This window comes from Elephas maximus, chromosome 23 (assembly GCF_024166365.1).
Source record: "Elephas maximus indicus isolate mEleMax1 chromosome 23, mEleMax1 primary haplotype, whole genome shotgun sequence".
Classification (NCBI taxonomy): Eukaryota; Metazoa; Chordata; class Mammalia; order Proboscidea; family Elephantidae; genus Elephas; species Elephas maximus.
The window spans coordinates 48,338,741-48,410,829 of record NC_064841.1 but is presented as its reverse complement, the minus strand read 5'-3'; the positions used below and the strand labels follow the sequence as shown (position 1 = coordinate 48,410,829).

General features: G+C 41.0%; 1 protein-coding gene across 1 annotated transcript; it reads left to right on the top strand.

Annotated features, from left to right (window-relative positions):
* Positions 1–34,908: 34,908 nt before the first annotated feature.
* On the top strand, positions 34,909–64,430 carry LOC126066246 (potassium-transporting ATPase alpha chain 2-like). The gene is given in 15 exon segments (XM_049867105.1): positions 34,909–34,932; positions 39,657–39,758; positions 47,455–47,647; positions 49,620–49,750; positions 49,752–49,820; positions 50,528–50,664; positions 54,126–54,264; positions 54,860–55,028; positions 55,119–55,273; positions 56,753–56,873; positions 57,030–57,175; positions 57,637–57,770; positions 57,973–58,074; positions 58,475–58,566; positions 64,243–64,430. Coding segments are annotated over 15 exon segments (1,902 nt in total).
* Positions 64,431–72,089: the final 7,659 nt, after the last annotated feature.

The following is a 72,089-nucleotide window of genomic DNA, read 5'->3' as shown; positions in this document are numbered from 1 at the left end:
TCACTTCTTTGGCCCATTCAGAGAAGTCTATCCACTTATCTCTTTCCCATATCTGCGTGCCTCCAATTTTCCAATCACGTTCCTTCCAAGTCCCTGATCATCCAACCAAACCACTGGCCATAGCCCATGAATAAGTATATGTCATAGACTGAATTATATCCCCCCAAAAATGTGTGTATCAATTTGGCTGGGCAATGATTCCTGGTATTGTGTGATTTTCTATATGTTGTAAATTCTGCCTCTGTGATGTTAATGAGGAAGAATGGGAGTCAGTTGTGTTAGTAAAGCAAGACTCAGTCTACAAGATTGGGTTGTGTCCTAAGGCAATCTTTTGAGATATTAAAGAAAGAGGCGAGCAGAGAGACGACGGACCTCACACCACCAAGAAAGCAGTGCCAGGAGCAGACCACGTTCTTTGGACCTGGAGTCCCTGTACAGACAAGCTCCTAGTCTGGGGGAAGATGGATGAGAAGGGTGAGAGAGAAAGCCTTCCCCTGGAGCTGACACCCTGAATTTGGATTTTAGTCTACTTTACTGTGAGGAAATAAATTTCTCTTTTGTTAAAGCCATCCATTTGTGGTATTTCTGTTACAGCAGCACTAGATAACCAAGACAGTATACAATCATACATCTGGACATTTCTCCTCCCAAAGTGAACAACCAGGTACACTGCTTGAAGTTCTGCCCATTGGGAGGATTTCCCTTCACCACTGTCCTTCAGGGAGGTCCCAGGAAGGGGCCGTAGTGCTGCTGCTGTCCACTTTCAAGTGGTGCCTGTGTGTCACACAGAACCATCTGTAAACCGGGAACAGGTTTTCTCTTCCTCAGTCAAACTGATCATAAGGAACTTGCCATGAGGCCATGGGTGCAGACTGGGAGATGAAAGGTAATGTGATAGCAGTGGAGACAATGGGCATTTGGGCCACTTCCTCTTGCAACTGACTTTTGCCTTCAAGTCCAGCTTGAGCCTGATCTTGTATATACCACTTCCTTTTAATGATGGAATGCTCTTGTGCGCGATCCACTTTATGATAGCCTGTTGGTCAGAAGACACCCAGTTTGTGATAGGCAGCTCAGGCCGATGGTGAGTTGTTGGACCATGGTTAAGAGTTCAGTCTCTGGTAAGGTCCAGAAACAAGCCAAAAGCTGTTTCTCTAAGGGAGACTAGTAGACGCATAGCCAAGATGGTGGACAAGTCAGACACATCAATCCACTCCGCTGCAAAAAGACCCAAAAAACATTGTAGACATTAATCCTGGAACCCTGAACTTTAAGTGAAAGGGTAAATTATTAGTTTGGAATTCACTGAGCAGAAGAAACTGATTGAAAACAGTGAAAGAGTAGAGGTAATGAGTAGAGGTTCCCTGATGACCGCCACAGCACAGAAAAACCAAACCAAATTTACAGGAAATATTAAAGGGAGTCCTTCAGTTTGAGAACCAACAACATCAGACAACAACCTGAGGGTGGGACAAAGGACAACATCAGCCAAATTACCAACGTAGGTAAAGAATCCTCAATAATAAAACAAAACTAAAAGATTTAAAACAGGGAAAAAATGAGGTCAATCTGTAAATGATGACAATGTCAAAACAGTGAAAGGGGAAATAAATAGTGTACGTAGGAATAGAACTTTCAAATGGAGAGGAAATCAAGGCAATACCAGGTAATAAATGACTGGTTCAAACTCAGAAAGATAAGTGTAAATCTCAATGTAACCACAAAGATAGTTAACAAGCCTACTCATCAAAATAAATGAGAAGAAAAACTTAAAAACCCAATAAACAGAAATGCAGACCAAAACTTCAATGAGATTTCATCTCACTCCAACAAGGCAGGCATTAATCCAAAAAAAAACAATAATAATAATAATAATAATAAATGTTGGAGAGGCTGTGGAGAGATTGGAACACTTATACACTGGTGGGAATGTCAAATGGTACAACCACTTTGGAAATCGATTTGGCCCTTCCTTAAAAAGCTAGAAATAGAACTACCATACGATCCAGCAATCCCATGCCTCGGAATATATCCTAGAGAAATAAGAGCCTTACACGAACAGGTATATGCACACCCATGTTCACTGTAGCACTGTTTACAATAGCAAAAAGATGGAAGCAACCAAGGTGCCCATCAACGGATGAATGGGTAAATAAATTATGGTATATTCACACAATGGAATACTATGCATCGATAAAGAACAGTGAGGAATCTGTGAAACATTTCATAACATGGAGGAACCTGGAAGGCATTATGCTGAGTGAAATTAGTCAGTGAAACATTTCATAACATGGAGAAACCTGGAAGGCATTATGCTGATTGAAATTAGTTGCAAAAGGACAAATATTGTATAAGACCACTGCTATAAGAACTTGAGAAATACTTTAAACTGAGAAGAAAACATTCTTTTGTGGTTATGACGGTGGCAAGGGGGAGGGAGGAAGGGTGGGAGAGAGGTATTCACTAATTAGATAGTAGATACGAACTACTTTGGTTGAAGGGAAAGACAGCACACAATACAGGGGAGGTCAGCACAATTGGACTAAATCAAAAGCAAAGAAGTTTCCTGAATAAACTGAATGCTTCGAAAGCCAGCGTAGCAGGGGCAGGGGTCTGGGGGCCATGGTTTCAGGGGACATCTAAGTCAACTGGCATAATAAAATCTATTAAGAAAACATTCTGCATCCCACTTTGAAGAGTGGCGTCTGGGGTTTTAACGCTAGCAAGCAGCCATCTAAGATGCATCAATTGGTCTCAACCCACCTGGACCAAAGGAGAATGAAGAACACCAAGGACACAAGGTGATTATGAGCCCAAGAGACAGAAAGGGCCACATGAACCAGGGACTACATCATCCTGAAACCAGAAGAACTAGATGGTGCCCAGCTACAACTGATGACTGCCCTGACAGGGAACACAACAGAGAACCCCTGAGGGAGCAGGAAAGCAGTAGGATGCAGACCCCAAATTCTCATAAGACCAGACTTAATGGTCTGACTGAAACTAGAAGGACCCCAGTGGTCATGGCCTCCAGACCTCCTGATGCCCCAGGACAGGAACCATTCCCAAAGCCAACCTTTCAGACATGGATTGGACTGGACAATGGGTTGGAGAGGGATGCTGGTGAGGAGTGAGCTTCTTGGATCAGGTAGACACTTGAGACTATGTTGGCATCTCCTGCCTGAAGGGGAGATGAGAGAGTGGAGGGGGTTAGAAGCTGGTGAAATGGACATGAAAAGAGAGAGTGGAGGGAGAGAGCGGATGTCTCATTAGGGGGAGAGTAATTGGGTGTGTGTGAGAGACTGACTTGATTTGTAAACTTTCACTTAAAGCACAATAAAAATTATTAAAAAAAAACCCAATAAACACAAAATCTATAATAATGAAAGAAATGAAAAGAAATTTCACCAAAAAAAGACCTCAGCACGGGAAAGTAAGAGGAACAAAAAAATTTGTCATCACCACACACAAAAACATACACAAAATCACAACAAAATGGCAGCAATAAACTCACAGCTATCAATAATCATACTGAATGTAAATGGCTTAAATGCACCTGTAAAGAGACAGAGAGTGACAGAATGGATAAAAAATAACACAACCCATAAATATGCTGCTTACAAGAGGCACACCTTAGACACAAAGACAAACATATTAAAAATTGAAGGATGGAAAAAATATATTAAGTGTGAATGTTAAGGTTGTGTGTCAGTTTGGCTGGGCCATGATTCTAAGTGGTTTGGCAGTTGTATAATGTTATGATCACTTCCCTGCTGAAATTTGATATGTGATCATCTCCATGATGGGATCTGCCTTTTTCTGCATACTTGTTTCCAAGGCCCATTGGAAGCAGTTTGCTTTCAGCTGGTAAGGCCACCAACACACCTTCAGTGTCCTACCTCAGAGATATGACAATTCTCCAGCCGTATGTCACATTTAGTCTGTAGGGAACTTGATCACCTTTTCCTTCCACAAGACATCACACTGGTCCGTTACATTGGTGACATTATGCTGATTGGATCTAATAAGGAAAAAGAGTCAATGACATTTGCATGCTAGAGAGTAGGAAATTAATCCAAGAAAAATTCAGTGAAGTTTGTAGGGGTTCAGTGGTATGGGGCATGTCAAGATATTCCTACTAAAGTGAAGGATAAGTTATTGACTCTGGCCCCTCCAAGAACTAAAAAGGAGGCACAATGCCTAGTGGGCCTCTTTGGATTTTGAAGGCAATATATCCCTCATTTGAGTGTGCTGCTCTGGCCTATTTACCAAGTGATTTGCAACGCTGCTAGTTTTGGGTGGGAACTATACCAAAAAAGGCTCTGCAACAGGTTCAGGCTCCCAAACAAGCAGCTCTGCCACTTGGACCATATGATCCAACTGATCCAATGCTACTTGAAGTGTCTGTGGCAGATAGAAATGTTGTTTGGAGCCTAGGTGAATCACAGTGCGGACCCTCAGGATTTTGGAGCAAAGCCCTTTCCATCCTCTGCAGCTAACTATTCTCCATGTGAGAAACAGTATTTGGCTTGTTACTGGGCCTTAATAGAGACTGAACACTTAACCGTGGGCCACCAACTCACCAAGCATCCTGAACTGCTCATCATGAATTGAGTATTTTCTGACCTATAAAGTCATAAAGTTGGATGTGCACAACCGAACTCCATCGTTAAATGGAAGTGGTATATTTGAGATCGGGCCTGAGCAGGACCTGAAGGCACAAGTAAGTTGCATGAGGAGGTGGCCCAAATGTCCATTGTCTCCACTCCTGTCACATTACCTTTCATCTCCCAGTCTGCACCTATGGTCTCATGGGAAAGTTCTTATGATCAATTTGATTGAGGAAGAGAAAATCTGTTCCTGGTTTGCAAATGGTTCTGTGTGATACGCAGGCATCACTCAAAATGGACAACAGCAGCAGTATAGCCCCTTTCTGGGAACTCCCTGCAGGACAGTCACCAAGGGAAATCCTTCCAATGGGCAGACTTTGAACAGTGCACCTGGCTGTTCACTTTGGGAGGAGAAATTGCCAGATGTATGATTGTATACTGATTCATGAGCTGTGGCCAATGGTTTGACTGGATGGTCAGGTTCTTGGAAGGAACATGATTGGAAAAATGGAGACTAGGAGGTACAGGGAAGAGGTAAGTGGATAGACCTCTCTGAATGGCCCAAAGAAGTATAAGGGGTGTACTGTATCTCATGTGAATGCCTACCAAAGGATGACCTTGACAGAGGAGGATTTCAACCATCAAGTGGATAGGATGAAGCTTTCTGTGGAAACCAGTCAACCTCTTCCCCCAGCCACTCCTATCATTGCTCAATGGGCTCATGAACAAAGTGGCCATGGCAGCAGAGATGGAGGTTATGCATGGGCTGAGCAACATGCACTTCCACTTACCAAGGCCAACTGGGCTACAGCCACTTCTGAGTGCCCAATCTGCCAACATTAGAGGCAGTGCTTTACTGAAACCCCCATATGACACCATTCTGAAAGGCAATCAGCTAGCAACCTGGTGGCTGGTTGATTATATTGAACTGCTTCCATCATGGAATAGCAGCGTTTTGTTCTTATTCAAATAGACTCTTACTTTGGATGTAGATTTACCTTCCCTGCATGCAATACTTCTGCGAAAACTACCATCCTTGGACTTACAGAATGCCTTATCATCATGGTCTCACACACAGCATTGCCTCAGATCAAAGGACTCATTTCACAGCAAATGAAGTATGGCAATTGGCTTATGCTCAAAGAATTCAGTGGTCTTACCGGTTCCTGAAGCAACCGGCTTGATAGAACGATGGAATGGCCTTCGAAAGACACAATTATGGTACAAGCTAGGTCACAATACCTTGTAGGGTTGGGGCAATGATCTCAAGGAGGCTGTATATTCTCTAAACTGACATCTAATATATGCTGCTCTTTCTCCTATAGCCAGGATTCATGGGTCCAGGAATCAAGGAGTAAAAATGGGAGTGGGACAACTCACTATTACCCCTAGTGACCCACTTGCAAACTTTTTGCTTCCTGCCCCTGTGACCCTATGCTTTGCAGTTCAAGAGGTCTTATTTCCGAAGCAAGCGATGCTCCCTCCTGGAGACACATCACTGATTCCATTGAACTGGATGTTAAGAATGCCATCTGGCAACTTTGGGCTCCTTATGCCTCTGGATCAACAGACAAAGAAGAGTGTTACCATATTGGCTGGTGTGATTGATCCTGATTACCAAGAGGAAATAGGATTGATATTACATAATGGAGGCATGGAACAGTATGTCTAGAATGCAGGAGATCCCTCAGGGTGTCTCTTAGTACTACCAAGCCCTGTGATTAAAGTCAACTGAAAACTACATCAACTTAATTCTGACATGACTATTAATAGCCCACCCTCTTCAGGAATGAAGGTTTGGGTCACCCCACCAGGCAAAGAACCACACCCCGCTGAGGTGCTTGCTCAGGTCAAAAGGAATACAGAACGGATGGTGGAAGAAGGTAGTTTTAAATACCAGTTACTACCATGTGACCAATTGCAGTAACGAGTACTGTAATTGTTGTGAGTTCTTCTGCATTGTATATGTACATCAAATATTTTTCTTTTCTTTGCTTATAAAATATAATGTGTAAATCGGGCTACTGCATTTTTGGTTGCATGTGTGTTAATTGTATCATATTAGGCACAACTTTAACATTATAACTGTCTTTATTTTGAGACTATGTATGGTTTAAGGAAATGTGCACAGGTGTAAAATTGACAAGGGGTGTACTGTGATCGTGAAGGTCGTGTGTCAACTTGGTTGGGCCGTGATTCTCAGCTGTTTGGCAGTTTTGATGTAGTTTGTCAGTCATATGATCGTGCGATCACTCCCTTGATGAGATTTTATATAATGTGATCACCTCCATGATGGGATCTGCTATGAGTTGCCAATCAGTTGAAAGGGAGTTTCCTTGGGGGTGTGACTTGCGTCAAATATATTTGGACTTTCTGGCAAGGTTTGTCAGCTTTTGTTTGCTCTGGATCCTGCAGCTGGCTCCTGTTCATCTGACTTCTGGTTCTTGGGACTTGAGGTAGCAGATTACTTGCAATCTTGCCTGCCAATCTTGGGAATCTTCAATCTTCACAACCTGTGAGCTAGAGCCATGCTATCTGACCTGCCAATCTTGGGTTTGCCAGCCCCCACGGCTCTGTGAGTCAGATGAAGCCTGTGTCTTGACCCATGGACTTGGGACATTCCAGCCCTGACAACACGTCAACTATTCACTTGATATAAATCTCTATATAAATATATATTTTTTGCTGGTTTTGTTTCTCTAGAGAACCCAGCCTATGACATGAAGCAAACAGAAAACTAAAAAGAGCAGGAGTGGGAATACTAATCTCAGCCAAAATAGACTTTAAGGCAAAATCCACCATAAAGGATAAGGAAGGACATTACATAATGATTAAAGGAACAATCCACCAAGATGACATAACCTTAATAAATATCTATGCACCCAATGATAGAGCTCCAAAGTACATAAACTCTAACTGCAATGAAAAGAGAAACGGACAGTTCCACAATAATACTAGGAGACTTCAACACAGCACTCTCGGTAAAGGACAGAATGTCTAGAAAAAAACTCAGCAAAGATACAGAAGATCTAAAGGTCAAAATCAATCAACTTGACCCATAGACATATATAGAACATTCCAGCTAACAGCATCAAAGTATATGTTCTTTACTAATGAACACAGAATGTTCTTGCACTTTAGGCCACAAAGCAACCCTCAATAAAATCAAAAACATCAAAATAATACAAAGCATCTTATATGATCACAATGACAGACAAGTAGAAATCAATAACAGAAAGAGCAAGGAAAAAATAAAAACTTGAACTCAATAACACCTTGCTTAAAAACAACTCAGTAATAGAAGAAGTCAAAGATGGAATAAAAAAGATTCCTAGAAACGAATGAGATTGAAAATACTTCATACCAAAACCTTTGGGACACAGCAAAGGCAGCATAGAAACAGATGGCACATATCAAAAAAGAAGAAAGGGCTAAACAAAACACTAGCCCTATAACTCAAACAGAGAACAGCTAAAAAGCCCACCGTCACCAGAAAAAAGGAAATAATAAAGATTAGTGAAGAAATAAATGAAATAGAGAAAAGAAAAACAATAGAATTAAGAAGACCAAAAGTCAGCTATTGGAAAAAATAAAAAAATTGACAAACCATTGGCCAAACTAACAAAAGAGAAACAGGAGAAGAAGCAAATAGTGCAAATAAGAAACGAAATGGGGAACATTACAACAGACGCAACTGAAATAAAAAGGATCATAACAGAGCACTATGAAAAACTACGTTCCAAAAAATCTGAAAATCGAGAGGAAATGGGCAAATTTCTAGAAACACACTGCCTACTTAAACTAACAAACTGAGGTAGAAAATCTGAACCAATTCATAACAAGAGAAGAGATTAAAAAGGTAATTAAAAAAAACTCCACCCTCCCCCCCCCCCAAAAAAGGTCTGGCCTGGATGGCTTCATGGGAGAATTCTACCAAACATTCAGTGAAGAGCTCACACCAGTACTACTCGAACTATTTCAGAGCATAGAAAAGAGAAGGATACTCCCGAATTCACTCTACGAAGCCACCAAACCCTGAAAACAAAGCCAGGCAAAGACATCACAAAAAAAGAAAATTACAGACCAATATCTCTCATGAATATAGATGCAAAAATTATCAATAAAATTCTAGCTAATAGAATTCAGCATCATATCAAAAAAATAATCCACCATGATCAAGTGGGATTCATACCAGATATGCAAGGGTGGTTCAACATTAGAAAATCAATCAACATAATCCACCACATAAATAGAACAAAAGAAAAGAATCACATGATGTGATGGTTAAAATTGTATGTCAACTTGGCTGGGTCATGATTCTCAGTGTTTTGTTAGTTGTATAATGTTATGATCACTTCCCTGCTGAAATTTGATATGTGATCACACGCATGATGGAACCTGCTGAGTGGTACTGGCAGGGACGGGGCCTGTGGTGGCTCACTGCCCCCTCAGGCTTCATCTCTCCGCCTTCCAAGGTTTTTTGGCTTGTTCTGGATCCAGCAGCTGCCTCTTGTCTGACCTCCAGTTTTTGGGACTTGAGCTTGTAGCTTACTTGTCCATCTTGGGATTCATTGATCTTCACAGCCTGTGAACAAGGGTCCTGCTCCCCAACCTGCTGATCTTGGGTTGGCCAGCCCCTGCAGCTATGTGAATCAGAGAAACTTTGTGGTCTTGCCTGCCTACCTTGGCATTCTTCAGCCTTCACAACCTGTGAGCAGGAGCCCTGGTCTCTGACCTGCTGATCTTGGGTTCACCAACTTCTGTGGCTCCATGAATTGGGAAAGGCCTCTATGCTGATCCATGGACTTGGGATGCTCCAACCTCTACAATCGTGTGAGCTGTTTCCTTGATATAAGTCTCTATATGTTTATATGCTTTACTGATTTTGCTTCTCTAGAGAACCCAGCTTAAGACATTTGGTACCAGGAGTGGGGTGCTGCTCTACCAGATACCTAAAATGTAGGAGTTTTGAAACTGTAAATGGATAGAAGAATGACAGCAACAGAAGACCAACAGCGACAGAGAATCAACAGCAGCAGAACCAGGAGACCAGTACCAGACAGTGCTGGAGCTGACCCTGGGAGCAAGAGAGGTGACTGCCTTTGCACAGGAGGCTTCCTGGTGGAATGCGGTGCCTCCAGGCACTTACTGGTGGTGTAAGGCTTGCCAATCCCCAGAACAAGAAAGCTGACTGCCTTCCAGCCAAAGTTTACTGGGAGAGTGGGGTGCCTCCAGGGACTTATTGGTAAAGTTACAGAGCTTTGGAACACTTGCCCCAGCAGGGCAGATGCGGGTGTGAGGCCCAAGGGGCTGAGAGGCCAAGGATCCAGGAAGTGAAAGCTGAAGAGGCAAGGAACACAAGAAACTGAGCTGCCTCAGTCTCAAAAGCTATGGCCATGGCCTCAGGGATTTCAAAGGGTGGACCCATGGCCTCTGATGTTTCTAAGGGTGGTGTTGCCACTTAGATAGACTAGGAGATGGTGTGCCTAAAGGCAAGGGAGCAGAGTTGCTGTCCTAGTGGGCCTAGAAGGTGGAGCTGAAGTCCAGAGCCTAGGAACATCCACTCAGTCCAGAGAGTGTTGCCAACACTTAGACTCTGGAGGATAGGGCCATTGTGTAAATGGTCTCAGAGAAGAGAGGATTATTTACAAAGCTTTGAGGGCTAATGTAATGTGTACTGCTGACTTGCTTGGTGCCTGTTATCCCTTCTTTTCCTCCGGTTTCTCCAATTTCTAATGGAAATGTCTACCTTGTGCCCGTTCTGCCATTGCACCTTTGGAAGCAGATGACTTGTATTCTAGAGTTCACAGACGAGAAATTTTTGGATTTTGGACTTGGTGTTAAGACGTTTGGTATGATATGATGTGGTGAACATGTTTTGCATGTTGCAAGGGTATGATTTGGGGGTGCCAAAGTGTAGAATGTCATAGATTGAATTGTGTCCCCCCAAAATATATGTCAACTTGGTTAGGCCATGATTCCCAGTATTCTGTGGTTGCCCTCCATTTTGTGATTGTAATTTTATGTTAAAGAGGATTAGGGTGGGATTGTAACACCCTTACCAGTTCACATCCCTGATCCAATTTAAAGGAGTTTCCCTGGGGTGTGGCCTGCACCACTTTTTATCTCTTGAGAGATAAAAAGGAAAGGGAAGTAAGCAGAGAGGGGGGACCTCATACCACCAAGAAAGTAACACCAGGTGTAGAGCATATACTTTGGCCTCAGGGTTCCTGCTCAGAGAAGCTCCTAGTCTAGGGGAAGATTGATGAGAAGGCCGACGGAGAGAGAAAGCCTTCCCCTGGAGCTGACACCCTGAGTTTGGACTTCTGCCTACTAGACAGTGAAAGAATAGATTTCTCTTTGTTAAAGCCACCCACTTGTGGTATTTCTGTTCTAGCAGCACTAGATGACTAAGACACATGATCATCTCAATCGATGCAGAAAAGGCATTAGATAAAATTCAACACTCATTCCTGACAAAAACTCTCAATAAACTAGGAATAGAAGGAAAATTCTTCAGCATAATAAAAGGCGTCTATACCAAACCAACAGCCAACAATTTTCCTTTTTTTTCCCTTGTGCCTTAGATGAAGGTTTATAGAGCAAATTAGTTTCTCATTAAACAATTAATGAACATATCATTTTGTGACATAGGTTGCCAACCCCACAACTTGTCAACCCTGTCCCTTCTTGAACTTGGGTTCCCAATTTCCATTCATTCAACTTTCCTGTTCCCTCCTGCCATCTTGTACTTGCCCCTGAGCTGGTGTGCTCATTTAGTCTGATATAAATGGTTGAGGTATCTGTGCTATTGTTTTTTTAATGGGCCTGTCTAATCTTTGGCTAAAGATGAACCTCAGGAGCTACTTCAGTACTGAGTTAAAAGGGTGCCAACATCATTCTCAATGGAAAGAGCCTGAAAGTGTTCTGCCTGAGATAAGAAACAAGACAATGATGTCCGTTATCACTACTCTTATTTAACATTGTGCTGGAAATCCTAGCTAGAGCAATGAGGCAAGAAAAAGAAATAAATGGTATTCAAATTGGTAAGTGTCTTAGTTATCTAGTGCTCTATAACAGAAATACCACAAGTGGATGGCTTTAACAAAGTGAAATTTATTCTCTCAAATTTAGGAAGCTAGAAGTCTGAATTCAGGGTACCAGCTCCAGGGTAAGCCTTTCTCTCTCTGTCAGTTCTGGAGGAAGGTCCTTGTCATCAATCTTCCCTTCATCTAGGAGCTTCTCAGCACAGGGACCTGGGTGCAAAGGATGCATGTTGCTCCCAATTCTGCTTTCTTGGTGGTAGGAAGTTCCCCGTCTCTCTGCTCACTTCTCTCTTTTATATCTCAAAAGAGATTGACTCAAGATACAACCTAATCTTGTAGATTGAGTCCTGCCTCATTCACATAACTGGCTCTAATCCTGCCTCTATTAACATCATAGGGGTAGGATTTACAACACATTGGAATATCACATCAGGTGACAAAATGGTGGACAATCACACAATACTGGGAATCATGGCCTAGCCAAGTTGACACACATTTTGGGGGGACACAATTCAATCCATAACAGTAAGGAAGAAGTAAAACTATCCCTATTTGCAAACTCTATGATACTATTTGTAGAGAACCCCCAAAGATTCCACAAGAAAACTACTGGAACTAATAGAAAGATTCAGCAGAGTAGCAAGATAAAAGACTAATGTACAAAAATCAGTTGGATTCCTATACACCAAAAAAAAAAAAAAAACAAAAAACAAAAAAAACCTTTGAAAAGGAAATCAGGAAAACAATACCATTTATGATAGCCCCTAAAAAGATAAAACACCTTGGAATAAACAGAACCAGGGATGTAAAAAATCTATACAAAGAAAACTACAAAATGCTGCTGCAAGAAACCAGAAGAGGCCAACATAAATGGAAAAACGTACATGCTCATGGATAGGAAGTCTCAAACTTGTAAAAATGTCAATTCTACCCAAAGCAATCTACAGATATAATGCAATACTGATCCAAATACCAACAGCATTCTTTAACGAGATGGAAAAAATGAGTCATTAATTTTATATGGGAAGGAAAGAAGCCCTGGATAAGGAAAGCATTATTAAAGAAGAAGAGTGTAGGAGGTCTCATACTAGCTGATCTCAGAGCCTACTGTACAGCCATGGTAGTCTAACAGCCTGGAATTGGCACAACAGACACATAGACCAATGGGACAGAATTGAGAACCCAGACATAAATCCATCCACATATGGTCAGTTAATCTTTGACAAAGGATCAAAGTCCATTAAATTGAGAAAAGACAGTCTCTTTAATACATGGTGCTTAAAAAAATGAAACAGGACCCATACCTCACATCACGCATGAAAACTAATTCAAAATGGACCAAAGACCTAAATATAAAACCTAAAACTGTAAAAATTGTGGAAGAAAGAATAGGCACAAGCTAGGGACCCTATTATACAGCATAAATAGGATATACACCAGAACTAGCAATGCACAAACACCAGATGATAAACTAGACAACTGGAATCTCCTTAAAATTAAATGCTTATGCTCATGAAAAGACTTCAACAAAAGAGTAAAAAGAGAACCTACAGACTGGGGAAAAAAAATTTGGCCATGACATATCCAGTAAAGGTCAAATCACTAAAATACCTAAGATAATTGCAACACTTCTACAATAAAAAGACAAATAATCCAATTAAAAAATGACCAAAGGATATGAACAGACACTTCACCAAAGAAGACATTCAGGTGGCTAACAGACACATGAGGAAATGATGGTAATCATTAGCCATTAGAGAAATGCAAGTCAAAACTACCATGAGATACCATCTCACCCTAACATTACTGGCACTAATCTAAAAAATACAAAATAACAAATGTTAGAGAGGCTGCGGGGAGATTGGAATGCTTATGCACTGCTGGTGGGAATGTAAAACGGTACAATCACTTTGGAAAACTATAAGGCACTTCCTTAATAAGCTAAAAATAGAAATATCATATGATCCAGCATTCCCACTCCTAGGAATATATCCTAGAGAAATAAAAGTCTTCACACGAATAGACATATGCACACCCATGTTCATTGAAGCATTATTCACAACAGCAAAAAGATGGAAACAACCTATGAATGAATAAACAAAGCAGGGTATATACGCTCAATGTAATACTATGCAACAATAAAAAAAAGTGATGAATCCGAGAAACATCTCACAACATGGATGAATCTGGAGGGCATTATGCTGCATGAAATAAGTCAATCACAAAAGGACAAATAATTGCATGAGACCACTATTATAAAAAATCCAGAAAATGTTTACACAGAGAAACAATCTTTGATGGTCATGAGGGAGAGGATAGGTAGGAGGGCAAAAAACTAACTAGATAATAGATGTGTTAACTTTGGTGAAGGGAAAGACAGTACACATTATATGGGAAGTCAGCACAATGTGACCAAGGCAAAATCATAAAAACTTTCTAAACACATACAAATGCCTTGAGGGACCAAGTAACTGGGTTGAGGGCTGGCAAACATGTTTTCAGGGACATCTAGGTCAATCGACATAAGATAGTTCATAAAGAAAATATTCTACAACTGACTTTGGTGAGTAGCGTGTAGGGGAATAAAAGCTTGTGAGTGGCCATCTAAGATACTGCTATTGGTGCCATCCCATCCAGAACAAAGGAGAATGAAGAAAACCAAAGACACTAGGAAAATATTAATTCAAAGGATTAACTGATCACATGAACCACGGTCTCCGCCCTGTGCCAAAAAGAACTAACGTGCCTTGCTACCACCACCAAAACCTCTGACAGGGATCACAACAGAGGGTGCTGGGCAGAGCAGGTGAAAAATGTAGAATAAAATTCAAATTCATAAAAAAGATCAGACTTACTGGTCTGACAGAGACTGGAGAAACACAAAGACTATGGCCCCCAGACACCCTTTAACTCAGAACCAAAGTCACTCCCAAAGTTCACCTTTCAGCCAAAGATTAAATATGTCTATTAAACAAACCATAACACATGTGAGGAATGTGCTTCTTAGGTTGTTCATGTAAACCAGACCAAATGCGCAACACTTGTCTAAAAGCAAAAAATGAGAAGGCAGGAAGGGAGAGGAAAATAAGACGAATGGAAATGGGGAATCCGTGTGGAGAAGGGGAGAGTGTTGACACATCGCGGGGATAGAAACCAATGTCAGAAAGCAATTTTTGTATAAATTGTTGAATGAAAAACTAATTTGTGCTGCAAACTTTCACTTAAAGCACAGTAAACAAACACAGTAAACAAACACACAAAAAAAGCACAGTAAACAAACACAAATCTGTTGTTGAGTAGATTCTGACTCATAGTGACCCTATAAGACAGAGTAGAACTGCCCCATAAGGTTTCCAAGGAGAGGCTGGTAGATTTGAACAGCCAACCTTTGGGGTAGCAGCCGTGCTTCTTAACCACTGTGCCACAAGGACTCTGCAGTTATCTGCATTGGATGGTATGGCTTTGCTCCAAAATCCTAAGGGTCTGTACTGTGATTCACCAGTGATTACTAGGTCCAATCACCATAAAGTCATTCATATAATAGACCAGTGTGACATCTTGTGGAAGGGAAAGGTGATCAAGATTCCTGCAGACCAAATTATGACATAGTGCTGGAGAGTTGATATACTGCTGAGGTAGCACAGTGAATGTGTATTGCTGGCCTTGCCAGCTGAAGGCAAACTGCTTCTGGTGGTTCTTTGAAACAGATATGAAGGAAAAGCCATTAACCAGATCAATAGCTGCATACCAGGTTCCAGGAGATGCATTAATTTGCTCAGTCAATGAAACCACATCTGGAACAGCAGCTGCAATTGGAGTCACCTCTTGGTTAAGTTTTTGATGATCCACTGTCATCCTCCAAGGTCCATCTCTTTTCTGCATGGGCCAAATAGGTGAGCTGAATGGAGATGTGGTGGAAATTTGCATCTTTCAAGTCCTTGATGGTGGCTGTAATCTTTGCAGTCCCTCTAGGATGTGGTATTGCTTTTGGTTTACTATGTTCCTAGGTAGGGACGGTTCTAATGACTTCCATTTAGCCTTTCATAACATAAAAGTCCTTACTCCACGTGTCAGGGATCCAGTGTGGGGATTCTGCCAGTTGCTGAATATGTCTATTCCAATTATACATTCTGGAACTGGGGAAATCACTACAGGATAGGTTTGGGGACATACTGGACCCACTGTGAGACAGACATGAGCTAAAACTCTGTTAATAACCATATGCTGCCACTCTGACTGGTGGGCCACAGTGACGTTTTTCATCTTGTGTAATTAGTGTCAGTTCATGGCCAGTGTCTAGTAATGCCCCCAAAATCTGATTATTTCCTTTATCTCAATTATCAGTCTGTCATAAAAGGCCATAGATCACTTTGGGGAAGGCTGGGAGAAAGATTAATAAATTTTTGGAAGTGCAGTGGGGTCCTTCCTCAAGGGGACGCACCCTGTCCTTCATTCAAGGGTTTGTGGGTCTGTAAACTGGCTAAAATCTGGGAATTGACTGAGGGCCATAATTCTATTTTGGAAATTCAAGTTAGACTGCCATTCACTTCACCTAGAATTCTTCTTCTTGTACATTTCAAGTATATATTTAGTAGATATCCCATCTATTTCATTCCTAAGGATGGCATGACTAAGTAGCCAACACCATAAGTCCATATGAGTCAGTATGTACTGCTTTGACTTCATTGTCCGTTACTGTAACTAGGCCCACCTTGTCTTTGTACGTTGAGTGCCACCACTTGGCCCCTACCACCCCAGGGTCCAGTCAACCCCATTGTAGTTAGGTGTCTTAATTCAGTAAGGACATTTCCCACTGTCAAATCTGACTTACATAAAGTAACAATCACAGCAGTCTTCAAGTATGCTGGGACTCCCTTCACAAATTTATTCCTCACCATTGTGGTAAAAGCTGTGCCCTCTGGGCATTCTATGTGTGGGTCTGTGGGTCTAACCTGATAAATCCACTCTAACATGCCAATTTCCCTCAGCCTTTGGATACCTTCTTCTGTAGTACACCAAGGAAGGTCTGGTACTTCAGTTTGCTTTAACGTAGGCCACCGTGTAATCATGCTTCTGTGGCCCAACCAAATGAACTATTAGATCCTTTCCTAAGCTTTTGAGCTGCAACACTGACTGAAGAATCTAAGCTTAGTGGTCCCATACCAATAAACTCAGACTAATCCATCTTTATGTTCCTTGCACCATTACTCCACACCCTTGATAGCTGTTCCCACATGTATTCCCCAGGTTTCTGTTTGTACATACCAGAAAACCCAACCAGTTCTTTTGGAGTGTAGTATACCTCCTCCTGGGTCACACTTTGTACTTTATCTCCCAGGTCTCACTGGGATTTAAGTCTAGGTGTAGTCTAGAAGGAAAAATGGGTGGTGGGGATATGTTCTGAAAACTTTCAGCAAAGTCTTGTAAGTCATCTGTCTCAGCTGATGCCCCATCCAATGACTCAGATGGGTTAATCTCATCAGATGGAAGTTGAGGGGGATAATAGTTTTAGTGGGGAGGATGGCTTATCATAAAATGGTGGAGTAATCTCCTCAACTGGGAGTGAGAGCGCTGGCTCTGTTGGCACTAGAGATTCAATGGAATTTAGGGCTCAATATTCCCAGGTTAATGATTATCTGTGCATATGTCCCCCTCCCAAGTTTCAGGATCCCATTTTTTCCCAATCACTCTAACTTCAGACACGATTCGAGGTTGGAAAATCAGTTGGTGTTGTAATTATGCCACTCTTACCATAAGACTCTGGGTTTGATTTTCAGCAATATCAGCTCTGTTACTACAAAAAATAGGCTTTCCTTCAGGGCACAGTGGTAACTTTGAGATGATTTGTGTAGCACTTGAACTGTGACTCTGAAGCCCTGAGCTCTTCTCTTTTTTTTCAACCACTTTGTCTAGTGAAAGTGTGACCAGCCAACCAGCTTCCTTATACTTCTCATTCTGACAAAATTGTAGAGAGCTATCAAATATGCAATCTACCCAGAGCCTCAACTCTCACCAATACTTGATATATTGGTGGTGATATTTTGCATATTTGTCTTGCCACTTCACAGTGTGGATTATGAGTGCCCTCTTTGCTACTGGAAGCAGAGACATCAACATCTTTTTTTTTAATTTTTATTGTGTTTTAAGTGAAAGTTTACAAATCAAGTTGGACTCTCATACAAAAATTTATAGACACCTGAAGAAGGCGACTGGCGGAGCCAAGATGGCGGACTAGGCAGTTGCTACCTCGGATCCCTCTTACAACAAAGACACGGAAAAACAAGTGAATCGATCACATACATAACAATCTACGAACCCTGAACAACAAACACAGATTTAGAGACGGAGAACGAACTAATACGGGGAAGCAGCGATTGTTTCCAGAGCCTGGAGCCAGCATACCAGTCAGGGATTTGGACTGCACGCAGGTACGCCATAAACACGGAGAGTTGCTCCACCCCCTGAACTAACCCCGGGAAGGTGACCATCCGGGTCGCGCGGGCGGCGTGGGACGCAGCCGGTAGGAGAAGTCCCCGGGAGGCAGCGACTGGTATTGGAGCGGGGAGAACAGCGTTCCAGCCGGGACACTCGGTCGCGGCACAAGCACGGGGAGCTACTCCACCCATCTGAACTAACCCCGGGAGGGGGCCCACCTGGTTCACGGGGGCGGCACGGCCACGTGGCTGGAGGGACGAGAAGTCCCCGGGAGGCAGCGACTGATTTTGGAGTCGAGAGTGCACCGTCCCAGTAGGGGAGCCTTGACGCTGGGCGTGGGGCTGGAAGCGGAAGATCTGACCGTGACTCCAGCGGGCCAGACCCCCCGGGGGCAATCTCCACACAGACAGCACACATAGGCGACGCGCCCGCGGGAATCTCAGATATAAGAGTCATTCCAAGCAAGACAAGCAACTCTGGCTATATTCTGAGGTGCTACTCTCCTATCTCTCTGTTCCCTCCCCCACCCTCCCCAGGCGGCTTCATTAACATCTGAATAGCCTGAGCCAGAGGGAGAACTCTGATAGGGATCTGACTGCAGTTTTTTTTTAGCGGATTTTCTGGAAAAACTAGTTTCCCAGTGATGGCTCGGAGACAACAATCCATATCAAACCACTTAAAGAAGCAGACCGTGACAGCTTCTCCAACTCCCCAAACAAAAGAATCAAAATCTTTCCCAAATGAAGATACAATTTTGGAATTATCAGATACAGAATATAAAAAACTAATTTACAGAATGCTTAATGATATCACAAATGAAATTAGGATATCTGCAGAAAAAGCCAAGGAACACACTGATAAAACTGTTGAAGAACTCAAAAAGATTATTCAAGAACATACTGGAAAAATTAATAAGTTGCAAGAATCCATAGAGAGACAACATGTAGAAATCCAAAAGATTAACAATAAAATAACAGAATTAGACAACACACTAGGAAGTCAGAGGAGCAGACTCGAGCAATTAGAATGCAGACTGGGACATCTGGAGGACCAGGGAATCAACACCAACATAGCTGAAAAAAAATCAGATAAAAGAATTAAAAAAAATGAAGAAACCCTAAGAATTATGTGGGACTCTATCAAGAAGGATAACCTGCGGGTGATTGGAGTCCCAGAACAGGGAGGGGGGACAGAAAACACAGAGAAAATAGTTGAAGAACTTCTGACAGAAAACTTCCCTGACATCATGAAAGACGAAAGGATATCTATCCAAGATGCTCATCGAACCCCATTTAAGATTGATCCAAAAAGAAAAACACCAAGACATATTATCATCAAACTCACCAAAACCAAAGATAAACAGAAAATTTTAAAAGCAGCCAGGGAGAAAAGAAAGGTTTCCTTCAAGGGAGAATCAATAAGAATATGTTCTGACTACTCAGCAGAAACCATGCAGGCAAGAAGGGAATGGGACGACATATACAGAACACTGAAGGAGAAGAACTGCCAACCAAGGATCATATATCCAGCAAAACTCTCTCTGAAATATGAAGGCGAAATTAAGATATTTACAGACAAACACAAGTTTAGAGAATTTGCAAAAACCAAACCAAAGCTACAAGAAATACTAAAGGATATTGTTTGGTCAGAGAACCAATAATATCAGATATCAGCACAACACAAGGTCACAAAACAGAACGTCCTGATATCAACTCAAATAGGGAAATCACAAAAACAAACAAATTAAGATTAATTAAAAAAAAAATACACATAACAGGGAATCATGGAAGTCAATAGGTAAAAGATCACAATAATCAAAAAGAGGGACTAAATACAGGAGGCATTGAACTGCCATATGGAGAGTGATACAAGGCGATATAGAACAATACAAGTTAGGTTTTTACTTAGAAAAATAGGGGTATATAATGAGGTAACCACAAAAAGGTATAACAACTCTATAACTCAAGACAAAAACCAAGAAAAACGTAACGACTCAACTAACATAAAGTCAAACACTATGAAAGTGAGGATCTCACAATTTACTAAGAAAAACGCCTCAGCACAAAAAAGTATGTGGAAAAATGAAATTGTCAACAACACACATAAAAAGGCATCAAAATGACAGCACTAAAAACTTATTTATCTATAATTACCCTGAATGTAAATGGACTAAATGCACCAATAAAGAGACAGAGAGTCACAGACTGGATAAAGAAACACGATCCATCTATATGCTGCCTACAAGAGACACACCTTAGACTTAGAGACACAAACAAACTAAAACTCAAAGGATGGAAAAAAGTATATCAAGCAAACAATAAGCAAAAAAGAAGAGGAGTAGCAATATTAATTTCTGACAAAATAGACTTTAGACTTAAATCCACCACAAAGGATAAAGAAGGACACTATATAATGATAAAAGGGACAATTGATCAGGAAGACATAACCATATTAAATATTTACGCACCCAATGACAGGGCTGCAAGATATATAAATCAAATTTTAACAGAACTGAAAAGCGAGATAGATACCTCCACAATTATAGTAGGAGACTTCAACACACCCCTTTCGGAGAAGGACAGGACATCCAGTAAGAAGCTCAACAGAGACACGGAAGATCTAATTACAACAATCAACCAACTTGACCTCATTGACTTATACAGAACTCTCCACCCAACTGCTGCAAAATATACTTTTTTTTCTAGCGCACATGGAACATTCTCTAGAATAGACCACATATTAGGTCATAAAACAAACCTTTGCAGAGTCCAAAACATCGAAATATTACAAAGCATCTTCTCAGACCACAAGGCAATAAAACTAGAGATCAATAACAGAAGAACGAGGGAAAAGAAATCAAATACTTGGAAAATGAACAATACCCTCCTGAAAAAAGACTGGGTTATAGAAGACATCAAGGAGGGAATAAGGAAATTCATAGAAAGCAACGAGAATGAAAATACTTCCTATCAAAACCTCTGGGACACAGCAAAAGCAGTGCTCAGAGGCCAATTTATATCAATAAATGCACACATACAAAAAGAAGAAAGAGCCAAAATCAGAGAACTGTCCCTACAACTTGAACAAATAGAAAGTGAGCAACAAAAGAATCCATCAGGCACCAGAAGAAAACAAATAATAAAAATTAGAGCTGAACTAAATGAATTAGAGAACAGAAAAACAATTGAAAGAATTAACAAAGCCAAAAGCTGGTTCTTTGAAAAAATTAACAAAATTGATAAACCATTGGCTAGACTGACTAAAGAAATACAGGAAAGGAAACAAATAACCCGAATAAGAAATGAGAAGGACCACATCACAACAGAACCAAATGAAGTTAAAAGAATCATTTCAGATTATTATGAAAAATTGTACTCTGACAAATTTGCAAACCTAGAAGAAATGGATGAATTCCTTGAAAAACACTACCTACCTAAACTAACACATTCAGAAGCAGAACAACTAAATAGACCCATAACAAAAAAAGAGATTGAAACGGTAATCAAAAAACTCCCAACAAAAAAAAGTCCTGGCCCGGACGGCTTCACTGCAGAGTTCTACCAAATTTTCAGAGAAGAGTTAACACCACTACTACTAAAGGTATTCCAAAGCATAGAAAATGACGGAATACTACCCAACTCATTCTATGAAGCCACCATCTCCCTGATACCAAAACCAGGTAAAGACATTACAAAAAAAGAAAATTATAGACCTATATCCCTCATGAACATTGATGCAAAAATCCTCAACAAAATTCTAGCCAATAGAATCCAACAACACATCAAAAAAATAATTCACCCTGATCAAGTGGGATTTATACCAGGTATGCAAGGCTGGTTTAATATCAGAAAAACCATTAATGTAATCCATCACATAAATAAAACAAAAGACAAAAACCACATGATCTTATCAATTGATGCAGAAAAGGCATTTGACAAAGTCCAACACCCATTTATGATAAAAACTCTTACCAAAATAGGAATTGAAGGAAAATTCCTCAACATAATAAAGGGCATCTATGCAAAGCCAACAGCCAATATCACTCTAAATGGAGAGAACCTGAAAGCATTTCCCTTGAGAACGGGAACCAGACAAGGATGCCCTTTATCACCGCTCTTATTCAACATCGTGTTGGAAGTCTTAGCCAGGGCAATCAGGCTAGACAAAGAAATAAAAGGTATCCGGATTGGCAAGGAAGAAGTAAAGTTATCACTATTTGCAGATGACATGATTATATACACAGAAAACCCTAAGGAATCCTCCAGAAAACTACTGAAACTAATAGAAGAGTTTGGCAGAGTCTCAGGTTATAAAATAAACATACAAAAATCACTTGGATTCCTCTACATCAACAAAAAGAACACCGAAGAGGAAATAACCAAATCAATACCATTCACGGTAGCCCCCAAGAAGATAAGATACTTAGGAATAAATCTTACCAAGGATGTAAAAGACCTATACAAAGAAAACTACAAAGCTCTACTACAAGAAATTCAAAAGGACATACTTAAGTGGAAAAACATACCTTGCTCATGGATAGGAAGACTTAACATAGTAAAAATGTCTATTCTACCAAAAGCCATCTATACATTTAACGCACTTCCGATCCAAATTCCAATGTCATATTTTAAGGGGATAGAGAAACAAATCACCAATTTCATATGGAAGGGAAAGAAGCCCCGGATAAGCAAAGCACTACTGAAAAAGAAGAAGAAAGTGGGAGGCCTCACCTTACCTGACTTCAGAACCTATTATACAGCCACAGTAGTCAAAACAGCCTGGTATTGGTACAACAACAGACACATAGACCAATGGAACAGAATTGAGAACCCAGACATAGATCCATCCACGTATGAGCAGCTGATATTTGACAAAGGACCAGTGTCAATTAACTGGGGAAAAGACAGCCTTTTTAACAAATGGTGCTGGCATAACTGGATATCCATTTGCAAAAAAATGAAACAGGACCCATACCTCACACCATGCACAAAAACTAACTCCAAGTGGATCAAAGACCTAAACATAAAGACTAAAACGATAAAGATCATGGAAGAAAAAATTGGGACAACCCTAGGAGCCCTAATACAAGGTATAAACAGAATACAAAACATTACCAAAAATGATGAAGAGAAACCCGATAACTGGGAGCTCCTAAAAATCAAATACCTATGCTCATCTAAAGACTTCACCAAAAGAGTAAGAAGACCACCTACAGATTGGGAAAGAATTTTCAGCTATGACATCTCCGACCAGCGCCTGATCTCTAAAATCTACATGATTCTGTCAAAACTCAACCACAAAAAGACAAACAACCCAATCAAGAAGTGGGCAAAGGATATGAACACACATTTCTCTAAAGAAGATATTCAGGCAGCCAACAGATACATGAGAAAATGCTCTCGATCATTAGCCATTAGAGAAATGCAAATTAAAACTACGATGAGATTCCATCTCACACCAGCAAGGCTGGCATGAATCCAAAAAACACAAAATAATAAATGTTGGAGAGGCTGCGGAGAGATTGGAACTCTCATACACTGCTGGTGGGAATGTAAAATGGTACAACCACTTTGGAAATCTATCTGGCGTTATCTTAAACAGTTAGAAATAGAACTACCATACAACCCAGAAATCCCACTCCTCGGAATATACCCTAGAGATACAAGAGCCTTCATACAAACAGATATATGCACACCCATGTTTATTGCAGCTCTGTTTACAATAGCAAAAAGTTGGAAGCAACCAAGGTGTCCATCAATGGATGAATGGGTAAATAAATTGTGGTATATTCACACAATGGAATACTACGCATCGATAAAGAACAGTGACGAATCTCTGAAACATTTCATAACATGGAGGAACCTGGAAGGCATTATGCTGAGCGAAATGAGTCAGAGGCAAAAGGACAAATACTGTATAAGACCACTATTATAAGATCTTGAGAAATAGTAAACCTGAGAAGAACACATACTTTTGTGGTTACGAGAGGGGGAGGGAGGGAGGGTGGGAGAGGGTTTTTTTTATTGATTAATCAGTAGATAAGAACTGCTTTAGGTGAAGGGAAAGACAACACTCAATACATGGAAGGTCAGCTCAATTGGACTGGACCAAAAGCAAAGAAGTTTCCGGGATAAAATGAATGCTTCAAAGCTCAGCGGAGCAAGCGCGGGGGTCTGGGGAACATGGTTTGCGGGGACTTCTAAGTCAATTGGCAAAATAATTCTATTATGAAATCATTCTGCATCCCACTTTGAAATGTGGCGTCTGGGGTCTTAAATGCTAACAAGCAGCCATCTAAGATGCAGCAATTGGTCTCAACCCACCTGGAGCAAAGGAAAATGAAGAACACCAAGCCCACATGACAACTAAGAGCCCAAGAGACAGAAAGGGCCACATGAACAAGAGACCTACATCATCCCGAGACCAGAAGAACTAGTTGGTGCCCGGCCACAATCGATGACTGCCCTGACAGGGAGCTCAGCAGAGGACCCCTGAGGGAGCAGGAGAGCAGTGGGATGCAGACCCCAAATTCTCATAAGAAGACCAAACTTAATGGTCTGACTGAGACTGGAGGAATCCCGGCGGCCATGCTCTCCAGACCTTCTGTTGACACAGGACAGGAACCATCCCTGAAGACAACTCATCAGACATGAAAGGGACTGGTCAGCGGGTGGGAGAGAGACGCTGATGAAGAGTGAGCTAATTATATCAGGTGTACACTTGAGATTGTGTTGGCAACTCTTGTCTGGAGGGGGGATGGGAGGATAGAGAGAGAGGGAAGCCGGCAAAATTGTCAAGAAAGGAGAGACTGAAAGGGCTGACTCAAGACGGGGAGAGTAAGTGGGAGTAGGGAGTGAGATGTATGTAAACTTATATGTGACAGACTGATTGGATTTGTAAACGTTCACTTGAAGCTTAATAAAAGTTATTATAAAAAAAAAAAAAACAAAAACATACTAAGTGGTTTTCTCCAGGGCAAGCTGTCTCTCCTTGGTTTATATATTAACAATCATGGGTCACTTTCTCAGAAGCAGAAGTGTCACAAAAGTGTTTTTATGAGAGAAGAACTTCTAATTTAAGAGGTGCAATATCTAAACCATTCGTTAAATAATTTAGGAGAAAGGAAAATGGTTTCTTATATCTAGAAAGTAAGACCTTAAAACACCAGCAATATTGCCACATAAAACCCATAGTTTTCTTTCATTTATTCAGTCTTATGTAGTTAATTTCTGTTCCACTTGATTCTGGATCAGCCACAGTCTGTAAACCCATCAGCTTCTGCGTAGGAGTTCTGGAAATTTTACTCAGTCCAGTCAGTCTTTTTCATAAGTCTGTTATACTCCACCTTTTTCTTGAGATATTTTGGTCAAATGTTTTCAGCAAATCAGTAAAGTCAAAACTTATCTGCAGAGGACAAAACAACAAGGCCGTGATTAACTTATAAAAATCATACTCTTATAGTGAAAGACCTGATAGAAATTAATTACAAGCATAATGTAAAGGCCAAATAAAATCAGTTAAAAAAAAACTTTAAATAAAAATATTTCTAAATATAACCATTAACCGTATTTTTAAAGAGCTTCAGATACAATACACAATAATCTTGAGGCATAATACCATACAGTCAAGATATACCAAGAATATACAAAAAAAAAAAAAAAAAAAAAAAATTTATAGACACCTTGCTATATACTCCTAACCGCTCTTCCCCTAATGAGACAGCACACCCCATACCTCCACTCACTCTTTTCATCTCCATTTGGCCAGCTTCTCACCTCCTCTACCCTGTCATCTCCCCTTCAGACAGGAGATACCAACATAGTCTTATGTGTCCACTTGACCCAAAAAGCTCATTCTTTACCGGTATCATTGTCTATCCCATAGTCCAGTCAAATCCCTGTCTGAAGAGTTGGCTTTGGGGATGGTTCCTGTCTTGGGCTAACAGAAGGTCTGGGGACCATGACCTCCAGGGTCAATTTAGTCTCAGTCAGACCATTAAGTTTGGTCTTTTTATGAGAATTTGGGATCTGCATCCCAGCGCTCTCCTGCTCCTTCAGGGATTCTCCGTTGTGTCCGTCAGGACAGTCTTTGGTTGTAGCTGGGGACCATCTAGTTCTTCTGGTTTCAGGATGATGTGGTCTCCGCTTTATCTGGCCCTTTCTGCCTCTTGGGTTCATAATTACCTTGTGTCCTTGGTGTTCTTTCTCCTTTGGTCCAGGTGGGTTGAGCCCAATTGATGCTTCTTAGATGGCTGCTTGCTAGCATTTAAGACCCCAGACGCCACTCTCCAAAGTGGGATGCAGAATGTTTTCTTAATATATTTTATTATGCAAATTGGCTTAGATGTCCCCTGAAACCATGGTCACCAAACCCCCACCCAGCTACACTGGCCTTCGAAGTGTTCAGTTTATTCAGGAAACTTCTTTGCTTTTTGTTTAGTCCAGTTGTGCTGTCCTCTCCTATATTGTGTGCTGTCTTTCCCTTCACTTAAATAGTTCTTATCTACTATCTAATTAGTGAATACCCCTCACCCTCCCTCTCTCCTCTTTCAGGTAACATTCAAAGAATATTCTCTTATCTGTATACACTATTTCTCGAGATCTTATAATAGTGGTCTTATACAATATTTGTCCTTTTGCAGCTGACTAATTTCACTCAACATAATGCCTTCCAGATTCCTCCATATTATGAAATCTTTCACAGATTCATTCTTGTTCTTTATCGATGCATAGTATTCCACTGTGTGAAAGTGCCATAATTTATCCATTCATCAGTTGATGGGCACCATGGTTACTTCCATCTTTTCACTATTGTAGACAGTGCTGCAGTGAACATGGGTGTGCATATATCTGATTGTGTAAAGGCTCTTATTTCTCTAGGACTGGGATTGCTGGATCGTATGGTAGCTCTATTTCTAGCTTTTAAAAGGAAGCACCAAATAAATTTCCAAAGTGATTGTATTATTTGACATTCCCACCAGCAGTGTAGAAGTGTTCCAGTCCCTCCACATCCTCTTCAACTTTTATTATTTTGTGTTTTTTGGATTAATGCCAGCCTTGTTGGAGTGAGGTGGAATCTCACTGTAGTTTTGATTTGCATTTCTCTAATGGCTAATGATCCTGAGCATTTCCTCATGTATCTGTTAGCTACCTGAATGTCTTCTTTAGTGAAGTGTCTGTTCATATGTTTTGCCCGTTTTTTAATCGAGTTATTTGCCTTTTTGTAGTTGAGTTTTTGCAGTATCATGTAGATTTTAGAGATCAGACGCTGATCGGAAATGTCATAGCTAAAAACTTTTTCCCAGTTCATAGGTAATCTTTTTACTCTTTTGGTGAAGTCTTTGGATGAGCATAGGTGTTTGATTTTTAGGAGCTCCCAGTTATCTAGTTTCTCTTCTGCATTGTTAGTAATGTTTTGTATATTGTTTATGCCATGTATTAAGGCTCATAGCATTGTCCTTATTTTTTCTTCCATGATCTTTATCGTTTTAGATTTTATATTTAGGTCTTTGATCCACTTTGAGCTCGTTTTTGTGCATCCAGTGAGGTATGGGTCTTGTTTCATTTTTTTGCAGATGGACATCCAGTTATGCCGGCATTTGTTAAAAAGACTGTCTTTTCACCATTTACCTGACTTAGGGCTTTTGTCAAATATCAACTGCTCCTATGTGGATGGATTTATGTTTCAATTCTCAGTTTTGTTCCATTGGTCTATGTATCCGTTATTGTACCAGTACCAGGCTCTTTTGACTACTGTGGCGGTATAATAGTTTCTAAAATCAGGTAGAGTAAGGCCTCCCACTTTGTTCCTCTTTTTCAGTAATGCCTTACTTATCTGAGGTCTCTTTCCCTTCCATATGAAATTGGCAATTTGTTTCTCCAGCTCATTAAAAAATGTCGTTGGAATTTGGATCAGAATTGCATTAAATCTATAGATGGCTTTTGGTAGAATAGACATTTTTCCAATGTTAAGTCTTCCTATCCATGAGCAAGGTATGTTTTTCTACTTATACAGGTCTCTTTTGGTTTCTTGCAGTAGTGTCTTGTAGTTTTCTATGCATAGGTCTTTTACATCTCTGGTAAGATTTATTCCAGATTTATTTTTATCTTCTTGGGAGTTACTGTAAATAGTTTTGATTTGGTGATTTCCTCTTTGGTATTCTTTTTGTTGGTGTAGAGGAATCCAACTGATTTTTGTATGTTTATCTTGTATCCTGATACTCTGCTGAACTCTTCTATTAGTTTCAGTAGTATTCTTGAGGATTTTTTAGGGTTTTCTGTGTATAAAATCATGTCATCTGCAAACAGAGATACTTTTACTTCTTCCTTACCAATCTGGATGCCCTTTTTTTCTTTATCTAGCCTAATTGCTCTGGCTAGGACCTCCAGCACAAAGTTGAATAAGAGTGGTGATAAAGGGCACTCTTGTCTGGTTCCCAGTCTCAGGGGGAATGCTTTCAGACTCTCTCCATGTAGGATAAGGTTGGCTGTTGGCTTTGTATAAATGCCCTTTATTAAGTTGAGGAGTTTTCCTTCTATTCCTACTTTGCTGAGAGTTTTTTTTATCATGAATGGGTGTTGAGCTTTGTCAAAAGCCTTTTCCACATCAATTGATAAAATCATGTGGTTCTTGCCTTTTGTTTTATTGATATGATGGATTACATTAATTGTTTTTCTAGTGTTGAATCCCTGCACACCTGGTATGAATCCCACTTGGTCATGGTGAATTATTTTTTTTGATATGTTGTTGAATTCTATTGGCTGGAAATTTGTTGAGGATTTTCGCATCTAAATTCATAAGGAATATAGGTCTGTGATTTTTTTTTTTTCTGGTGTCTTTACCTGGTTTTGGTATCAGGGATATGCTGGCTTCATAGAATGATTTTGGGAATTATTCCGTCCTCTTCTATGTTCTGAAATACCTTTAGTAGTAGTGGTGTTAACTCTTTTCTGAAAGTTTGGTAGAACTCTGCAGTGAAGCTGTCCGGGCCAGGACTTTTTTTTTTGTTGGGAGTTTTTTGATTGCCTTTCAATCTCTTCTTTTATTATGGGTCTATTTAGTTGTTCTACCTCTGTTTGTGCTAGTTTAGGTAGGTAGTGTGTTTCTAGGAACTCATACATTTCTTCTAGATTTTCAAATTTGTTAGAGTACAAATTTTCATGGTAATCTAATATGATTCTTTTAATTTCAGTTAGGTCTGTTGTAATATCACCCATCTCATTTCTTATTCAGGTTATTTGCTTCATCTTCTGTTTTTCTTTTGTCAGTTTGGCCAGTGGTTTATCAATTTTGTTAATTTTTTCAAAGAATCAGCTTTTGGTCTTAATTCTTTCAATTGTTTTCCTATTTCATTTAGTTCTGCTCTAATTTTTATTATTTGTTTTCTTCTGGTGCCTAAGGGTTTCTTTTGCTGTTCTCTTTCTATTAGATCAAGTTGTAGGGATAATTCTTTGATTTTGGCCCTTTCTTCTTTTTGTGTATGTGCATTATTGATATAAATTGACCTCTGAGCACTGCTTTAGCTGTGTCCCAAATATTTTGATAGGAAATGTTTTCATTACCACTGGATTCTCTGAATTTCTTTTTTCCATCCTTAATGTCTTCTATAACCCAGTCTTTTTTGAGATGGGTCTTGTTCAGTTTCCAAGTGTTTGACGTCTTTTCCCTGCTTTTTCTGTTATTGATTTCTACTTTTATGGCCTTATGGTCAGAGAAGATGCTTTATAACGTTTAAATGTTTTGGATTCTGCTAAGGCTTGCTTTATGACCTAATATGTGGTCTGTTGTAGAGAATGTTTCACGTGCACTAGAAAAGAAAGTATACTTGGTTGCTGTTGGGTGGAGTGTTCTGTATATGTCTATAAGGTCAAGTTGGTTGATTGTGGCATTTATATCTTCTATGTATTTATTGAGCTTCTTTCTGGATGTCCTGTCCTTCACCAAAAGTGGTGTATTGAAGTCTCCTACTGTAATTGTGGAGCTGTCTAACTTACTTTTCAATGCTGTTAGAGTTTCTTTTATGTATCTTGCAGCCCTGTCATTGAGTGCATAAATATTTCACATAGTTATATCCTTCTGGTATATTGTCCCTTTAATCATTATATAGTGTCCTTCATTACCTTTTTTGGTGGATTTAACTCCAAAGTCTATTTTGTCAGAAATTAATATTGCCACACTTGCTCTTTTTTGATTGTTGTTTGCTCGATGTATTTTTCTCCATCCTTTGAGTTTTAGTTTGTTTTTGTCTCTAAGTTAAGGTGTGTCTCTTGTAGGCAGTGTATAGACGGATCATGTTTTTTTATCCATTCTGCACTGTGTGTCTCTTTATCGGTGCATTTACTCCATTAACATTCAGCGTAATTATGGATAGGTATGAGTTCAAATTTTTTTTTTTAATGAGTTCAGTGCTGTCATGTTGATGTCTTTTTTTGTGTGTTGTTGACAGTTTCTTTTTCCCAGTTAATTTTTTGTGCTGAGTAGTTTATCTTTGTTTATTGTCTTTTCCTCTTCTTCGTCGTTGTCGATTTGTTTTCTGCTGAGTATTTTTGCTTGTATTTTGTTGAGTAGGACAGTTAGTCTCCTTTGTGGTTACCTTAATAATTACCCCTATTTTTCTAAGTTTAAACCTAACTTTTATTTCTTTATATCACCTTGTCTTCCTCTCCGTATGAAAGATGTATGACTACATTTCTTAGTCCCTCTTTATTATTTTAATGTTGTCTTCTTTTACATAATGACTTCGATGTTCTCCTCTTTTGAGTTTTTTTTTTTTTTTAATCTTGATTTATTTTTGTGATTTTGCTTTCTGGGTTACCATGTGATTGCTCTTTCCAGTGTTCTAGTCTTGGGTCGATACCTGATATTATTGATTTTCTAACTGAAGAACTCTTTTTAGTATTTCTTGTAGTTTTGGTTTGGTTTTCAGAAATTTATAAACTTCTGCTTCTCTGGAAATGTCCTAATTTCACCTTCATATTTGAGAGACAGTTTTGCTGGATACATGATTTTTGGCTGGCAATTTTTTTCCTTCAATGCTTTATGTAAGTCATCCCATTGCCTTCTTGCCTGCATGGTTTCTGCCGAGTAGTCCGAGCTTATTCTCATTGACTCTCCTTTGTAGGTGACTTTTCGTTTATCCCTAGCTGCTCTTATTATTCTTTCTTTATCATTGGTTTTGGCAAGTTTGATCATAATATGTCTTGGTGACTTTTAAAATATACCTTATGTGGAGTTTGATGAGCATCTTAGATAGATATCTTATTATCTTTCATGATATCAGAGAAGTTTTCTGCCAACAAATCAACAATTCTCTCTGTATTTTCTATTATCCCTCCCTGTTCTGGTACTCCAATCACTCATAGGTTATTTCTCTTAATAGGGTCTCGCATGATTCTTAAGGTCATTTCATTTTTTTTTAATTCTTTTATCTGATTTTTCTTCAAATATATTGGTGCCAAGTGCTTTATCTTCAGGGTCACCAGTTCTGCCTTCCACTTGCTCAATTCTGCTCCTCTGACTTTCTAACTGCCCCATAGAGTTTCCAATTGAGTTGTCTAATTCTGTAATTACTCTTCTGAATTTCTGATTGCTGTCTGTCTATGGATTCTTGCAGCTTATGAAATTTTTCATTATGTTCTTGAATAACCGTTTTAATTTCTTCAACTGTTTTATCTGTGTGTTCCTTGGCTTGTTCTGCATATTGCCTTACCTCGTTCCTGATGTCTTGAAGAGTTCCGCATATTAATCTTTTGAATTCTGCATCTGTTAATTCCAGGTAGGTACCTTCATCCAGAAGATCCTTTGATTCTTTGTTTTGAGAGTTCGTTGAAATGATCATGGTCTGTTTCTTTATGTTTTGATATTGACTCTTGTCTCTCAGCCATCTGTAAGTTATTGTGTTAGTTTTTGTTTGCTTACCGTATCCTAGTTTCTTGCTTTTTTTTTATATGCTCAAATGGGTTGCTTGAGTGAACTAGCTTGATTATTTTCACCTATGGAGCTCTGACATCCTGTTACCAGATGGCTAGAGCTATTATTAGGTATATGAGGTTATGAATGCATTCATTGTTCTTGTGTGGATTCAGCTCAGATGTCCAGGTAGGTCGTCATCAAATGTGTGGTACAGGCTCTGTCATACTGTCTTAGAGGGGCAGGGGTGTTTGGTGTAGGGACTGGTACCTGGTTGCAGCAGTGGGTCATGCTCTGAACAAGGCAGGGGGCTGAGAACCATCCCACAAGTGTCCCTGAGGAAAGCATGTCCTTGTTCCCTACAGCATATAGGTGGGTAGGTTCTGCAGATGGACCATGGGCACCCAGTGCTTTTGGTTATAAGGACTGGGAGATACCAATTACATTTGGACCTCTGTCATGAGTGGCTGCTTGACTTGAGTGTAGCCACCAGTCCTTAGGCCCCTGATGTGTGTAGGTGAGGACCTGTTTAATAGGCAAAGTGGTGTCAAATATTAAACACCCACCTCTCCATTGCACAGCTTAGACAGTTGCAGTCTGCCAGCAAGGGCCTGTTCTCGTGATATAGGCCCACACAGGTCCATGCAGGGGGGAAAGGTATTTAAAGTCCACAGGCCATTTACAACTGGACAGGAGCTGCTTCTGTCCTGAGCTCCCCAGGTTAGTGGAACTGACAAATTATCTTCTCCCTCTATTGTGAATTTATTCCTTTTCCAAGTCTGGGAGCATGGCTCAGGATGCTTAAATTGGCCTATCTCAGGCCCAGGGAAATCAACAACCACTGAAGATGGCTTGGGGGCGGGGGGTGCGGTAAAATATTCACAAATACTTAGCTTTTGCCAAGACTGCCTTTCTTCTCTGGGTCTGGAGGTTTCATGGGCTGTGTGGCTGGCTGCTTCTCTCTGAAGAAACTGCAGCTGAATGCTACTATCAGCCCACCACAGCCCCTCCTGAGAATGGTGCCTGAGGGATCCCAGCAATTCAGGTCTGGTAACTCCTCTCTGCTTCTGAACTGACTCTTCCTCCCACCATTGCTCAGACTGTTTTCTAACTTTGTCTTTGAAGTTCAGGGCTCCTAGCTTGTCATAAACATAATTGTTTCACTTGATTTTTTGGGTCTTTGTTGTAAGAGGGATCACAGGAAGCATCTGGCTATTCCTCCATCTTGGCCCTGCCTCTCATCAACATCTTTAAGACTAGCCAGACTTGAGAACCCATTTACAAAACTTATCTTTACATCTTTGTCTCTCTAGAATCATTCCCTATACCAAATGTCTTAATGTCTTTGCTGGGTTCTCTAGAGAAGCAAAACCAGCCTGTATATATGGTGAGACAGAGAGGGACAGAGAGATTTATCTCAAGGAAATGACTGACCTGGTTGTAGAGGCAAGTAAGTCCTAACTCCATGGGTCAGGCATCAGACTGGAGGCTTCTCCTGACTCACATAACTGCAGGGACTTATGAACCCAAGATCAGCAATGTCAGACAGCAGGCTGTTGGCTCACAGGTTGCTGGGTTTAAAGAATCCCAAAAGTGCTATGTACACTGTTAGCTGAAGTCCCAAGACCTGGAGGTCAGATGATGATGAGCTAAATGCAGGATCCAGAAAGGAAGCCTTGCTGGAACATGCATTTATATACTAGAGGCAGACCACACCTCCAAGGAAACTCCCTTTCAACTGATTGGCTGCTCATAGAAGGTCTCATCATGGAGTTAATTACGTCATTACATAACTGCCAAATTATACCATTTTAACTGCTAAACTACTGAGAATCATGGCCCAGCCAAGTTGACATACAACCTTAATCATCACAGTGACCTTGTCCCTTTTAATAGCAGAAAGTCCTTGGTCCAGAACAAAAGGAGGATCTGACTTAGGCAAAAGAAACAAAACAAAACAAAAAATGCCTACGATGCTGTCTACTCCCCTGACACCTTGATCTCTAAGCCAGCATTTTATTTATTCAACCTGTTTCTCAGTTTCCTCTGTGACTGACATTGCTGATCCAGAAGAAAGAAGCTAGAAATTCTACCCCTAGTCCCACCACCACCACCAAAAGACATCCCAAACTGTAGCCATCTGTCTACACTCACTAACTGATGTCTGACTCAGGGTTGGAACCAGGCCCAGGCATGAGCAGTGAGGCAAGAGGGGACCTGGAGACAGCTTCTTGTGTGAGGGCTTGGGGCCTTGGTGGTCAAGTTTCTATGGGAATGGTCCTGCCTATGAGATTTGTAGGATCAGTCTGGAAAGAGCCACCATGGTGGCTCTCATTCACAGGAGGGGATCTGTGTTGTCAGAGGCAGATATGTCCATCTAGACTTGCAGCCCAAAACTGCCTCTCAAGTCACAAGTCAACTCATCAGAGTAGTCAAAGGCTTAGGAAACTTGGCACCCAGCCTTTCATTTTACAGAAGGCAACCTAGAAAGGAGAGCTGTTTGTCCAGGCTTTCATAATGAGCCTAGACTGGACCCTAGGCCCTCTGCCTCAATGGCCAGTGATGATGGCAGCAAGGAGTGTGACCCTGTTCTAGACCTCCCTCCCACCTCCTCGTCTGGGCTTGCTGTGCCCTCAGCACAACCAGGGATGTCTGTTGCCTACCACAGGTGGACATCTTCAGGCTAGGACGCCTAGACTGCTCCTTTGAGCCTAGCCCAAGCAGAAGGACCTGGTCTCTGACTGCTGCTCCCAGCATTTTGGAACTCACCAGAGCTGTGGATACCACCTCTCCACTGTTGCCACTCCCTGGCTCTGGCATTAAGTCTGGGCCTCTCCTTACTTCAGCCTACAAGAAGGCCCTCTTCCACCCTAACTGGAGGGCAGAGATCCTGCTGGACAGCATCAGGCATGGCTGTGATTGCCAGCCAGGAGGTAAACTGGGCCTGCTGCTCAGAATCTGCTTTCCCTTCCCCTCACCTCAACACCCCTGGACAGATTAACCACAGAGGAGCTGGGGACAGGGCTGAGCAAGATGGTTCAGGCCCTGAGCAGAGAGACACGTCAGGCCTCAGCTCTGATGGAGATGCCGTTTCTTTTACCCTCACACTATCTTGTCCCCCTACCAAGGGTGACCCAACCTCACTCACCTCAGAGCGCCTTTCCTATGGAAGGCTCTGAGTCCAGATGCATTTTGACAGGATTAAGTAAGTGCTGGGTAACCATGGAGGTCCACAGAGACCCCGACTCAGTTGTGAGGAGGTTGCCAGTTCCAGGTGTATCTAGGTTTGGGTCTCCTCATCTCTAATGTTATCCTTGTCTGGTGAAGCACCTGGCCCAGCGCCCTGGAATCTATGTCCCTGAGCTGCTGCACCCCAGAGAAACCTACATATCCCTCATTATTCACCATAGGTGTCCCCAGCAACACTGCTCACCCAGCCATATGGGTCAGGGGGTTGTCCTCAGTCATCCTCAAATTCCAAGGGCCAGGACCTGAAGAGATCCTCTCCCATTTCCCTGGCTCCGCATGGGGCCACACCCAACAAATGAAGCACTGTCCTCTCCTCGTCCCTTTTGGGGAGGGGATGCCCACACACCTGGGAAGGCAGCCCAAAGGCTCATTGGTTTCTTCCAATCTCTGGGCCACTGCCTGGCCTGACTACATACATTCCAAGATGACTTACCCCTGGAATTGGTCCTCAGCTGGAGTCCCATCCTAGGAACCTGGAAATCAATGAGTGAGCAATAGGTTGAGTAAATGAATGATGGCTTTTGTCCCACCCGAACTTGAATGATCCTCAGAGCAAATGTTCATGCCCCTAGTGAAGGATGATGGAATTCCTCACCATAAATTCCTGAGTAAGTTAAGTCCTGATCAGATTGAGTGATTGGATTTGTTTTTGTTGTTAGGTGCCGTAGGTGCTATTAAGTCAGTTCTGATTCATAGTGACCTTATGTACAACAGAACGAAACACTGCTTGGCCCTGCACCATCCTCACAATTCTTGCTATGTTTGAGTCCATTATTTCAGCCACTATGTCAATCCATCTTGTTGAAGGTCTTCTTCTTTTTTGCTGACCCTCTACTTTACCAAGCATAATGTCCTTCTCCAGGGACGGGTCTTTTCTGATTACATGTCCAAAGCATGTGAGAGGAAGTCTCCCCATCCTTGCTTCTAAGGACTATTCTGGCTGTACTTCTTCAAAGACCTATGTGTTCATTCTTCTGGAAGTCCATGGTATATTCAATATTCTTTGCCAACACCACAATTAAAATGCATCAATTTTTTGGCATTTCAAAGCACTTCTAGCTTTTGCCCTAAAGTTAAAAAAAAAAAAAAAGAGAATAAGTAATCATCCTCTTCCCCCAAATGGCATTTGTAGGGTTCCTTAATCATATTTAAACAACTGTGCATAAATGCCTTTCCATTTATATCACAAGGATTTCAGTAAAAGAAAGCATTTCTTTCTGAATTCATTTCACAAATTGATAAGATCACTTTCATATAAAGTAATTGCTGCCATTTTGGCACATAAATTTTGAGATGTACATTTTGTTAATAATGTCTCTTTTGCATCACATCTTTAAGTATGTTTAATTTTTTTAATAGAGGTGTTTTTTCTATAAGGAAGCCCTGGTGGCATAGTTAAGGGCTACGGCTGCTAACCAAAATGTCGGCAGTTCGAATCAACTAGATGCTCCTTGGAAACCCTGCAGGGCAGTTCTACTCTGTCCTGTATGGTTGCTATGAGTCGGAATTGACTTGACAGCAACGGGTTTTATTCTATAAAAGACAAAATAGTAGCTACAACAATTCCCTGCTTAGTATCTACCCAACACTGTGCTGAGGGCATTCCTCTGAGTGAGAAGAATTCTACAGCTGTGGAAGTATCATATGTGCAAGTGGGGGAGCCTCGATTTGAGCTTGCGCTTCTAACTACTCTTCTATTACTGCCTTTCCGGAGAGCATGGCAGATACAATCTCAATGTTTGCATCAGAATCACTTAGGGCTAGGAGGAATTTGTATACAATAACGTGTAGAGATCCAGAAAAGTACTTGAGACTCTCTCTCATCTCACTGTAGGCTAGAGGATTTGGTTGCAATGAGCAGTACAGGCATAGTATCTCAGCATTTCTATCTAAGGAACACACAGCCAGAGTGGGCGTTTCCCTTGTACACCCGTGCTCTGCACCATTCTGGAGGGTTGAGCTGAAAGGGGCTTGAGGTGAAATGTGGAGTCTTGGAAGAAAGATCCTGAAAATAGGAGATTGCTATTACTTAAGGAGTCCTGATGGTACAATGGTTAAATGCTAGGCTGCTAAACTAAAGGTCAGTGGTTCAAACCCACCAGATGCTCTGGGGAGAAAGATGTGGCAGCCTGCTTCTATAAAGATTTACTGCCTTGGAAACCCTATGGGGCAGTTCTACCCTCTTCTACAGGGTCACCATGAGTCAGAATCAGCTCCATGGCAAGTGTATTACTTAAGCACAAGGAGTCTGAGTGGGGCTAACCTAAAGGTTGGCATTTGAGCCTACCCCATGGCACTGTGGAAGAAAGTCCTGGCAAAAGCTTACAGCCAAAGAAGTCATATAGAACACAGTTTTACTCTGTAACACATGGGGTCACCATGAATTGAAATCAACTGAATGGCAATGGATTCTTTTTTTTGTTACTGCTTAGGGAAAGCCTAAGACAGGAACACCAGGAAGGCACTGCAGCATCTATGGGAAAACCCACTGGTTCTATTCTGTTCCCTCAACAAAACATAATTAAGCATTTATTAGACTGATGTAAAGGCTGAAAAGCCCAGTGACTGTACGCAATATCCTCCCCTACAGGGGGCATTGCATCACAGTCTGGATCAACTCATATATCTAGATAGGCTGACTTGGGTTTGAAGCTATTTTTTATAAAAACTTGAGAATAGAGCCACCCGCTAAAGATCATTTTCTGGTGTGGATTTAAGTGGGTGAGAACTAAAAAAGGAAAAATAACACTGGTAAATAATTATTCTTGAACAGTATGCAAATGTTTCATCTCCTGACCCCTGAAGTGGGGAGGAACAGGGAAGTTATATGTGACTGTCATCTAGAGGTGAGGTGCTGAAAGAGGCCTGGTAGTGGGGAGAAGGAGGAGGGAGGTTGGACAAATGTCTCTGTGGTTTATACTTACATGTGCCTGGAGGTGGGTGCAGGTGTGTCCAAGTGGAGGCTCTGGGAGACACATCTCTGTGCATTGTTTATTGACGGGGACTCTACCTATGACTGAACCAGAAAATTATTTTAAAAGCATCTTTTATTAACTCTTACAGTCACCACTTAGTAGTTTGGAACTAAATAGGTTGTTAGAGCATGTGGCAAAATGCAGAAAAATGCTCAGTTTTAAGTCCGTAGATTATCTAGTGAGCCTCTGGTCCCCATGGAACTGGGTAGGGGGTGAGGAAGCATTGATGTGCTCAGGGCAGATGTTCAGTGGTACTGACTGTATAGCCTGCTGGCTCACATCGTTCTAGATTAATTGGGCACACATTCTGTGCTTTTATATATTTTGAATATCAACCCTGAGTACAACCTATTACCCCTACAGTGGGGAAGGCAGCCCAACAACTCAAAGGACATCAATGTCATACTCCAACTGAAAGGAAACCTCATTGTATGCTCTGGTGTTTAATGTGGATTCATACGCAGCCTGGAATTCCTGCGAGATTTGAACAGTCAGCGGGCCCTTGGTGGCTAATTGACTCTGACTCAGAGTCGACTCTACTGCAACTGTCCCCACGCCTCTCTGCCCCAAGATGGTGAGGTTCTAAAGGAGCTCTGGTGGCACAGTGATTAAGCACTCAGCTGCTAAGCAAAATGTCAGCAGTTTGAACCCACCTGCCGCTCTACAGAAGAAAGATGTGGCATGTGCTTTCATAAAGATCACAGCCTTGGAAACCCTACAAGGCAGTTCTACTCTGTCTTATAGGGCCTCTATCAGTTGGAATCAACTGTATGGCAATTAGTTTTTGTAAGGCTCTACTTTCTCTTGTCTCTTCACAACGTAGAGCATGGTTCAGCCCTTATCTCCTCAATTTTGTGTTCCTAAAAAAAACAAAAATATTAAAAAAAAAATTTTTTTTTTTAAACACCATCTACCTGCACCAAACTAACAATTATTGTTCCTCCCAAGAAATCTACAGGCCTTTGCACAACTCGAGTCCCTGGGTTCTGCCTCATCCTCTGTTCTGTTGCACTCACATTCTCAAGGTGAATGAGCAGAATAGACTTCCTTCTATCACACTCACTACAGATCAAAAGCAATAATCCCAACCAAAACTCAGTGCCAATAATAACAGCTTTAAGTTCACTTAAGACTATCATTGTCCACATTTCACTATCAATTTCTACCTGTGTGTAATGGGACACTGTGTACATACGTTCCTGGTCCTTCAACTCAATCAAGGAAAAAGAGAGACTTATTCTGGTGTAACTTTCCATCAGTGCTTGCTCCTTGTGCTCACTAGCTTAGTGTATACATTCTCAAAACAAAACAATTAAAAACCACTCTTTAACAATGTGTTCCTGACTTTTCAGAGAATGAACATCTTCCATAATCTAGCCTTCCTCCCTTTAGAGTTTTTGGACGTTTGCCCTTCTTTTCCCTTTCCCTTGCAGTCTCCTCCCCCACCAGAAGCCCACTGCCGTCATGCTTCTCTGAGGCTGCCCTTGGTTCTCAACCTCATGGAGGGTCCCACCCTTCATGCCCATCCAGTTTGGGTACCTATGCCCTTAGAGTAAACCAGCCTCAGATTGTTCACCATCAGAATGTAATGGTATGCCTATTTATTCAATAAAAAAATTCATTGTAACAATTACAAGGTTTTTTTAAGATGATCTCCTAGGAACTGAGGAAGGTACAAAGAATCCTGTCCCACAAACAACTTACGGACTAGTTCCTGAGGCCTTGAAGGTGGCTGACTTACAGATTGCCGGGCCTGTCTTCTGAGGCACCCCTGAGTGGGTTGAAACTACCAGCCTTTCTGCTAATAGTGGAGCATTTAACCATTTGCACCACCCATAGATTCCCAAAGTTTAGCATACCCATTGCCATCGAGTCAATTCTGACTCATAGTGACCCAAGTTTAGCATAGACTCATAAAAATCTAATAAAAAAAAAATTTGCCTTGAGCATTGTGCTCCTTTAAGAATTATCTGTTTGGGATCAAATTGACAACAGCAACTCGAAAGATTAAATAGCAACCTTAGGGGACAGTGAATTTATATTAATGGGAGAGGAACAACTCAGAAAAAGAGGGTGAGAATGGTTGCACGACTCAAAGAGTGTAATCAGTATAGTACCTGTAGAAACTGTTGAATTGTTCTATGTTTTGCTGTGTATATTCTCAACAACAATGGCAACAAAATTAATAAAATATTTTTAAACAGATATAATTGATGAATGCCAATTGAAAATAGTTGAGCTGGAAAATCTACTTCTAGTGCAAGCTTTTTGTAAGTCACATAATAAAGTAAAAGCAATGATCATTCTAATGAGATTATCTGAGAAGTCAGCCTTTCCCGCCCAAAAGTAAATTATCCAAGATGGCTATTTGAAACGTGGTTTTATATACACAATCCTTAATGATGAAACGCACCCTAAATATTGCCTTGACCTATTAGCTAATAAATACATGAAAATATCTTTATTAACACTATTGAAATTTAAAACTTACTTTATATTTATTTTTAACTTTTGTATGTTATTACCTCATATATTAGTACTATAGCCCATTGCCATTGAGTCAATTCCAACTCATAGCAACCCTAGAGGACAGAGTAAAACTGCCCCATAGAGTTTCCAAGGAGCAGCTGGTGGGCTCAAACTGCCACCCTTTTGGTCAGCAGCCACGCTGTTATGTATATAAGTAATTAAAAAACTAATGTACATACATTAGGTACATGTGCATAAAAATATTTTACTGATAATGGTGTGAGGTCAAAAGAAATTTGGAGTGCATAGGTTAGGCTGTGGGGAATCTATTAGGTTCATAAACTCTTGAAGGTGGAAATTATCATCCGTACCCCATGCTTACTGATTCTTCAAAACCTGGACCATAATATCTCTGCCAGCATCAAGGTGGGTAAAAACATCTTTTAGAAGAATCAGAGTCCAGTTACTAGCCTCTCTCTGTTTAAACTTGCACTTAAATCACCCAGCAGGGTTATTAGGTCGTTAGCTGTAGGCTGACTTGGCTCAGCCACCTTTTCTACTGAAACCAGAACAGTTGTAAAAAGCCATGAAGATATTGGCCTGTGGTTAAAAGAAAAGTTTGGCATCAAGTGAGCTAAAGAAGAAATCCATGTACTGAGCAGGCCTCCACAAGTTTAATGGACAAAACGAAACAACCCAATCCAATGGGTCAACACTTTAAGTGACTTGAGGGATATCTTTCACAGCTAAATTATTCATCAAAACACTACAGAAAATCAGATCTTCGCCAAGGACCAGGATATGATATGATGATGGTTGAGATGGTGATGCTAACATTTGCCCTTAACACTTACATACTAAATTTGACTCCCCTCTGCTTAATAGCATAGAATTCTAGAAACTGGATCAAACATTTAACTAAGAGCTTCAACAGATTCTAAGCTCTTAATGAAGAACCTGGTCTTCCCACAGGCCCTCTGATGATGTGCTTCTATTTAGACTAAAATATAAATTAGGCATCTGGATTTACAAAACAGAATGTCCCTTCTGATGCCTGCAATTTGGAATCTAGAGCATGTGACTATTACTTTGCAACAGAGGATAACATTTCAGACACACATTTAGCAGATTTTAAGAAAAGCAAAGAAAGTATTTTAACTTTGTTAATCCAAATTTATTAGCCAGGGAATTCTTCTTCCATCCTTGCATAATTTTCCTAATATTAATAATACAAGTAATAATACAGCACTAAAGTTCACAGAACACACCAAATTTTTACCTCTTTTTACCTGGACAATTGGGACCATGTAATCTAATATGTTTTCATTTCATTTTGACTTCCAAATCCTTAAAACTCTATTTTAAATTTGAATCCACAATCCTCCCGTGGAAACAGCAATCAAGAATCAAACAATGTATTGCACTGGGCAAATCTGCTGCAAAAAAACCTCTTTAAAGTGTCAAAAAGCAAAGATGTCACTTTGAGGACTAAGGTGCGACTGACCCAAGCCATGATATTTTCAGTTGCCTCATATTCATGTGAAAGCTGGACAGTGAATAAGGAAAACCGAAGAAGTGATGCCTTTAAATTATGGTGTTGGCAAAGAATATTGAATATAACATGGATTGCCAGAAGAACGAACAAGTCTGTCTTGGAAGAAGTATAGTCAGAGTGCTGCTTGAAAGCAAGGATGGTGAGATTTCATCTCAAGCGCTTTGGACGTGTTATCAGGAGGGACCAGTCCTTGCATAAGGACAGCATGCTTGGTAAAGTAGAGGGTTAGTGAAAAGAGGAAGACCTTCAATGAGATGGAATGACACAGTGGCTACAGCAATGAGCTCAAACACAGCAATGATTTCGAAGATGGTGCAGCACTAGGCAGTGTTTCATTCTGTTGTATGCAGGGTTGCTACGAGTCAGCACTGACTCAATGGCGTCTAACAACACAACAATATAGTAAAAGTGTCTCTGTATTCTTTCGGATTTTATAAAGATTTTTCCTGATAGTAAAATTAATGCATGCTAAAAAAAAATTAATGCATGCTTATTACAGAAAGGCATACCTGGGTGGTGCAAATGGCTTACTTGCCTGCTAACCTAAGGCCAGAGGTTCAAGTCCACTCAGCCACTGAAAAACCCTATGCAGCACAGTTCTACTTTGACACACATGGGGTCTGCCTGAGTAGAGTTAGCTTTATGACAACTGTTTCTTTTTTATTGTAGAAAAGTTGGAAATTTAAGAAAATTATGTCTTCCATAATTTTAGCACTCAGGGCTAATCATTTGTATCATTTTGTTATATTTTTACTCTTTTTTCTACTCTATGCATATATTTCGTTTGTTTAAAACTTGGAATTTTATATAAAGCTCGTAGGCTGCTTTTTCCACTAAGGATTATTATTGAACATCTTCTTATGACAACTAAATGTATTTTCAAAACATGATTTTCACTGGCTGCATAATATTCTATAATATGGATATAACTTCATTGACTTAGTTATTATTACTTAATTTGTTTTTAATTTTAAATATAGTGCAGTTGGTATAAATTTTGTAAAGAATCCTGATTCACATTTCCAAATCACTTACCAGAAATTTTTGCTAACATGCACTCCTACCAGCAATGCATGATGAGCATACCTACTCAATACACCCACATCAGCACTGAATAATATAGTTGGTTTTTATTTTATATTCACCAATTTCATAGATTTAAAAATTTCATCTCATCTTAAATTGCATCAATTTGATTCCTAATTGTACTTTTTCTCATTTGTTAGTTTTCAATTTTTATTTCTACCATTAATTGCCCTCATGCACATTGCCTTTTACTGTAATGAAGTGTTTATACTTATTTCATCGATTTAAAGCAGTTCTTTAAATTTTTAGACTTAATTTTTATACTTTCTCTTTCCATATTTGCATAAATTTTAATTCATTTATGATAGTTTTTGTTGTTGTTGTTGTTGTTGTTAGGTGCCATCCTTGCAATTGCAATTGTTGCTATGTTTGAGTCCATTATTGCAGCCACTTTGCCAATCCATCTCATTGAGGGTCTTCTTCTTTTCCGCTGACCCTGTACTGTGCCAAGCATGATGTCCTTTTCCAGGGACTGATCCCTCCTGACAACATGTCCAAAACATGTAAGACACAGTCTCACCATCCTTGCTTCTAAGGAGCATTCTGGTTGTACTTCTAAGACAGATTTGTTTGTTCTTTTGGCAGTCCATGGTATATTCAATATTCTTCACCAAAACCGCAATTCAAAGGTGTCAATTCTTCTTCTCTCTTCCTTATATTAATCCTAATTTACAAAGAAAGAAACAGGCCCTTAAAACATCACATTACTTTCCGATCCGTCCTGCGAGCAGTTGATAGGGACCTCCTTTCTACCCACTGTGCAGGAAGAACATAGCCTACCTTGTCTAGTGGTCTTCCTTCAATCCAGTGGTGGCCAACAACCATCCCCATCTTCCTCTTCTGAACAGGAGGAATAACTATAGCCTAAGATACTGCTGAGGTGGGATTTCCCATATAGTCCAAAGCTGACAGTAGGGCATCATGACTTGGGCTCGGCATAACAGTAAGGCATGTAAATAGAATAACCATGCTTTCATGAAATTTCTGATGATTATCCATCCATCTTCATTTGGATGGAATTTCGGGTTGGAAAAGAACTGTTGTAAACATCTTTGTGTTTTTTTTTTGTTGCTGTTAGGTGCTGTCTAGTTGATTTCAACTGAAAGTGACCCCATGTGACAGAGTAGAACTACCCCATAGAGTTTTCTAGACTATAATATTTACCAGAGAAGATTGTCAGGTATTTTTTCCATGCAGCTGCTGGGTGGGTTCAAATCACCAACCTTTTGGCTAGCTTAATTGTTGTGCCACCAGGGCCCTTTTCTTCGTGGGTATTGAACCAGTGAAGAATCACATTTAGCTAAATAAGTAAGTAACAAGTAAGCCAGGAAGTCTCTCGTTCAAAACAAAAGTGAAAATAGAATAAGTAGCAATTCGAACATAGCAATAGCTAATAACTATTATGTGCTATCTTAGCCTGGGTTCTCTACCAAAAAAAAAAAAAAAAACCTGCTGCCATCAAGTCGATTCAGACTCATAGTGACCCTACAGTCTTAGGCTGGGTTCTCTAGAGAAGCAAAATCAGTAAAGCATATAAATATATATAGAGAGAGAGGTTTACATCAAGGAAATGGCTCGTTGTAGAGGTTGTAGAAGCTGGAACGTCCTGAGTCCGTGGGTCAGGCTTCTCCTGATGCACATAGCCACAGGGGCTGGCAAACCCAAGATCAGCAGGCCAGCACGCAGGGCTCTTGCTCACAGGCTATTAAGATCTACAGATCCCCAAAATTGGCAGGCAAGACTTCAGGAATGCTGCTATCTCAGCTCCCAAGATCTAGAGATTAGATGAACAGGAGCCAGCTGCAAGATCCAGAACGAGCAAAAACCCCAGGCCTTGCCAGAATATCTACTTATGTTCAATGCAGGTGACACACTCAATTAATCAGCTACTCACAGCAGATTCTATCATGGAAGTGATTACAAAATATCAAATCTTATCATGGAAGTGATCACACCATCAAATCACTGAGGATCATGGCCCAGGCAAGTTGACACACAACCTTAACCATCACATGTACTAAGCATTGTCCATGCATAAATCATTCAGTTCTCACAACTCTGTGGGGTAGGGACTATTTTCTGCCCTGCTGCAGATGAGGAAATGGAAGTACAGGATATATCACATAGCTAGTAAGGGACAGAGCCATGGTTCAAACCCAAGTAGTCCATGCTCCTGAAGACTGTTAGATTATCTTCCAAGATTCAGAATCACAAGCAACCTCTATTTTACCAGCGTAATGACATTCCTAGTCTATGAGAAATCAGAAAGAAAGCAGGTTCCATGATGAAATCTGTAATTTTTCATGTACAGCAATTTAGAGGAGAAGGTGGACCATAGAATTGAGACTAAAAAGGAGAGAGGGCCCCTGTGTGGGCTCCTCCTGAAGAGATCAGAGAAACTCTTTAGATGCTACTAAAGCCATACAAAGACATCACAAAAGAGAAAAACTCCATCCTAAGCAAAGAGCTGTAGAGACCATTATAAGTCCTTTGGTGTACCATTCAACTGAAGGAAAAATGGTGAGTCCATATCTTATTGATCTTAGTAACATTCCCCAAACTGAGACTAGTCCATGCAAGTACTTTCAGTAGTCTTTGGAAAATTAGAACAATATGATAAGGTTTATGTAAGGATGAATTCATTTAATTTAAAAACTTGTCCTTCATATCATTCATGATTAAGGCCAGCAACTGTAGATCCTGATAGCCTGGGTTCAAATCCAAGTTCAGTACCTCTGTGCCTCAGTTTCCTCATTTGCAAAAGGAGACAGAAGAATAGTACCCACTGCCTTAGGGTTGTTATGACTATTAAATGAGTAGTGTGTGAAGCACTTAGAACAGAACCTAGCACACAGTACACACTATAAAATTATCTATAGTTATTATTCCTACTTTTTTACATTTTAAAATGTACTATCTTTTAGAAAATGATGGCAATGATAAGATGGCAAATATTTTATTTTTTTGTGTATTTACTTATTCATAAAAAAGCTTGCAACACTTTGTTGGCCCTCTAATATTTTTTATGTTTTTATTTTACTTATCTTTGATATTCAACAGTCCAAGATCTACTGATTTAGAGTCAACTGATAGACCCAAACAGTCCAGCTTCCAGAAAATTCGTTTGAGTGCTCAGAAAAGTACCTAGTACATAATAAAGTCTATGTAAGGGTTGAAGCCCTAGTGGCACAGTGATTAAGCATGCCACTGCTAACCAAAAGATCAGCAGTTCGAATCCAACAGCTGTTCCTTGGAAACCCTATGGGGAAGTTCTACTGTCCTATAGGGTCGCTATGAGTCGGAATTGACTCCGTGGCAATGTTTTTTTTTTTTTTTTTCCATGTAAGAGTAGCCTTTATATTATTATATATATATATTTTTTTTTTACAATTTTTGATTAACTTATTAGGTCAAGGATAAATCTAGAAGTAGAATTGGTAGGTCAAATAGTATTTGTGTTAAAATTGTGATGTCTATTCCTTTACTGTTCTCCAGAAAGATCATGCATGAGAATGTCTATCTCCTTACAATCCCACCATTTTCTCTGAAATCAAGGCAGCAAAGCTGGATTAATTCTAAGATGAAGGACACAGGGAATTCCTGTTGACCTCATACCTGCATGAGCTCAGAGTAGTTCTAGCTCAGAGAGTGAAGCTCACAACAGAAAGGTAGAGACAAGAGGTGAGATGTAGAGGGTCAGAGCCCCCACCTCTCTCACTAGCACCCCAGGAGATCTCAATCAAAGCCTAAGATTTCGTGACTGACAGCCTTATCTGGACTTTGTGGCATTCTCTAAAGCAATCACTTTCTGTTTGAAAGACACGCTCCACTTAGTTTGGTTTCAAACTCAAGGTGCCTCTGGCCTGGGGCCAAGTCTAGATCTCCAAATATTGCTTGGCCACAAGACAAAGAGTATAGAACATGCCTGGGGATGTTACTATTCCTCTTCCTTCTTTACATTTCAAGGACAAGTAGCCCAACAAGAGTAAAGGATATTTTTCATCTTCCTGTCATGTTAGTAATTAAAAGTCTTGTACAGTTCATGACCCTAGTAATGAAGATGGAATCAATAGTAGATAACATGTTGTGTGTAACAGGCTCAATTATTTCTCTCCTCCCAGCTCTCCATCTATAAGATAGATGACCCTGATGACAAACGCTCCCTTATGGTGATGAAAGGGACTCCTGAGAGGATCTTAGAGAAGTGCAGCACCGTCATAACCAACAGCCAAGAGCAGCCCCTGAAAGAAAGCACAGCCGAGGCCTTCTGCATAGCATACATGGAGTTTGGAGGCCTGGGTGAGTGCGTGCTGAGTGAGCTTTTGGAACAGAACTCTTATCCATCACCTGATAGATGCAAGGTTCTGACCCTTGATCAGGGCACAAGATGAGGCAAGCATCTCTGAGTAATGAATTATTTAGTATAGTAGTTACGGCATCCACATGAATAATACTAAGAAGAATACGATAAACATGATGGTAAACATATAACAAAAACATATATGACAGTACAGAGAACGCTGGGGTCACTTCCAATACATAAAATCAGGGAAGATTTTATGGAAGGAGTTACATTATGAACTGGGCCTTGAATGACAGATAACATTTTGAAGGGAGGTTGGGAAAAGTATTGAAGGAAGAGATCACAACATGAGCCAGAGCACAAAGGCAGGACTGGATAAGGAAATGTAGGCAAGCGAAGCCAGCCTACTGGTGCTGACTGTTGTAGGGGGCATGAGATAGCATAGTCACAGTCACAGCATAGTCATAGATGAGAAATTAGACTGAACAGATGGGTGAGGAATTGGGGTTTTGCTCTGCAGTTCGTGGAGAGCTGCTGAAGGCTTCACATCAGGAATGAGCTAATCAAAGTTTTGGTGTGTTTTTAAGGATAATTTTTGATGGTAAGATGGGTAAACAGGGAAAGGAGAGGCATCCATCTAAGGGAGAAGTGGCTGCCCTCATTCAGGTGAAACGGGATGGGAATTTTTTCCAAGGCCATGGGAATCTGAAGGAGGGGTCAGATGCAAGAGACTTCATGGACATGGATTGGCAACTTAGCACCTAATTAGAGGAGAAAAGTACATTAAAAAAAAAAAGTCTGCGTGATTAATAAAAAAAGTAATGCCAGTAACTGAGATAGGGAATGTTGGAAATTTGGAAATACCACCATTGTGGAGGAACCTCTTTGAGGTTATTTAAGGTTTGGGGGGACAACACGTTCCATTGTGAGAGTTATGGGTTGATCAAATGACCCCTGCTCAGAACAGCAGAATGATAAAATTTAAGGTTGGTGATGAGAGTCATTAAGCATTAAAGATCTTGTCAATAGAGATGTTGGAATCCATGGAATGTGTGTTTCTAAAAGGTGTTTGAGTTTGTAAAACAGATAAAATATATAAATGAAATGATAATACTTTAGCATGCTCTAAATATTCCACGAGACTGGGTAATCTCCTTTGCAACACAGGATAGATATCAATCTGAGTAGAGTAGCTCTAGAAACTCACATTTGACCTCTCAAAGTCTATACTTTATTGATATTTGTAAAGTAGTGAACCATGCTGAGAGTAAATTAAATACAAATCTAATGAGAAGATCACAAGGTCTAAGAAGTCCCAGTAGTCACAGAAATCCCTTCTACCTCAACGTGGAGAGGCTGACACCTTCAGGGAAATAAAGGATTCTACCCCATTCCTAATAGCCTTTCTCTCATGCTTATCTGGATTAAAGAGTGAACTTCATACTATTCCCCTGATGCCCCAAGTACTTTCTCAACCTTGCGCAGTAGCATATGCTGTTTTCTCTGCCTAAAATGGCTTTTCCACCCCCAATCCTCCCTTCTTTCCCTGAAAAACATCTACTGTCTCAGGATCCAGCTCAAATGTTACCTCCTGCGTGAAGCCTTTGCTGACTCCCCAGGTAGCTGTATTATAGCTATGCTCTGTAGCACTGACTATGTTTTGTTATAACTTTATCTCTTTACCTCTCTGTCCACCAAACTGGGACATCTTCAGAAGTAAAGGCTTGGTCTTTATATCCCTAGGATATAACATGGATCCTAATGGGCACACAAGGAATGATTTCTGGATTAAATGCCTTTTCCAAAACCATACATTACAGAATTGAAAGAATTAAACAGTTCTGGTATACTATAATATCAAATAATAACTCTACCTTAATGGCAAAATATTAAAGGACTGTGAGTGTATGATAATGTGCCCCCCTTTTCTTTTGTCATGTCTTATCCTAGTTTAATTAACTCCCAAACTCATGCCCATTCCAGGTTTCTGTCATCTCTACCTGCCAGCAGACGAGTTTCCAGAAACCTATGCATTTGACATAGACACCATGAACTTTCCCACCTCCAACCTCTGTTTTGTGGGGCTCTTAAAACATTTATTTTATTTTTTTTTTCTCGATGATTGATCCTCCTCGGTCCACTGTGCCTGATGCAGTTACCAAATGCCGGAGTGCTGGGATCAAGGTGAGAGTCATTTTTCTGACTCAAAAATTTCCTCATATATGTTGTATCTCTATCTAATAAGAACTTGTGTCATAGACGATGGTCAGTATTTAGGTCTCTTTATGTAAATAACATAATTCCCTTCTTTTATCTCTACTTTCACTTACCTAGGATTTTAATAACTGTGCCATTAAAACGAAATGGTTGTATCTATGTGGAATAAACCACAACGGTAACAGCAGTGAGGAGAAAGCTATCTCCCTGTGCCCTGGAGGGGCCATGTCTTGTCCTAGACCGTGGTGGACAATTAAAGGTTTTACTCCTTGGTCTCGATATCCAGCCTCCAAAATCCATTTATCTTCATGATATCTAAGCCAAAAATTGAGTTCTGTCACCATATTAATATCAAGACAGTTGAAAGAATGTGGGGCTGCTCCAAGTAGACATCTATCAGCCCCTTCACATATAATGTGATAGCAAAGGGAAAGAGCTTACTCTAATGTCAGGGGAGGAAATGTAAGAGGCTCAGGAGCAAGGGTTGATCCAATGGAATCGGTGTGTCCTTGAGAGACAGTTGTGTCTTAAATCCAGAACTGCCCACAAATGCAAATCACGATAATCACAAGCCATATTCTTCCAAGTCATGGTAGAGTAGGCAATATTGAACTGTTCCTACTTTAGCTGGCGTAGTTCCTCATTGTCCATATGTCTTCCTCATTGTGCTCTAGGTTATTATGGTGACAGGTGATCATCCGATCACAGCTAAAGCTGTTGCCAGGAGTGTAGGTATCATTTCGGCAAACAGTGAGACAGTGGAATACATTGCAAAATGCCTCAAGATTGCTGTGGAGCAAGTTAAGAAATGGTATGTACAGAACAGCAGAAACTGAAGTTCTTACACGTGGGACCCTATTGGTGCTAAAGAGCTGTGTTATTAGGAGCAAATCATCTTTTGGCAAAACACCCTCTCAGGCTGACACTAGACTGATTTGATCTATAATTCACATATCCGTTCATTCACTCAAAACTTTACTAAGCACCTAATATGTGCCAGGCACTATAATGATGGTCATGAATTACCCCTCATGTCTAAATTTCCCAATCCAATGAAGCAGATCTGAAAACTTGTGCCCAACTTAGAGTGAGAAAAATAGAAATAAGAAGTTTATATAAAATTACTTGCCATTGATCTAGTTGTATAATCAGGACTATTAAGAACCCATGGGATTTCACGCAGTCTCCTACCGAGCATCTTGGATATTATTTTTTCAGTTGGCTTCATAATGTGCAGCTATGTAAACAGAGTCTTCACTTCTTTTATTTGGTTGGAAATAGAATGGAAGCTTCCTAAGGAGAGACTCAATTTTTCCTTGTTTCTCCTAATTCTATTAAGCTTGTCATTCCTTTTTTCTATCCATCTACCCATTTATCCACTTATGTATTAATTCTTTTGACAAGTATTTGTTGAACGCTGACTATATACCAGGCACTGTGCTAAACACTAGAACTGTAGTAGCATACGGGAGAGACACTATCCCTGCCCTTGGGGAGCTTTCAGTCTAGCCAGGGAGACAGAAAAAAACAACTGATGTGGTGTGATGAGTATAAGGAAGGAGACATGCAGGGGACAATGGGACTGGAATTGGGAGGAGACTAAACTGGACTGTGGTGGTCAGAGGGGGCTTCCGGGATACGGTGTTGATAATTTAAAAGACTTCAAAGTCTCAAGCTAAAAATAAATATCATTGGTTTTGTTATACTTTCATGCCTGCGGAGAAAAAAGGGAAAGATCAATGAATCTCTTCTAGTTTACCCCAGCATTTATGTTCTTTAGGAATACAGAGATGCCAGATAATAAACTATTACTAAGGCAACAAATGACCAAGTAAGAAAATCAAACAGAATTGAAGTCCCTGGGCACAGCAATGGTATCAAAAGTCTAAGAATCTCCAAGGCCCCTTTGTATAAACAACATATAGAAAGCCAGATTTTGGATTTTTTGTTTATTTGTTTGGTTTTTAAAAATAATAAGATTATACGTTTTCATACAAGTCACCGCATCGAGTGGGAGAGTAAGATGGATAACTTCGTGAGCATTTTCATTTCATCACTTTATCACATCTAGCTTCATGACGGTATAATAACTGCATTTTGTCAGCTGTAGAGGGAAAGAAAACACCCTTTCCTTCTTATCTTAAATATATATGTATACATAAAAAATATATATATTTACCAGCAGTTAGGAAGGCATGTAGTTTCAGAATCAAGTGCTAGAATTCTAATATTTAGCACCAAAAGGAAAAAGCAGGACTAAAAATCTCAAAACTTGCCAGATATAAGGAAAAAGGCATTCTATGTTTTGCACCTACGACGTTTAAGCTGAGATTTGAAGGCTAAAATCTGGAGTGTTATCCAAGCAAAGGTGAGCTGAAGAGATGTCCATTCCTTGCAAAGGGAGAAAGACCTTTGAAGGCCTTAGGGCAGCAGAGAACTTGGAGGTTCTCAGAAATGAGAGCTAAGAGGATATACAGCTCAACACCACAGACTTCACTTGGCCTGGGAGGCTGCACATGGCCTTGGAGACCAAATTGGTGGTTCTGGGGTTTGTTCCAAGCACACTGGAATTTTCTGAAGAGTTTTAGCAGGGGACTGACACAGATCTGCATAATCAGAAGTGCCTGGAAGCAAACATTTATATTTCAGCAGATGATATTTTTGCTCAATGAAGACCAAATAAATTGTTCTCCCTTTATAGCACACTGCACATAGTAGATGTTCTGTAAATCTCAAATAAACAACAAAAACAACAAAGAATTATTGCCTATGTGTTTGGCATAAACGGAATTCTAGGACCCAAAACAAATAAACAGGGAGGATTTCCCCAACAATTTATTATGAAACATGTCAAGCATACAGCAAAGTTCAAAATATTTTACAGTGGAGAGTCATTTACCCATCACTTACGTGTTACGATTAATATTTTTTAAAAGGCAGTTTTTACCCTCTTTTTACTTGCTAAGCAAAGCATTGCCCCGAAAGTACCACTTCCTCACCCATTCCTGTAATGAAAAGGCTGCTTGGCTATTTTTTCTTATTGTTATATGATACCAAGAAATAACTTTTTTTTTTTTATAATTTTTATTTTGCTTTAAGTGAAAGTTTACAAATCAAGGCAGTCTCTCACACAAAAACTTGTATACACCTTGCTACATACTCCCAATTGCTCTCCCCCTAATGAGACAGCCTGCTCTCTCCCTCCAATCTCTCTTTTTGTGTTCATTTCGCCAGCTTCTAACCCCCTCTACCCTCTCATCTCCCCTCCAGGCAGGAGATGCCAACGTAGTCTCAAGTGTCCACCTGATCCAAGAAGCTCACTCTTCACCAGCATCCCTCTCCAACCCAACCCAATCCAATCCAGTCCAATCCATGTCTGAAGAGTTGGCTTCGGGAATGGTTCCTGTGCTGGGCCAACAGAAGGTCTAGGAACCGTGACCAACCAGGGACCTTCCAGTCTCAGTCAGACCACTAAGTCTGGTCTTTTTATGAGAATTTGGGGTCTGCATCCCACTGCTCTCCTGCTCCCTCAGGGGTTCTCTGTTGTGTTCCCTGTCAGGGCAGTCATCGGTTGTAGCCGGGCACCATCTAATTCTTCTGATCTCAGGATGATGTAGTCTCTGGTGCATGTGGCCCTTTCGGTCTCTTGGGCTCGTAATTACCTTGTGTCTTTGGTGTTCTTCATTCCCCTTTGATCAAGGTGGGTTGAGACCAATTGATGCATCTTACGTGGCTGCTTGCTAGCGTTTAAGACCCCAGGTGCCGCTCTTCAAAGTGGGATGCAGAATGTTTTCTTAATAGATTTTATTATGCCAATTGACTTAGATGTCCCCTGAAACCATGGTTCCCAAACCCCTGCCCCTGCTACACTGGACTTCGAAGCATTCAGTTTATTCAGGAAACTTCTTTGGTTTTGGTTTAGTCCGGTTGTGCTGACCTCCCCTGTATTGTATGCTGTCTTTCCCTTCACCTAAAGCAGTTCTTATCTACTATCTAATTAGTGAATACCCATCTCCCACCCTCCCCCCTCCCCCGTCTCATAACCACAAAAGAATGTAAGACATGACTTAATTTTTGAGCCTCAGTTTACTGTCTTGAATTGGAGACCGAACTGTTCCCAATATTCATAACTGCCGTTATCTCACTTATTAGGAGCTGAGGAAATTTGGTTCCATGTAATATCAAAGTGGTTCAACCCATGTACTGCCCAAAACAGTGCTCCAGATTCAGGTCGGGACTGTGGCCTCACCTGGTCTCTCCTGGCCGTTCTAGGGATGCTAAAGCTGCCGTGGTGACTGGCATGGCGCTGAAGGACATTAGTCCAGAACGGCTAGCCAACCACTCGGAAATTGTCTTTGCCCGGACGTCCCCACAGCAGAAGCTGATTACTGTGGAGGGGTGTCAGAGACTGGTGAGTGAATGGCATCACAGCCAGAGGGCCCAGGGGTGCTGTCATTAGGTGGAGAAATGCCAGAACAGATTTGTGTCTCCGTCCTGGACTGGGGACTTTTGAAACCTCTCAAGAGAAAGCTCTTTGCTAGTCATTGTCCTCTCACCTCTCTGCCCTCTCACTGGGTTTATACTCCACTCTGCTCCCCTTGTACACATAAGAAAGGAAGGGTGCCAGACCCTTCCATGCCACACGTTAAAGGAGGAACCCAAACTGGTTCTCTGCACTCCATCACTAAAGCTACAGGATTCTGACAGCAAAACATTTGGGTACGGTGGTAGGTGTTGGTCTATAAGAATTTAAAAATATAACGCACAGCACCTATCCACTTTAATCTACCACACACACTAGTTTTTATAATTTGGATACATCTTGTTTGCAGCTCGTTATTCTTGCTTCCTGGATTTCCTGTCTTTATATTTCCCCCCAAATAGGCCCTTAATTTCAGCTCCAGTAATCTTCCTAGCCTTAAGATGAAATCGAAACTATTGTATTCTTGCCAAACCTGTGGTCCCTTGCATCTGCGCAGTTAATTCTCTCACCATGTCCCCCACAGGGTACAGTGGTTGCTGTGACAGGGGATGGAGTTAACGACTCTCCAGCTCTGAAGAAGGCAGATATTGGAGTTGCCATGGGCACAGCGGGTTCTGATGCAGCCAAAAATGCAGCTGACGTGGTCTTACTGGATGACAACTTTGCATCCATAGTCACAGGGGTGGAAGAAGGTAAACGAGTTCTCTAGTGATCTTACCAAGGACTGGGGTCACCTGGGGGACTAAAAGCAAGTCCTATAAGGAGAAACTTTTTTTGCCTAGGTCGCCTGATCTTTGACAACCTAAAGAAAGGAATTGCTTATACCTAGAGCAAGAACGTGGCTCTGCTTTGCTCCTATTTGATCTACATTATTGTTGGGCTCCCCCTTCCTATTGGCACCATTGCTACTTGTTTCACCGACTTGGGCACAGACATCGTAAGTAGCACCAAAGGGAACAGTGGTCTGTAAACTTTTAAGAACAAGAAGGTGAACTAAATCAGTGCTTCTCAGGCTTCAGTGCCATGAGGCCTGAAGTTCCGTGTTTCTAACAAGTGGTCCACTGACCACTTCACTCCATATAGGTGCTTTTCAAGACATGAGTTCTTCGCCCTCCAAAAACACATGTGCACCTGTGCCGTTGGTCATTTCAGCCTCTGTGCCTCCCTTTTCTTTTGGGAAGATGAAGCTGTCACCAAAATAGTCCCCGCAGTGCTGGGGCCCAGTGGTAAAGTGAGCACATCACAGCCCTTCCCTTTTACATAAAAGAATCTGTGATCTGGAAGCCCTTTGCCTAAACACAGAAAGAAGTTGTGGTTCTTGTTGCTAGTTGCTTTTGAGTCTATTCTGACTCATGGCGATCCCTTTTGTGAAGAATAGAACTGTGCTCCATAAGGTTTTCAAGGCTGTTAACTTTTGGAAGCGGATCATCAGGCCTGACCTTGGAGGCACCTCTGGGTGGGTTCTAACCACCAACCTTTCATCTACGGTAAGAAGTGGCAGTTATTAAACCTCTATAAAACCAACCAACCAAACAAACCCATTGCTGTCAGGTGATTCCGACCCATAGCGACCCTAGAAGCTTTGCATTAGCCTACAGTAAGTTCCACTAAACCTTCTCCTCTTCTCGCATGTATCCGTTTAAAGATCAGGCAACTCTTTGGAACTTACTCATATGGCTGTGGTTTACACGGGTAAAAAGGTAAAAAGAACACATAGCAAGCTAGATTCACAGCAACTTGCCTCATTTGTCTCCTCTGTAGTTTTAAGTAACAACCAGGTAATCTCTACAATTCAGGTGGCCTAGAGATGTCTTTACCTCTAAGGGGAATTGAGAGTCCTATAATTTCCAATCAGATTATTCTCTAGGCCCTTTAAACTTGCTCATTTTTCTCCACTGCAGGCATTCTCCAAGTGTGATAGCCTCACTGGTAGCAATAGACCTCATCCTGGAACTTGTTAGAAAATGCAAGTTCTCTGGCCCTCAGAATCAGAAACTCTGGACGTGGGGCCCAGTGACCTGTCTTTTACAGGTCCTCCAGGTGATTCTGATGCCTGCTAAAGTTTGAGAACCAGTATTCTAGTGCATGGCATTGTGGTTTGGGGGGCATGCTAAAGGGGAGCGGGGTGGTGGGAGAAATCCACCCCTGAGGGGAAAGTCTTTTGTAACTAGTATATTTAGAACTGCTAGTACATGACGATAATAAAAAGCAGATTGATCTTTTGAACTGGCTGTTTTAAAATTCTGTACAGACAATGAACCTTGCACCCATAGATGGCCATCCCATATCCTGCCCCGCTACCACCACCACCTCCCACCAATCCTACCCACCTACTGCTATGCCACTGCTGTTATCAGTGTTCTATAGGTAGATTGTGGTTCAGGGCTAGGATTCACAGGCTTTCTCCCCTCTCTAGATTCCCTCCGTTGCCTTGGCTTATGAGAAAGCTGAAAGTGACGTAATGGACAGGAAGCCTCGCCACGAGAAGGACAGACTGGCGAACAAGCCACTCGCCCTCTACTCTTTCCCGCACATTGGTGTGATAAGGGCATCTCTTACCTGCCGCACTAGGGTCCACCCAAGAGAATTCCCTTGAGACAGGTCACAATTGTGTTTTTTCTTTTGGGATGGGGTTGGGATGACAGGAGGGACTGACAGGAATATTATAGAACCTTACTCTCTTATTCTTTTAGGCCTCATGCAATCCCTGGGAGCTTTTGTTGTCTATTTCACTGTTTACGCACAAGCGGGGTTTAGACCCAGCACTCTCATTGGCCTCCGGGTAAAATGGGAAAATGACGATATGAATGACTTGGAAGACAGCTATGGACAAGAATGGGTAAGGGAGGGGAAAGCTCTTCCCTGAGCATCCTATTGGTTCTCCCCTCCTGTCACTGTCCTGCCCTGATAGATGCTGAAAGTTCATTTTCCTGAACTGCCTTAGTGAGACACAGAGAGTGAAACTTTTCTCAGTTATTAGGGCTTTGGCCTTTGCCAGGACTCAGCCTCATCTCTCAAATTAGATCACAAGAGCTAACCTTTTTACATTAGTTTTGCAATTGGTATGGAAGAGTGACTAGTCCAGCAACACCCACAGTTGGACCAAATAAATTAGCATTCTTTCCCTACTCACCCGGTTAAAGTGGAAATCGATATGTTTCTTTCCAAGACAAAGAGGCGATCTGCTCTCAGTCTTGGTGAAGCAGGGGAGGGAATAAAGCTTTGCAGAACTGCGTTGAAATTTCCCTAGAATATTTCCTCGTGAGTCTCATGGTCTCCTCTGCCTCTGCTCTCTGACAGACGAGGTACCAGAGGCAGTACCTAGAATGGACAGGCTACACAGCCTTCTTCATTGCCATTGTGGTCCAGCAAATAGCAGGTCTGGTCATCAGGAAAACCTGGAGAAACTCCATTTTCCAGCAAGGTCTCTTCAGGTATTGACAATTTCTGATCTCATGGCTTAACTCTGGGCCTGCAAGGCCAAGGGTCAAGAGGTCTGTTGATTCCAAGGGCCCAACTATGGCCTTGCCCTTAATGCACAAGGCATTAACTCTGCTGGGTGGCAGCAGTCTGCTGGGTGGCAGCATCACGATCCCATGTGAATTCAGAATCTGCTTCCTTTTGTATGTCTTGCAGCAACAAAGTCATCTGGGTAGGGATCGCCTCACAGATCATCACAGCGTTAATCCTCTCCTATGGCTTCGGGAGTGTCACAGCCCTGAACTTCACTGTGCTCTGGTGAGCTCACCTTGCAGTGGTGGTGGAAAGGAAAGAACCTGCCCCCATTCTGAGATATCACAAAGTAAATCAACATTAGACTTTTAGAGGTTTCTTTCCCTTTCCCAAGTCTTGCAAAAGAGAGAAAAGTATGAGTCGATTCTGTATTAGTCAAGAGGCTTTGACCAGTCCATTTGCCCAGAAGAGGAAATGGGTTTTCCACTTCAAAGGCAAATGATGCTTCTACCATCACAGCCCAGGTTAAATAAAAAGCTTTTCATCTTTATATTGTGTGATCCAATGAATTTGTTGTTATTTCCAGTCAGGCAGGGAAAATGAACCAAAGCCCTCTCCCTGTTGGTTGGGGTTGAGCCTTTCCTTGGGGTGCACTGGGATTTACCTTCCTCCCTTCTGCTTCCAGGGCTCAGTATTGGTTTGCGGCTGTGTCATATGCTATTCTGATTTGGGTGTACAACGAGGTGTGAAAATTCTTCATCAGGCTTTACCCCGGAGGTAAGTAGTAATGTGATTTGTGAGGCTTTGTTTAACAACTTCAACACACTTGATTTCTAATTGACTTTTTTTTCCTACGTCTCTAGGTCATGTAGTATTAAGACCACCTTAAAGTCTTGTGTAACCCAGATATCTGCTGGGGTCTCACTGCTCCTTAAGCTCTACATAGGATTGCTCAGACCTCCATTCCACACTCTACTGAAGGTCTAAGACCTCCCTAAGATTTCTGTAAATTCCTGGGGAACTTATATTTTCATGGCCACCTTACACAAAAAAAGGCTAATTCAGCTGAAGGTTTGCAAGAGATGGAGGTGGCAGCAGGCTTATATCATAGCAACCCAGACCATCTCAAGTTTGACTCTAAGACATCCTTTTCAAAAGTCCTCAGCCATCTTGCCATGACACAGTTTTACTGGCCGCATCAGCCCTCGTCCCAACTTCTTGCCATCTCACCAGTCCTTTTAGGCTCTAATTCCTCCCATGTTACCTTCCTTCTCTCCCAGCCTCCAAATTGTCCCTCCCCCATACCTCTCACCCACCACACACCCACTGCCCTCGAGTGGATTCCGATTCATAGCGACCCTGTAGGACCAGAGTAGAACTGCCCCATAGGGTTTCCAAGGCTATAATCTTTACACAAACAGACTGCCACATCTTTCTCCCATGGAGTGGCTAGTGGGTTGGAACCGCCGACCTTTTGGTTAGCAGCCCAGTGCTTTAACCTCTCGCCACCAGGGCTACCCCTCCCCCCACCTCTAGACCTGTAATTTAGCCTTCTTCAGCTCCTCCAAAACTGAGCTCCATTCTGCATGTCCTAATTCAAAATGCTTATTGATCCAAAGGGCCTTTCATTTACTTAGATTCCACCTCAGTTAGAAAGCCATTTCTGTTTAAAAAGGAATATTTATTTCTTGTAAAACAGCTGCAAATCACTCTCCAGCAGCACTCATTTTATGTCAATCATGAACTTTCATGTTTTCACTTAAATTTATTCATGTGTGACACGTTGACAGGCAAGAGAGCTTTCATTTTTAAATAAAAGATGTTTTGAAAAACCAGATCTAATTATGGTGTTCTAGTTTTTTTAGTTAGAGTTTTTCTTGAATGCAGAGCATAGGACACACAAAAAATAAGGCGTGATTTTAATTTTTTTTTTTTTTTAACTTTTTTCTGGCAATTAACTACAGAAGGCCAGAAAATGTAGGGCCTACTTTTTGGACTCTCCCCTCACCAGTATTCCTGCTCTGTATGCTATGCCTTCTTGATGTGCCCACATTTCTGAGTCAGGGTTTCCATGCGAGTGATACATCCTCCATAAGCAACATTCTAGGGAAAGCCGTTATCACAGCCTTCCCATCTATTGCACGCCCCAAACAAATCTGATCTGATACTGATCTGATAGAACCTGAAAATTATATTTGGTTAAACTTTTCCCACTCAAATGGCCTACCCCATCACTTTTCTCCATCACAGAGATTAAGGCATATGCTCTGCTGATGGCTCCAAAATTGGTATCTCTGGAAGAACGAAAGGGAGATTTAGAGCCATTGCTCTCTATCGTGGTTTTCTCGGGGGCCACATCTAGGGACATGAAATAGATAAAGGGACCATTATTGTTACTTTTGTAAATAAGTTATAACGTACAGTATGTACCGTGTGTGTGTGTTTAAGTTAAAATAATGTCTCTGTCCTTGGGGGTTTTAATCTCTGTTTGTAGCCGCAATTATCTCTAGACTAATCTCGTATCAGCAGCTCCAGTGAACCGGAAACCTTTTGTAGCCATAGTTTGGACAGCTTGGTAATGGCCTTCTCATTCCAATCTTGCCAAAAAGCCTATGCTTTTTGATTTCTGTTTCCTGCCATGCAGGCAGAGTGCTCTTGGCTGTGAGGGTCTGTAGTTCTGTCCTGCCAGAGCTGGCAGAAGAGGGTATAAATAGAGCACACCGCTTCAGGAATTAACTTGGGGCTGGATAACTTTTGTATTTTGTATAAACCTAGTCTTGCAAAAAGTTGGCACTCAGATATTTGTAAAATGAACAAATAACTAAGAAATCCCAGAAATGAGACTGGCTAATCAAAAAGCTTTACTAAGTTGTAGACAGAAAAAAGTTAAAAAAAAAAAAAAAAAAATCCCATACCAGGGCTTTTTTGAGGGCACTGTTTAACTGAACCACTGAGGCCTAGCAAAATAGCAAAGTTAATTTAAATCTGAGTGGTGTGGCAGAACTCCGAAATAGATAAAAGGTGATGGTGAATTCATAGAATCTTTTTTTTTAAAAAAAAAGTTTTATTCTGATTAAAAAATTGTAGCTTGGTTTAGAAAATTTCGGCTGTACCTGAATAGTAAAGAAAATTAAAATCACCCTGTGTCTCACTACCTGGTAATATCCTTAAATGAAAAAGTAGTTAATTCTTTGGGTCCTTTTACGCATATTTTTAGGAAAAATTGAAACATAAAATTTTCTATTCTGCTTTTTCATTTATTAAAAACATGATTTTAATGACTGTACAATATTCCATAGTTGAGTGATTTTACTATAGCCCCATTGTTGAGTAGTTAATTTATTTCCTACTATTCATCTTTGTATTTAAAAAAAGTTCAGCCTGTTCTTAAATCTTATATCACATTTCTGATTATTTAGAATAGATTTTTCAAAATGGAATTAAGGGGTTAAGAGCATTTTTAAGACAGGGAACAGACGGCCCCCCCAAGTCTGCAAACAAAGTGCAGGAAACTGGCCAGGGCTCAGAAACAAAGCCATTCCCCAGAACAATGTTGCAGGGTGTCAGAAAATAGCTGGCAAACTTCTTTAAAGTTTTCTTACAGAAGCTACTGGATAAAGCCAGCCCCAGGGACATGGGCAGAACATCCACCTGTGACCGCTGTGTGACCTTCCACGAGGGGCAGTGAGGGGCAGCAGCAGCAGCAGCTGGAAATGGAACTTGGGAGTGAAAAACTGCACACGTGCGACACCCCATAATAAGTCCTGATATGAATCCCAGAGGCCTCGGAGACAGGAGCCATCTTGGAAAGCTGCTGCAGCAGGCAGTGTAGTCAACATATCCCGCCTATGCCTGTGAATAAACGTGAATCTTTTCCCACCCAAGAACTTTTAAAAGCCCAGACTAGTCTTTTGTTCTGTGCGATGGGGGTAAGCATTACTTTAGGTCCACCTCATCTCCACTTGCAAGCCTCTTCAATAAACTTTTGCTTGTGTGGAAAATTCTGCGTGCTTTACCTGTTCATTCTTGACCAGTCAGAGGCAAGAACCTTATTCTGATAACATTTTCAAGCCTTTCAGTACAGAATGCCAGATTTATATTCAGATAACCTGTAACCAATTTACATTCCCACTAGCAATGTATGAGAAAAGAATATTTACTGCATTTACTGTATGAGAAAATTTGTCACTGTGATATGAAAGATCTGTCAAATGTGAGATTTTTATAATCTTTAATGATTTATCCATTCATTCATTCATTCAACAACTATGTATGAAGTACCTACTATTCACCAGACTCTGTCCAGGCCCGAGTATACAGCAAGGAACAAGACAGACTCATGGAGCTGGTATTCTCGAGAAGGAGGTAGAAAAAATTATTACAAATGGTGATAAGGATTTTGAAAGACATAACAAAGCTTATACTGGGGAAATATAATTAGAAACAAAATCTGCTCCTAACCCAGAAAACCTCTCTTCAAAGGTGGAAGATAAGAGAACAGTTTTATTATTGAGTAAGCATTAAAGAAGAGTGTGATGCATGTTATAGGAAAGAAACATCACAAAGCTTAGTACAGCAAAAAGAAAGTTTTATTCAGCATATATTCAAAAAGGCAAAGTGGGAAATACGGCAAGCATGCTGCCAGAGCCATGTCTGCCCAACTCCAAGGAAATTACAGAACGGAGAAAGGTGGGAAGATGGACAAACACGCCGTTAGAGCCCTGTCTGCCCAAGTCCACATAAATATTACAGAACAGGCAAGAATGGGAAAATGAACAACATGCTGCTACAGGCATGTTTGCCCTAGTTCAAGGAATATTACAGAGTCATCAGCATATATTAACATTACAAATGGGCAAAACCATTGAAAGCTTCACCTTTTCACAGATTGGCCAGAAACTGTGATCCTACATTTTGAATTGTCTTTCTTAACAATCATTTGTACAGGTTTCAGTAACTACAATCAGGAGAGTCTTCACTGGTCCAACAAATTTTCTATTCACTGAACGCTAACAGAAAAAGGTAAGAGTGGAAAGTCTTTTGTGTTCTGTGTGATTGGCTTACTTGAGAGGTTCCTTTAAAATATTTTCCAAGATTATCCTAGCTATGGAAACCCTGGTGACGTAGTGGTTAAGTGCTGTGGCTGCTAACCAAAAGGTCAGCAGTTCGTATCTGCCAGGTGCTCCTTGGAAACTCTATGGGGCAGTTCTGCTCTGCCCTATAGGGTCGCTATGAGTCAGAATCGACTCAAGGGCAGCGGGTTTGGTTTGGCGGGTTTGGTATCCTAGCTATTGTCTTTATACCTCAGCACCCAGTAGTAGTGTCCTTATGAGTCCTTGTGAGCCCAGCTTCAGCTGGGTCACATTATCTACGCTCAAGGACAGGGAATAATGAATTCAATGTTATTTTCTAAATCATTCCTCACAGGCAATCTGCTAAAGAGATTGCAAAGACAGAAAGGAATCTGAACATTTATATAACCAGGTAGATGCAACCCATTTCATGCTTGTTCTCGAGGCAAACTAGACCTCAAATAATAGGACTTGACAGCACCATTTGTTTATCCTCAGTTCACCTGGTTATTGGGGAAGTCACCAGTGTTTGCTGATTATTCAAAAAGTAAATAAATAAACTTTTCATGTCTTTATGATAGGGTGTAGTTTTACAGCTTGGAGCCTGCTGAGGTTAGGCTCTTACTGTTCCACAAAAACTGAGACAGGGAGGCTATCTGCCTTATTGGTTACATTTTAAGAAATGGCTCCCAAGTCCTTGAAAATTCTTGGGTTGTAAAACTAACAGCTTATTTAACCTGTTAAAAATAATCGAAACACAAAGAAACTGAAACATAAAGGTTTATTCTGAGCAGTTATTCTATATGCACTTAAGGAAACTACTTGGATTCCAAAAATAAAGCAAAGGGCTTGAAGTAGGCTAGTTACAATGACACTTACAGACAAAAGAGGAAGGAGAAGAATAGAAGATCAACCATTGGCTAATCTTAACATAACTGATTGAACCCTGCCCTCCCCCTTTTACTGAGATCAACTGATACAAGATCAAAAGGTGGTCTCTGGCCCTCTACCCACCTGCAGCCAAGATATCTTTTGAAATTTAAATTAAGTAGGCCTAGGTTCCAACAGGAAAGAAACGATTAGCAATTTTGGGTGTTTAATTTTGTGTCAGAAAATTTTTTAGAGCTTATGTTTGGTTTTGTGGGTAAGCAAAAAACCTTATAATCAAAGTCAGATGTCTGTTATTAATATTTTTCTTTGACAAGTCATTCAAGAGAATTTCCCAAAAGAGGCAGAAGAAGAAGAAAAAAAAAAAAAAATTACAAGACTTCTACAATAAAAACTCTAAGAAAAAGAGAGGGGAGGCTCTTTTTCCTTTTTGCATCAGGTAAAATTATACATACATTTTTTGTTTCCAATTTGTATTTACTCTTGCACTTAGTAAGTTATAATGGGCATGTGGTCAGAAGAGTCCTTTTTGAAGCAGTGAATGCGGAGCTGACTGTAAAGAGCAGAGAGAAGAGAATTCAGGAAGTTGGTTACATGTACAAAGCTCATAGGAAAGAGTCGGCAAGACAGCAACATGGAGAGCAATGGAAAGACCGGTTCAACATGCAGCTGGAGAAGTAGTCAAGAATCTCATCGTTTAAGTTGATTTAGGAGATAATACTGGAGCCATTATTCCCTGTCCTAAAATGTGACCCAGCTAGAGCTGGACTCACAAAGACTCATCCACTGGACCCTGAGGTATACAGACAATAGCTGGGAAAACCTTGGAAAACATCTTTTAGGAAAATTTTCACATAAAGAAAGAAATCATAAATCATAGCACAGAAGATTCACATGCTTTCCACTCATCTTTTTTTATTAGCATTTAGTGAATAGAAAGATTTGTTGGACCAAAGAAGACCCTCCTACTGTAGTTACTGAAACCTGTACCAACAATTGTTATGAAAGACAATACAAAATATAAGATTATGGAGACTTAGCAGTTTCTAGCCAATCTGTGAAAAGGTGAAGCTTTCAATGGTTTTGCCCATTTGTAATGTTAATATATGCTGATGACTCTGTAATGTTTCTGAGACTGGGGCTGACAAGGCTCTAGCAGCATGCTTGTCTGTTTTCCCACTCTTGTCTATTCTGTAACATTTCCTTGGACTCAGACAGACATGGTTCTGGCAGCATGCTTGTCCATCTTCCCATCCTTGCCTATTCTGTAATATTTCTTTGGATTCAGGCAGACATTAGCTCTGGCACCATGTTTGTCTGCTTCCCACTTTTGCTTTTTTGAATATATGATGAATAAAGCTATTTTTGCTCTACTAAACTTTATGGGTTTTTTTCCTACAACAATGGTAGCATAGACCATATTAAGGAGATTGAATTTCACCATAAATACAATGTTAATCTATTGAAGGTTATTAATGAAGTCAGTGACCTGATCCAATTTACATTTTAAGATCACTTTGGCTTCTATATAAAGGCTAGAAGGAAGGTCAGGCAAGAATGGGAATAAAAAACCCACCCACTGCCGTCGAGTCTATTCCAACTCATAGCGACCCTATAGGACAGAGTAGAACTGCCCCATAGAGTTTCCAAGGAGTGCCTGGCAAATTTGAACTGCCCACCTTTTGGTTAGCAGCCGTAGCACTTAACCACTACACCACCAGGGTTTCAAGAATGGGAGTAAGGAGACCAATTAACAGGGATGTGGACTAGGGTGAGAGCAGTGGATGTGAGACCCACATGAAGCACCTGGTCCTTGTGTGTATGTATATATCATCAATTAGATAAACATACTGTTGCCGGTGTCTGTATGCCTTTAATTAAATAAGGTTCTTGCCCCTCACTGGTCAAGAATGAGCAGGTAAGGCATGGAAAATTTTCCACGAGAGCAAAGCTTTATTAAAGAGGCTTGCAAGCAGAGACGAGGAGGGCCTAGGAAATGCTTACCCCTGTCTGCCAGAACAAAGGATTTGCATGGGTTTTTAAAGTTTTTTTGAGGGGAGGGGGAAGATTTATGTTTATTCATAGTTATTTATTTTTTTTTATTGGTGAGGTTTTCCAGCAAGTGGCCCATCTGGGAAGGGATATGTTATGTTAACTACAGTGTGCACACAGCAGCTTTCTTAGATGGTTTTAAGATGGCTCCCGTCCCAGAGACTTCCGGGATTTGTAGCAGGACTTGTTATGGGGTGTTGTGCCTGCACAGTCCCTTCTGTGGTGCTGGTTCAATTCTTGTCTTGGGTACTTGCATCAGGCAGAAGTCATAAGTCTGTCACCTTGTGGATGTCTGTGCAGGATCCAGGGACCAGACCAGGCTGGTCCTTCTGAAAAACGTCTCATAAGGGAGTACATTGTTTGTTTTTTCCTTATCACACATTCCAGGATGGGGTTTTATGTCATTAGCCAAACACATAGTATTGTAAGTTAAGTTGCAAGCTGCAGGTGTTGCAGGGCTCCTTGCCTAGGGGATCAGTCCCTTTTTCTTCCCTATCTCAATACTTCCATGGAAGAATGTTCTAAAGGAGGTTGCCTATAGGTAACTTATATCTGTGTTCAAGTCAGACCACTAGAAAGGCCACCAACTGCCCTGACTGACCAGGATGGTGGAAGGAGAATATATAAGGCAAGTAGACTTTTTAAAAATAATATTTTATTGTGTTGCTAGCATTTAACAATGTCTATACAAATTGTCCAGTGAGATTGATTACAGTTTTCACAGTGTGTCACCATTCTCATTATTTCTGTTCTAGTTGTTCCGTTTACAGTAATCTAGTTTCCTTGCCCCCTCCTTATCTTCTCATCTTTGCTTTAGAGTAAATGTTGACCATTTGTTCTCAATACAGATGATTTTTAAAGGAGCACAGTACTCGTGGGCAATATTGTTCATTTTACGAGCCAATATGTTATTTAGTTGTAAGGTGACACTGGGGGGTAGTTTTGGCTCAAAGTTTTAAGGATATCTCAGGCTTTTTCAGGGAGACAGTTAGGGGTGGAGAAGAGGTTCATTTAGTCTCAGCCAGTCCAGTTAAGTTTGGACTTTTTAAGAATTTCAGTTCTTTTTGTCAGTAGACTTTTAAAATAGAACAAAATGCATGTCTAAATGGATATATGCTGCACAGCTTGAGTCTCAAAAGTTGCTTCTCACTCTGTATTAACAAGAATTATAAGATTTCTACATTCATTCATTCTGTAATCATCATCTCTTAAAGGACAGTTGTTATTAGGTGCCATCAGGTCAATTTCAACCGACAGCAACCCCAAGTGACAGAGTAGAACTGCTCCATATGTTTTCCTAGGCTGTAATCTTTACAGAAAAGAGCCCTGGTAGCACAGTGGTTAAATGCTCAGCTGCTAACTGAAAGGTTAGTGCTTTGAACCCACCAGCTGCTCCAAGTGAGAAAGATGTGGCAGTCTGCTTCCATAAAGATTACCACCTTGGAGTCCCTATATGACTGTTATACTCTGTCCTACAGGGTCATTATGAGTTGGAATTGACTCCATGGTGTGATGGTTAAGATTGTGTGTCAACTTGGCTAGGCCTTGATTCTCAGTGTTTATATGTGATCACTCCCACGATGGAATCTGCTATGTGTAGCCAATCAGTTGAAGGGGAGTTTCCTTGGGGTTATGGCCTGCATCTGAATATAAGGAGATATTCTGGCTTTTAGTGCACTCTGGATTCTGTGGTTGCCTCCTGTTTGCCTGACCTCCGGTTCTTGGGACTTGAACTATCATCTTATCTACCAGTCTTGGGATTTGTCAGTTTTCACAGCCTGTGAGCAGGAGCCTACCCTCCAACCTAATGATCTTGGGTTTGCCAGCCCCTGCAGCTATGTGAATCAGGAAAGGCCTTGTGGCCTTACCTGCCAGTCTTGGGATTTGTTGATCTTCACAGCCTGTGAGCAAGAGCCGTGCTCTCCGATAGGCCAATCTAGGGTTTGCCAGCCCCTGTAGCTAAGTGAATCGAGAGAAGCTTCTATCCTGATCCATGGACTTGGGACATTCCAGCCTCTACAATCACGTGAACTGTTTCCTTCATATAAATCTCTCTCTATATATATTTACACACTTTACTGGTTTTGCTTCTCTAGAGAACCCAGCCTAAGACACATGGCAACAGAGAATCTTTAAGGAAGCAGATTGCCACATCTTTTTCCCAAGGAACCACTAGGTAGGTTCTGTCATAGTGAAAAAACACTGGACTTAAACATTCCACTAGAAATAAAAACAGAGAGTTTTATTGGAAGATTAAAAAAAAAAATTCTCAAAATGGGGAGACTCAGGAGCACTGAGGCAAAAGGCTGTAGCCTGTGTTTCAAATTGCAGAGAGAGAGAGCAGTTTTATCAGGTGAAACAAAGAAAGGGATGTGCTCACAGCACACATGGGGCCAAAGGAATGTGCTCACAGGCACACATGAGGGAATTACATTGGCAAGAGTTTTGTTAAACTGTAACCTTAAACGGAAACCCTGGCAGCATAATGGTCAAGTGCTACAGCTACTAGCCAAAAGGCCAGCAGTTTGAATCCACCAGACACTCCTTGGAAACTCTATGGGGCAGTTCTCCTCTGTCCTATAGGGTCACTATGAGTCAGAATTGACTCATCAGCAACGGGTTAGGTTTTGGTTTGGGTTATAACCTTCAACATTTATCAACAGAAGTCTACTTGGTTACATCCTGAAGTTGTTACATTCTGAGATTTGTTTAATAAGGCATTCTGTTAGGAATAAATTGAGACAATATAACTGCATGACTGTCTCTCCCCTTATCTTAAGGTAACAGGCTTATGCCTTTGCCTCAGTTGTAAGTTTACCAAGAGTTAGAAGAAATGAAGTGGAAGATTCCAGTGAGTGAAAATGAAGTTTAATTTGGGAGTCAGCATATATTAGAACTAAGACTTAGTGGATTGGTGCTTATCTTATCTTGGTTACAGAGTTATGCTCCATCTTGACTTAACATTATCAATTCCAATTCTATTTCCTAACCTCAGAGGACATGCTTGAGCAAGGCATTCTTTTCAGACCAGCTGAGTAAATATTCTTAACAGCCACCTTTTAACAATTCCTCACCCAAGCTAGAAATCCTGGCTCTTGCTATTTTTATGTTATGAGTAGTTAAACTTTGACGAAAAGGCTGAACTGTCTCTTCAGAATAGTAGAAGTGAAGATGAAACCCTGCTCCACCGAGGCTTCCCCCGTGCTCTGCAATGGCTTCCTTCGTTTGCCGTCTTTGGGAACCAAGACTTCCCACCGCTGTTTATCCTGAGACTGCCACCCTTGCAAACTGCAGCTTCTAACCCTGGTTTGTCCCAACCACCAAATATTTGTGCATGCATGTGCTAAGGCCTTGGTGCATGCACAGATATAGAGAATCGTGTCCTTACCTGACCTCGGACCTGAGCATCACTGGAAGAGAAGATATTCTCCAGCACAGTTCCACCAGAGCCCCTCTGAAAAAGAAGTCCCACAATGTAAACTTCCTATGAAGAGTGACTCAGTATGACTCAGCACCTGTATCTCCAAATTTGGGCATGGGGGGGACTTGGGTGTAGGCTTTCAAGAGCCAAACCCTGCCACCTCCCCCCCTACTCAAGAACATTAAAGTTCTCCAATCCCCTGGGGTGGGAAGTGCCTGGTCTTTCGGCCACTAGGCCCCAGGTTGTTCCTTGTCTGTGTAGACAATAAAATTTGCCACTTTCTGTTTCCCTTGTAATTGGCATCCATCTTATATCGATTGGCTAATAGGACAGGACAAGAACCTAAGAGGTGTTCAGTTACAAAGACTTCAGTTCAGAATGGAGTTTTAATTTAGGTATGGAGTCACCCACTTGAGATATGCCATTACCTCAGTTTTAAGGTTCACATATACATTTCAAACCATCAACCTTTCAGTTAGCAACGGAGTCCTTAACCACTGTACCACCAGGGCTCCTCAAAGGACAGTAACAATAGCTAATACGTATTAAGTACTTATTATGAACAACAACTCCATGAGTTAGTAGCATCAATCTTGCTTTACAAAAAAGAAACTGAGACTTGGAGGTTAAGTAACTTGCTCAACCCTGCTAATACACTAGAGCCTCAACTTTAGAATCTCTAAAGTGGTTTAGGGAAGAACTTGTGCTTCAGTGGAAGACTGTACCTTGTCTACAGACCACTTTTTGGGCAGCTCCTTATTTTATTTTATTTTTTTTAGGTTATAGATAACTGATAGCAATGCAAAGTGTTTCTTGTCTACCAATATGCAAGTGAATTCTGTCCCCAGGAGGATAACCCTCCTTCCTCTCTGGAAATGCCAGCTTTTCTTCCATTTGCACAGTCATTCTACATTCCTTTATTCCATATGTATGCTTATTTGACTTCTCCTTTGAACTGCTTGTAACAATTGGCTCCTTCCCTCATTTAATTAATGAGTTAAATAACATATTTAACGCATGTTTGAGAAGAGAGGAAGAAAACCACCATTAGCTCTCTTCTGGGGCACTGTTAGTCCTTGTTATGATGAAGAGTTTCCACAGTAATATATCCACCAACTGCAGATTGCCCCTGTGTGGAACTGCTTTACCAACTCCAGCCTTGGCCACACTCACCAAGCCAGCTAGACTTAGCCCCCAAATCCCCTTCCCAACGCCTGTCTTTAGTGTTATGCTCTTGCTTCATTGATGCTATTTTTTTCTGCTTCAGACCAGTTCTCTCACAGGCCCTGTCCCCATTCTTTGTCCCCAGCGCCTCCCTTCTAACATACCAGAGGCCAATGCAGGGGATTTTAACTTCCTGATCCAAAGGACCTAAGGTAAAAAAAAAAAAAAAAAAGGTGAAGCTTAATGGAATTTAAGGTAAAAGTCTGATTACTCTTAAAGGGATAGAACCTTCCTTCTACAGGGTTGTTGTGAAGATAAATTGTGATATTATGGAGAAAAGCATTTTGAAAGCCCCCAAACACTAGAATTTATTAGTTTTTTTTTTTTTTTTTTTTTTTACATTTTATATTTACAACATGGGATTTATTTCCCCTGCCTTCATTTTTTCAGCAAATTAATCACCAAGGCAGTGGTAGTTCAGTGGTAGAATTCTCACTTTCCATGCAGGCTACCTGGGTTCAATTCCATCCAATGCTACTCATACACAGCCACCACTCGTCTGTCAGTAGAGGCTTGTGTGTTGCTATGATGGTGAACAGGTTTCTGTGGAGCTTCCAGACTAAGAGAGACTAAAACAAGAGGCCTACCTATCTACTTCTGAAAATCAGCCAGTGAAAACCCTATGGAGCACAAGGGTCCAATCCACAACCAATTACGGGGATGGTGCAGAACCTAACAGTGTTTCATTCCATTGCACATGAGGTTGCTATGACTCGATGGCAACTAGCAACAACTACTTGTACACAGTACTATGCTAAATGATGGGAGAAATACTAAGGTTAATAAATGTCTCAGAGTAGAAAATGATATAACAGGGACATAAGACATGTTTACAAATAAAATATTAATAAAGGATCTGACATGAGCAGCAAGAAGTGCAAACTGCTATGGCTTCTCAGAGAGATTGCCCTCAGCAGGTGACACACGGGAGCACCACAGAGGACAAGGCAGTAGTCTTAAACAGGTAAGATTTCAATAAGCAGAGATGAACTGCAGGTACAGAGAAAGGAAAAGGCAAGGGCCCAGAGATGCCTATCAGTATGTTACAGTGGTATCCTGGTAACTAGCTCCATTTGTGAAGACTTTGCTAGTTTCCATGGAGTGAAAATTCTCTCTAAGGCTGGTTTCAAGCTACTAATGTGAAGTCACAGTTGAGAAGAGATGCACATATTCAGTCAGCTCTCAGGATTCTTTTTGAGCCTGGGTCCAGCTTACCACTTGAGTCTACCTGGGGGTTACAGTGTCTGTCTACCAAACCCCATAGAGACAAAAATAAGATTTCCTGTGGGAGTGAAACTGTAATTGACATATCAAGAGCCATAGCACAGATATGCAGAAAGTCACTGTAAGTAGTCTGTGATGCTAAATATGTGTCTATCAAGAAGGGGTCAACAACAGAGACAAAGAAAAGGGACAGGCCTGGAGGCAGAAGGGCCTGGTCCAGCTGATTCATGCAGCTGGCATCCCTGGCAAGCCTTGTCCTAATTTAAGGATGGATATGTCAGGCTCACAGTCATCACAAAGCCAAACCTACTTTCTCTAATCCTATGCTCAGTTATTACCTTTCTGACTTCTGACACAGGCAGGGGAAGGAAGTCTGACCAGGAAGATGAAGACCTCCTGCTCTGGGCAGTTGTTTCCTA